Below are 72,089 nucleotides of genomic sequence, written 5' to 3' on the forward strand. Positions count from 1 at the left end.
ACTCGAAGATCTTGGAATAATGCAGATTTTGAAAGATATAAGCTTGTAATATTTTCTATTGTTGTTTTCTTCTGTCTTGAGTCTACCTATTTATAGTTGAAAAGCTCTAACGGTCATAAATGTTTTTCAAACGATCATATGTTCTATCTCCATACATAATGACCTTGTCGCTTTCATTCATCGTATATATAAATAAATTCCCATTTAATTTTTTTTCTTTTGCGACTTTTATCTCTTAGCTTCTGAAAAAGCTGATTGAGTTTAGATAGTTTAGGAAATATATTTTCAATCGAGATTTGGTAGGATATTGTGCGTTAATACTTTAACTGGTAGTATCTGAATGGTTGGAGTTAAAATATCCGCTTTGATCTACTAAATTCTGACCAGTTGGATAAATGTAGGTCTTGAATCACCTCAACGGTCCGATCAGAGACAAATGATATTATGAAGTTTCCAACTTGAAACATTGATTATGTGTTGAGCAACATGGGTTGGTTTAGCAGCCGGAAGTCCTCTAATACAAAGAAATTTTCATTTGGATTTCTGAAATAGCTCGATGACGTTATTATCATTGCTAAAATTTAAGGTTATTTTTATCTAACGAATTCTCTCTTTTTTGCGATAACAAAACGAAACTGCAAGACTAGATATAAATGTTATAGACAACCAGTTTAATAAATGATAATACTCAATATGTTAAAGTGTTCTTCATTGAGATAATGAATAACATTTTTACAATTTAAAATAAGAAATCCTAATATACCTACTGAAAGGAAATAAGGAAAATATATCCATCTTCTAAATTTGTTGTCATCTCCTCTTCTTCTCCTAGTATCTTCCTCATGCCGCCTTACTATATCTTCGTCTTTCTTAGATTCCTCATACCTTGCTTTCTCAGCTTTTCTCTTCTGCTCTTCGGCTATCTTGTAATCTTTCCTTTTTTTGGCATCACCACGATGCATGTACTCAAGGATTTCCTGTAACTGACTGCCAATGGTCATTTGGATAATATCGAGCCGACATCCATATGATTTTTAACTTGAGTAATATATCTAGAGAGTTCAACATTCATACCAGCGACTTGATGTTTAGCTCTTTATCGTTGTCCATCGGTCTAAAGTTGTTCTTTATAGAGCTGATGTTGGGTGCAATAATTGTCCCTACTTGGTAGAGCGATCGAACCCGTGGTGCTTGAGCTTCTGTGCGACTTAAAAGATTTGAGTTGCACCATTACCACTAGCTATATCTTTTGGTAAAGCAGTAAGCACTCTGTCTTACAATTGATATCAGAGTCAAGGTCACAGGTGCGATTTTCATTGATTGCAAGGAGTGCAATTATTGGGAAAGAGATTTTTGGGTGCAATAATTGTCGATAGAGCGATCGAACCGTGGTTCTTGAGCTGCTGTGCGGTTTAAAAGATTTGAGTTACACCATTACTACTAGCTATAGCTTTTGGTAAAGCGGTAAGCACTCAGTCCTACATCTGAGATCACGAAAAACCTGCTTCTTGAAGTTGTCGAATGCTACAGTATGATCAAAATGCTTTATTTCGGCATTGGTCCTAGATTTTGACAGATCCTTCATTTCAAAGAAGACATGTTAAAGCAAATTTTTTGGAGAGTTAACATCGAATTCTGAGAAGACCTTCAGATCGATGTGCATAGATGATTCTTCTTCATTGTGATGTTCCAGAGGAGGAGAGACCGTCCGAATTATCAACTCTCCACCATATGTATATGCAACTAAAGGTTTTTTTGGTTGATAAGTGGATGGCTTTTCTTCTGTTTGGATCCCCAACTCGAACTCATAGACTGAGATATGCAAATAGGTCATGCAGCTCGAGTTTTTTGAGATCTTTAGACTCTCGCATGGTTATAGTTTTTACATCCCACTCTCTTGGAAGAGCTCTCATTCCTTTCAGTGCAACCTCTCTGTTATTGTACTCCTTTCCAAGAGAGGCTAGCTTGAACACAATGCTGCTAAATATCTCATCGAACTCACTCGTGGTCTTTCCAGCCTTCATCTTTATTCTATAAAACTTTTGAATGGCTACAATCAACTTGTTCTCTTTAGTTTGATCATTACCTTTTCAAAGTTGGGTCAGTTTCTCCCAAATTTATTTGGCACTAGAACAATTTTTAATCTTATTAAACATATTTTTATCAAGCATTTGGCACTAGAACAATTTTTAATCTCATTAAACTTTATTTTATCAAGCATCTTATATAGCATATCTTTGACATATTATCGATATTGACCTTCTTCTTGCCTTCTGTTGTCTACTGCGACCGGTGCTTTTAACTATTTGTGGAGCACCATTAGACACTGCTATTGTTGTATTGGCTTTTCGAATCTTCATTAGACCATCAGTGATGACATATCACATGTCATCATCTTGTGCAGCCAAGTGTTCCTGCATACGAATCTTCCAATCATCATATTCGTTTTTTGAAAAAATCGAAATCTAATTAAAAGAAGTCATTATAAATATATAGTTATCAGAGTTCAAGAAAAAAAAACTCTATGGTACCACTTTTGGGGATCTAAATAGATTTAGAGGTGGTGAATGAACTCTACTAAAATATTTTTAGAAACTTGAGCTGTACTTAACAGTTTTTTAGGCTGTTAAAACAATTTTTTTAACAGCTTGCTTCGTTGGACCATTGAAAATAAATAAATACAGAAATAGTCCGACTTGACTAGTGAAAGAATATATATTTTATGCAAGAAACAATTAACAAGAAACAAAAAGATATGCTAACAGATAGTAAAAATGTGTGAGGTAAAGAAGATATATATTTATGGATGTTCGGAGATGAAAACTTCTATGTTATCCTTTTTTTTATTTAAGAAGGAATCCACTGAAAGACTTTAGTTTTACAAAATTTTGTGACAACTCATTTCAACTAAAACTTATCAGTGCCTAAGTTAAAACTCTTAGTGTATAATCAAAAAATTCTGAATGTTTGAGAACCTTTGGTTCGCTAATAATACAATCCAACAATCAGCTTTGAATGACTTGAATTGGTAGGGTTGCACAAGATGATCCTTGAAGATCTAATAGATTATGAAATATGTAAGCTAAGTTGAGCAGCTTGATGTATGATCTCTTAAGTATGCTCGAATATCATGAAATATCACTGACTTGAAAGATGTAAACTAGTCATCTTTAAGGTATGATTTGTTTATTTTGTCTTGAGTTTGCATATAGTTGAAAGTCTCCAATAATCGAATTTTTCTTTTCAATAATCATCTGTACTATCTCCCGATGTAACGCCCGAAAATCAGTCCACGTAAACCACATGCATACATGAAAATTAATTAGAAGTTTATTTAAATGAGTGGTCTAGAAGCATGTTTAAGTATTGACACGATTTAATGATTATTTGACCGAATGTTATGAATGCGAGCTTTCTGCAGTCAAATACGGGATGTACGGCAAAGACGAGAGAACCGGAGACGATTTAGATAAGGTTTTTATTTTTAGAAACTTGGGACTCACTAATCCAAATTAAGAAAGCGGCAAATTTATAAATAGTAATGGACGAATCTAATCGGTAACGAACTTTTGCGAGGAAGTAAGAGGTTTCGAGTTTACGATACTAGAAACAAGTAACACCAAATAATTTTTTTTATTATCACTTGGAATTCTAGTGGATTAATTATTGAATGAATTAATTTCTTAATGGACCTAGATTAATAAAGATTTAAGTAAAAGAATTAAGGCCCTTAACCACATTTAAGCTCACCTAGCAATTTAAATAAAAATAAAACCCTAGCCACCCATACACCATACCACACGTCCCTCACACACTTTCAGCACACACACACACACACACACACACTAGGACTCTAGGTGGCCAAACTCTAGAGGAAGGAAGGGAAGAAAGAAAGCTTTGCGTCCCGTTCGTCTCTCGTCACGCCGTCGCTCGTATTTCGTAAGAATAAAAGAACAAGACATGTTTTCAAACCCTTTTTCATGCACCATTCAATCCATAATATTGTATGCAATTGATTTTGTGTGTGAAAAGTTTATAAGGATGATAGTTTTCAATTTCATGCATGTGCATCTCTTGTTTCCATCAAGATCATTCTAACGTTTGAGAATTGTTGAGGGAGGGATGCAAATCGAGGGATCCAAGGGCTGGTATAGACGCTTAAGAAGAGAAGGGACAAAAGATGAATCAAGGAGCCGTATAGGTCTGTCCATTTGCGTGCAGGCCTTGAAGGGGAATGGGACAACTAAGTAGTCCCTACAGATAAGGGGGCTGCATGAGGCCCTAGCCATGGTCTGGAGGTTTGGTTTAAAGTCCTAGGAATGGCTAGGATGAGTTCATTCAGGGTTGTGTTGGGTTGGTTGAGTGCTGGAACCGAAACTCCGCAAACATGCAATTGTGGGCTGTTTCGGGGCGTGGGGTTCCTAGGGCTAAGGAGTCGGTGAAAGGGTTGTACCAGGGGCTGGGGACATGCCTTAGGGTCTTGGTGAGGGTCTGGAATGAGCCAAGGGGCAAGCCAAGGTCTGGGACAGCAGCTGGTGCACGAGGAAGCCATGATATGCGAGATGATGCGTTTGTGCACTGCTAGTGCGAGAGCTTCAGGGATTAAGGCATCTGGTCTGTGTCCGAAAGGGCCTGATCATGGTCTTTTTTAGGGTCTAGGGCCTGGTTAGGGGTCGTTTCGAGCCGTGATCTGTTCGAGGTCTTAATTTGTCCAAACGTGTCAAAATAGGGACGAATTGAGCATAGGTTAAAATTTTAATTCAAGTTTCGGTTTTGGATTCGGTTTGGGGACTTACATTAGTTAAAAATGAGTTTTGGGATGTTAATAAAGGTCTGGTATTGGGTTGGTTCGGGTCGGAAGGGTAGTTTGGTCATTTGTTTAATTGAAAACGCGAAAACGGTGAGAAACGAGTCATCCGGTAAGCGAATTGAGTCGTTTTTGAAATGTAGGTTCTAAGATTGAATTTCCATCAATATACTGGATATTTTTGGTGTTTTTAAAGTTTTGAAATCTAGTCGTACTCGTTGAGTCAAAGTCTGGGATCGTCCGGGTACGTATAGCATTGAAACGTGTGCGGTCGGTTAGAGGAAATTCGAGGGCGGTTTGGAACTTCCTATAACAATTCCATACCAAATTAAATGTTATTTTTAGAATTTTTAAAGTATATGCATGATATATGCAATTTTCAGAAGTTTTAACGTATCTACATGATTATGTTATTTTTAGCAGTTTCGACGTACACGAATGATACAAGCCATTTTTGGAAGTTTTAAAAAATATGAAAAGTTATGCATGTTTTATGAAATGATAAGATAAAGGAAAAATATTTTTGAGGAATGTTAATCGGTCGTGACATAAAAGTAGTAAGGGATACGTTGAAAACGGGAACGGTGAACTTGCAATGAAAAGGAAGTGAACCGTCGAAAACGGGGGCGAGAATCTCAATGATAATGGATCCGTTGAAGAAGTGAATAGTGAAATTATTTTATGATAGTCTCTGGGATCGTCGAAGAAGTTGACGTTAAACTCGACGCCCTAGTGTTGTGATTTATAGATTGATCAATCGACTGAATGTTGTCACTATCGAGGATTGGACTTCACAAAAATAAAATGATAATTTCAAATGGAAAAGTTCATATATAAGCATAGTTTTAAAAGTTGCATATTTTTAAAAATTTTGAGGTTGCATGACAGAACTATTTTTAGTAAATGTATTTTTACGCATGTGATTGTATAAGTATGTATTTGCTATATCAGGTTTGAGCATGCTAAGTCATTAGACTCACTATGTTTGAATAGTTGCAGGTGATGGTGATGGTGATTCGTGAGGTATGGACTAACGAGTCATCAGGGAGGCGCAGTGCATACCCGAGGACCTAGAAATTCCGCATATGTTAAAGACTTTTGATGATTTTATGGATTATCGCTTTTACTTATAGACTGTTAAAATGATAGATTTTATTGAGTTGAATTTTTGAATTTTATTGTTTTATTTACTTATTCCGAATGAATGGTTTTGGATATTATGAAATTTATTTATTTGATTATTTATGCTAGTTTATTTATAATGAATTAATTATTTATGGACTAGAAGAAGAAAAAAAATAGTGTAAATTAAATGAATTTAGAAGTAGGTTCGTTTCACCCGACATAATAGTCTTATCGCTTTCAATCATCATACACAATATTACAATCCATTTAAATTCACTTATATTTTTCCGATTTTAGTCTTTATAGCATCTGAAAAGTTGATTAAATTTGGACACTTTGAGAAACATTAATTTGTCAATCAGAAATTAGTAGGATATTGTATCATAATACTTAAACTGAAACAGCTTGAGTTCAATGTATCCACCTCGATTTGCTCACATCTGACCGGTTGCAACGTGGTTGGATTTTAACGGTTATACTCATGCACTTCATTTAAGACTTGGTCCGGTCAGAAGTCACATGATCTTTTGCAACTTGAATTGATATAATACTTAAGTGGCCTGACTTGATCAATAGGTCGGAAAAACTTACAAATACAAAGGATAAGTAGGATCCTGAAACAACTCGATGTTGTTTATTTGTCAATCACCAAAACTTTGGATTAAAAAAAATTTATCACTGAATCAATACTCACGATCCTTACATATTTATCGATTTGAAATTGAATAAGATTAATTTGGATGTGACACTACTAATTGCTACAAGAATCTCATCATGCAACACATTAACCATAAGAAAAAAATACGTGACTCACACGGTATACAAAATCATACAAATTAGCCAAGACATCACATAACATAATGTAACCTCATATGAAACAACACATTCAACACGTCGACCACATGAGTTAAAAGATGATTCACATGACATACATATCATAACTGAACAAACAAACCATAACAAAATATTGAATATCGAATTCTAAGAGATAAAAACAATGAAGCATGTAACAATGACATATATGTTCAAATTCATTATTATGGAACTTTTGCGAAATAATATCAGAATAAGTAGTGCACGCACACACGAGATCCTTAGTTTAATTGTGATAGTTTAAGTAGAAATCTGGACATCTCGGAATCTATAAAATCCATGGATTTATTTTAATGAAACAATAACGTAAATACAAATCTTTAAATTAACTCCTCAAATTCTTTATGTTCTTATTTATTATTCCTAAATCCCGAACTCTTTTTGCAATGAATACAAAATACTCCCATGTATGAGTGTCGGGTTGATTTTTGCAAATCAAAGTCCTATTTTTATACTTCATTCCACAACTTTTGCTTGGCACACAAATAAGACAAAAACTTGTGTGAGACGATCTCACAGATCGTATTTTGTGAGACAGATCTCTTATTTGGGTCATCCATGAAAAAATATTACTTTTTATGCTAAGAGTATTATTTTTTATTTTGAATATCGGTAGGATTGAACTGTCTCACAGATAAAGATTTGCAAGACCGTCTCACAAGAGATCTACTCCACAAATAATGGGTTATATATATATAAAGAAAAGTATCCAAGAGACCAGTACCGGAGACCCAACCAAGAAATTTCATATTATAAAAATATTTTAAAATTAATATTTTTGAAAGATGATATTTAATTTTTTTATTTAAATCCATATTTATACTAAATTACACGATCGAGACCTCATTATCGACTATCTTTGGACTTTGATCTTATCTATTTATTCGTCGTACTACGCTACTATCATTAATTATAAAGGAAAACAAAATAAGAAATCAAAGATTAAACTTAAATAGAAAATTAATCTAACATCGTTAGATTTTACATAAAAATGTACTAAATAAAAAAATATATTTTATAAAATAAAGTTCATTAAAAAAACAACAAGTCACAAACTATTCAATAAAATTAAATAAAAATAAAAATATTTTTTAAAAAGATTATTCATTCTATATAAATATTTATTACATAAATAAAATATATTCTAAATTTATGCAACTTATGACTCCTTTCGTCTCCTTTTTTTGGTTTTAAGCCCTTTCGTCTACTTTTTAAGCCCACATCCAAGGTGGTTTGAATATTGACCAATGCCAAAAATACTTTCCAAGGATTCCCATGGAAAAAGAGAAAAACCTATTTTCAGCTATTTATTGAAGAACTTTTTTTTTTCAATTATGACACAATTTTATTTTTTGAAAATTCATTTTTACAATTATTCCTTGACACATACAATGTATGGATAGAAAAAACCATACAACAAAAAGTAATAAGAGTAACTAATTTCGTTGTATACGTGTCTCGTGTTTGTACAGTTGATTAATTTCTCACATAATTGTTTTCAGAGTTATATTGATTATTATTAAAAAAATGAACAATTGTATAGAAATTAGTTGTAATTATTTTGTGGTGGATTGTTATTATTATTTGGATAACATATATTTGTTTCAAAAATAATGGTGTAACTATATTAAAATATATTTGTAATTTTATCAGCATAACACTTGAATTCTTATGTTATCTCCAGTTGACCGCATTACATTATGTACTACATTTTGGGTTGCATCTGTGTTACATAAAAATCATCTCCAACTCATTTACACAACATTCTGTATCACAATAGAATATTATTTTGTTATTATTATTTCAACATTAATATTTTTATTTTCTAATAATTTTTGGAGACCCAATACAATCTATATATTGTTCAATCCAAGCAGTAGGACAATGTTTTGGATGCATCCAAAACATTGATATCGTTATTCGTAATATTTGTTATTTGTCAGGCCGTAATTTATACAATTTTTAACACACTAGTAATTTAATTTTATTGTTTGTTAAATTTATATTTTATAGTTAAATAATTTCAATTCAAAGTATTAATTTTTTTTAAATAATATTTAATAATTTTCAAGAAAAATGATTTAATATTTATTCAAATTACAAAAAAAAAAATTGTAAATTTTATTATTTAATTAAAATACAATATAATAAAAAAATTAAACAAAAATATTTAAAATAAATAAACAAAAAGGAAAAGCGACAGTACTGCACCACATGTGGTGCAATATTTAATGTTGCTTCAATCGAGTGTTCGTTATGGTTTTTGGGTTGGAGATGGTCTTATACAAATAATTTAGCGATTTTTAAATTAATTTTTAATTATATTATTAGATAGGAGGAACTCTGTAGATTGAGAACATGCATGTACCTTAGTCTTCAACAATCAACCAGGTCGGTGATAAATTAGACTATACAGACTCATGTCATAAGTTCAAGTCTGAACAAATCCTACAATGTAAGAAATGTGGCCAAATAATTTTCTTAGAGGTGAGATGTTATTTTTGAGCTCAAGTAGTGTCGGTTTCCAGCCACATCTGATGCATACGAGCTGTGTTAGAGATAGAGGTCAAACACAAGGAACCCGTCGAAGTCAGAGTTACTGCAATCACTAAGCTATGCAGTTCAGCTAAGTTTAGAAGTCAATTAGCATGAAAAAGACTCATCACCAGTTTTCTTAGCTTATTCATGGGAATTTTCAAAGCAAACTTCCACATGGCCTAATGAACTAAAGCAGTACTGTTGCCATACTTTTCAAGTAACTTCTAAAGCAAACAAATACTAAAAAATACTTGGATGACAAATTAAACATATGAAAGCAAATGATCCATACAAATATACTAGAACAATTAGTCTAGTGGTGGAAAATTTTAAAACTTAGATATCGGTTTCGGGATTGAGTTATGGCCAGCGAGTCAGGTTAGTGAAAAATATTATCCAGGGATTTGGGGGGGGGGGGGGAAGGAAACTAAATATGAACTCCTGGTTTTGACTGCTACTTTTTAATTACTGGGCAACCAAGTATACTTGGTATTCTTGTCTACACTTGGAGGACCTGATTCATTGCACAACTCTTTAAGCATTCCACCACACAACAGGGATTTGGGTCAAAATAGAAAGCCTGCTAATCCGCCAGCAAATCCAATACAAAAGTTAGAAGCTAAATTTTTTTGCTATGAAGATTAACATAAGAATATCAAAAACAAGCTCGGTTGGCATCCACAAAAAAATTACTAACAAAAGAAGGTGCAGCAACGTATGCTACAGAAAGTTGATTGTCAGTTAAGATAGAAGGTAATGGTCATCTGATGTGATCTTTGAAGGGTAAACAAAACCGCCTTCAACTGACTCATGTTCAGGAATAAGATTTGCAATGTTGATTTATTTTTTTCAAAAAAAAAAAAATGCGACCACGATGATGCGTGACATAATATAAATCAAAGATGACAGTTGAAAAACTAAATACCGAATATCGCTCTTGACTTGTTGATATTACTCAATTCAAGGTCGACCTGCACAATATTCTAATTTTAAGCTCTAATTGTTAACATTTCAAAAACTTCTCTATTGTCCCAAAAAATCATCCGACGTTTTTAATGTAATAAATCAAGAAATTTTCAAAGTAATCCCTAATTCTCGAAATACTACAAAGAACTTTGAATATGTTTCAATACCATGGAGAACAAAGTCGCCGGTCAGCATATCGTCTTGAAAAGGCACGGCGGAGAGTTGTGACGGCAGGTGATGGATTTTTGCTTGAAATTAGTTTTTTCCTACTCCTGTTCCCCTTTGGCGACGAGCTGGCGGTGACGTAAGAGTACACAGTGGTGGCGCAAGGGTTTCCGGTGGAGAAGCTAGATGCTGAGAGAGTGGATTAGTCCGTTCTTCTCTGTGTCATTGTGTAAGGATGAGAGAATTTGGCCAAATGTTTTTTAAAAAAGCTTTTTTGTTTTCTTAATTGGGTCAAACGTTTTTTTTATATATATAAAAAATAATAATAAAAGCCACATGATGTGTCAGGAAAGCTGGCGCCCATGGCTCCCTGCATACTAGTTGTGTAAGGAAACAACTCTCTCTCCCTATTTTAGCTATGTTAATATAAATATTTGTATTATTTTCATATATAATTTTTTAAAATAATTATAAAAAAAATTTATAATAAAAAGACATTAACATCTTTTCTAATTTCCAAAAAAAATCCCAATATTTTTTTTATCTTCTTTCTAAAATAATCTCAATCATTTATTAACTAACAATGTTATTTTAAAAGAACAAATTTTGATAATAATTTTTAAATTATTTAATGTATTTCACCATTTTTAAAATTTATTTTAATTTCTTCTCACATGCACATTTTTTAGTAATAAAATTTTTTTCACTATAGTTGCATATAAATTGCTTGAATTTTGCTAAAAAAAATTTTGATGATATATAAATTTTGAGTAGGTATCTTGTGAGATGGTTTCACGAATCTTTATCTGTGAGACGGGTCAACCCTATCAATATTCATAATAAAAATTAATAATTTTAGCATAAAAAGTAATACTCTTTCATGGATGACCTAAATAAGAGACATGTCTCACGATATACGATCTATGAGATCGTCTCACACAAGTTTTTACATAAATTTTATATTTTAATTTAATTTTTAATAACTTAATTGATGGACTCTTGGTTGGCGAACTTTCCATTAGCCAAATGCCCAAACACCACAGAAGGTTAAGCCTAATTTTCAATTTTGCGGAGCTCGAATGAAGCGAAGTTCATCGCAGAATCTCGCGAAATTCTTCTCCAGATGGTAGTCATCGCCGGCTGAGTGATTTATATGCTGACGGAGTTCATTTTAAGGTAAAACCTTTTTATTCTCGGAGATCAATGTTTATTCGGAGTTCCAGATTTTGATTTGAACCAAAATCGGAGGAAAAGGAAAAAATCTGTAAACCCCGTTATATTTATGTTCTATTGCCTCTCAAGGTATGAGTAATCTGTTGTTGAATCTTGTTTTTGGGTTTTAGTATTGTAAGAAAAAATAATTAGTTTAAATTCTGATGGAGCTAGGGCATTAAGCTTTTCATGTTTTTGAAATGTTAGATCATTGATTGAAAGACCGAGCTTTGTTTGATGACAATATGTGTCAAGGTTGGGGACTTGAGTATGTTTCTTGTCTCTGAGGAAATGGGAATATGGTTTCGGTATCTTGGTATTCAGATGTGTGTAATATAATCTCCTTGTTAAAAAGATAAATATCGTGAAATTAAGTGAGTCTTGGAAAGACGTTATGATTTGATCTATGAGACGGGAGAGGGATATGATCTGCCTTTTTATTTATTTCAGAAAAATGATTTTGTATCAAACTCAATATAATGCTTAACTAATCTAAGGTTAAGATGTGATACACAGTTGGATTATTGTTATCTTCAGTCAAGTAGGGGTGCCATATTCATTATGGTTATGAAAACACATTGAATGTTAATGTTAGAAAACACATTGAATGTTAATGTTACTAGATGGTACAGAGACGTGAATAGTTTTAGAATTACCTGTGAGTGTGGAGAATACTAGGAAAACTTATTTCCGAAGTTCAGTAAGTCCATTTCTTGTATCTGTAGGCTTTTTGTTTTGGCGGATTGGTCAAGTGATTAAAATAACCATAAACTATCTCGTTACAAGCGTGATTGTTTTAATTGACCTGTGTGAGACTTGTACATTTAGGATATACTATTGAAACTGGCAAACCTGTGTTGCCAACTTGACATATAATATGTACTGATTAAATATTTTAATTATTGAAAAGATTGGATATTGATGTGGGACTATTGTACCTGTGGACTTCCATAACTGTGATAAGCTTTTGTGGTTCTTCGAATGAAATTTTGTAGAACTCAGGCCATATGTATGAAGAAAAAATGAATTTATATAGTGGAAAATGTCTTAGTAAATGAGGTCCGACAAACAAGTACTCAGGTAGCAATGTTCTAAAAATTGGCCTAAGCGCCGGCGGACCGCACCGAAAAAGTTCTAGGCTGGCCTTAGGGGGCCGAAAGTTAGTTTTTTTTTTTTTTTGAAAAGTTTTTTGGGCTTTTAATAATTTAAATTAAAATCCTATTAAAAAATTGAAAATAATACTTTTATAGACTCTAAACCAAAATTTAACGAGAAATGTGATTTGTTAGTTTGTCCTAACATGCTAAACTTCATCTTATTATGTCGATACCGTTGAATCCGGCTAGCGGCGACTAGTCCCCGCCTGGGCCGCCTAGGCGCTGGTCTTGCGCCCTACGAGCGCCTAGCAAATTTTAGAACCTTGTCTGGTAGTCTTTGAAAGTAACTGTGGGTAATTTGAGGATACACAAACTCTAGAAAATAAAGGATTAAAAGAGAGAATTTTAGGAATCCCCTTTGATTTTCAATTTCCAACAGTTTAAATGCATGATATTTCATTTTAGTCATGTTACTTCTACATGTGTAGGAAAAGGAAATTGGTTGCTACATTTTCTTGCAGCCATATAATGTAATCAATTTTCCATGCTGGCTCTCTTCTTCCTCCTAAAGATTGTGTTTTCCTAGCATGAATCTGATTACTGATTATGGCATATTCTCTAGTACATTTAATGATCTTAGCTTTTTACCTGTGCACGTTAACCTTCTAGCCCCCTTAGAATGACATTCAAAGTTTAGCAATTTATTCGGTGATGTCAATTATCTTGATTCATTACTAGTGACATTTGTTATGAGTTGGAGAATCACCTTTGCTTTCTTTAGCTTTCCTTACAGGTGTTCAATATGGTTATGACTTTTTCATTGACACTAATTAGATGCGTGATTAAGGAGTTTTCAGTTTGTAATTGTAAATTTCTCATTATGCATTAGAAACACCTATACAGAAATTTGAGGTCTTCTGAGTTCTTCTATGTGGACTCAATATTCCAATTGCAGTGTTAAGGTTGAATTTATCAATATGCACTCAATATTCATCTAGTTAAGTCCAATAGAGAAGGTGGAAACGAAATGCAGATACTGCCTCAACTATTTGAAGAACAAGTTTTTCCTCTTCTTCTCACTTCTATCTGTTTGTATAAATGCGAGAGAGCTGTTCTGGTGCAGGATTATTCCTAATATAGAATTACTTTTTGGGTGTTTTTTATTGTCAACATTTTAAATTTGGGTAAAATAGTTTCGGGCCGAAATTGCCGTTAACATTTGAAGAAATGACATAGTTATTATCCTGGATTTTATTCAGATCAATGCATACTGGATATTTAGTTAATCAATTTTCTGAATGCATGTACTATTTTAAGTAGAAAAAATTAGATTGCTTTTGTTTTTGAGAGTTTTCAGGTCCTGGACAATGGTTGCTTCAGAATCTACACATAGTTGTCAAAGGCTCAAGGCGAGAGGCGCAACCAGGCGTGGGCGTTGTCCCAGGCGCAACGATTCACAGCGCGCCTGGGCTCGCCTTGGAAAGGCTCTCGGGCGCGCCTGAGATTGTATTTTTTTAAAAATTCAGTAACAGAGAAGTTGCATTTTAAAAATGCAACTTCTCTGTTTTTTTTAATAGTAACTTAAAATGTAAAAGGCCCAGCCCAACCCCAAACCCAAACCCTAACCCTAGCAGCCCAGTTCACAAATTAAATAACAGAATTACAGAAGGCGACAAGAGCAGAAGTGTGCAAACTGCAACAGAAAGTTCTAGGGACTCTGATAATTTGGTGGAAGAAGATGAACTTGATTTAGATAATCGAAGAATTTTAATCGTGTTACTTATTAATTATTTGTTGTTTTGTGTGACATTATGACATAATTATTTCATATTTTAATATATTATTCTAAGATAAATATATTTTTTTTAAAAATTAAAAATGTGTGCCTTGCTTCGGTAAGGCGCACGCCTCGTCTTGCGCCTTGCGCCTCAGGCTCCAGAGCCCTTGTGCGCCTCGGTGCGCCTTGCGCCCTTGACAACTATGAATCTACATGAGTTTTTCTGTTTCGTTTTCTCTGTCTTCTGATTTTACTTTGGAGAAAGCCTGTAAAGTTCTTCTAAATAATACTTCGAAATGTCCTGTATATGCCTCTGCTAATTATGAGACCCTACTCGTGGATACACATAACAAAAGGGAAAAGCGTAGGAAATGAGGCAGTTCTTTTTCATGTATAGCATATTTCACAATTTATAGAGCACATAATTAACTCTAAGAAGTGTGTCTCTACTAATAAATGAGTACTTGGAATCGAAAAAATAGTCGTATACTTTCCAAGAAAAGGTGACTATCCAAGGGGCTGGTTGAGTGACAACCTTTAAAGGCCAAAACTATGTCAGTGGGTGAGGTTTTTGGATAGGCCAGTGTTTTGTCAATTCCTAGTGACGATAAACTTGTGCACGTGCTATGAAAAATTTAGAAATTGAAACACCACTGTTTTAGTCTTGCTTAATTACGAGTGAATATTCAGCAAAAAAAGTAAGTAGATTAGCAATTTTCTCTTTTCACACCCACGATGTAAAAAGATAGCAATGATGAAGAATGATGGAGAAATAATGCCATTGGACACCATGTACAATAAAATGAAGTAACAGAGCAATATATATACTGAGAGGGGGTGGTAGCGCTATAGGAACTAATGATGGCATCTGAGTTTCTGTTGTCACACGTGCGAGAATAGGCCCTTGTTTACATGAAAACATATTTTATGTTAAGAGTTGGTATGGCAATGTTTTCCATCTCTCAGGAAGAATTTCTTGATTACTTTGCACCACAGGTGATATTTAAGTTTATTTAAACTGGTTGATACTCATGTTTCGATTATTTGGTCTGTTAAATTTGACTTTGATGAATACTTCCAGGTAAATTACCAGAACCTGCTTCGATTATGGGTGAATCATTTACAATTCAGCTAAGCAGTAATTTGGTTAGGAACCTTCTAGATGATGGTGAGAAGTTGAAAAAGAAAACAAAGAAGTCGAAACCAAAGATCCCACAAGAGCCAAAAAAATCCCAACCGAAGCAGCTTTCTAACGATTCGGAGACGTTTACAAAACTTCCCTCTGCGGCAGGATGGCCACTTCAGCCTCCTGTGTACCTCCCAACTCCACCTCCTAAATCTGAAAATGTGGAGTTAGATTCCATCAAGTCTCTCCTTCAGGACAGCCAGAACGTCGTGGAAAGATTGCAGAAACGGGAGGAGAATATGTTACAAGAGGTTACACAAAGAGCTAAGGCTCTCCATGATGAGGAGTTTAAGCTTCCAAATCGGCAGCCAATGCCCTGTTTGAATGAGAAAGATGAATGTTTGAAGTGCTACAAGGAGCATGCCAAGGACCCCCTCAAATGTGCTAATCTGGTTAAAGATTTCGCAGACTGTGCACGAAGAGTTAGGCAACAAGTCAATGCAGCAGAAAATTAGAGATCCTGATTGGCTCATATATTTTGGTCCAAGCTCGTTGGTGGTCTAAAATTTACAATAAAGATTTTCTTGGAAGTATGTTGAGTTTCTTGATGTCGGAAACACCTCTTTGCTCTATGGATGCATTATTTTGGATGGAATCCTTTTTGGGGAAAACATCTGACTTTTGTATGGCCTTCGAATTGAAGATGACTTTTATGCCTCATTTTTATGACTTAATTTCTCAATCGCATGACTTAAGTTCTCAATTGCGTTGTATTGATGGAATGTTGGGTTTGAGAAAAGGAAAAAAAATGTCAAATAAAAAAAGTTTTTTGGCCTGGTGTTTTTGAATTTCGATTCTTTTCGAGGGGTTGATGACGAGAGAGAATCGATTTCAGGATGATAGTACAGGGATTCTTTATGATCAATGTACCCCTATTAAGTGAATCGCCCAAGAAGTTCTTTCGGTTAAAACGCTGGGCGATTCGGACATGAGACTTCTTTATGATCATTGTACTCAAAATATATTTCCATTGCACCCATGTAAAGCTTATCGGCAATTGCTTTTAAATGAAAGATCCAAGTAAAATATTTATTGTATCTGAAAGTTGAAGGATATTATAAACATCATTCCTTCATGAAAGGACTAAAATTGCAATATATTTTTACCCAAAATATTTTTATTTGATTGAAAAACAATTTCAAATAATTATTACGATACAAAAACAAAAGACAAACTGAAATTATTTTTTTGTGAAAGATCGAAAAAGCATAAAAACTCCTTATAAAGATGTTTTACAACCACCCTTATGTTTGCGAGTCTTTTGAAAAACGTGCGGGGATTACTCTTGAATTTATGATTTCACAATACATAGTTTCGCAAAACATGACTTTGAACAATGATGATGTTCTTAATATGATTTATCTTCATATATGTATGAAGCTCACTATGATCAAATTGATTGTAGAGAGTAAAAAATATGTTTTGGCAATCTAAATTTTTTGAGGTGAAATATATTAGATACATATTGTAGTTTTATAAATTTTTATGTTACATCTAGAAGTCTGAAATTGTGCAATTGTTGAAAATGTTGTGTTTACATAATCAATGTTTTAGTATTACATAATAAATATACTTTCATGGCTGATTTGAAAACAATTTTAGCACAAGTGCACATGATATCGTTTATTTGATAATACTAATCTTATTTACACTTCAATAATTTTTATTTTGTATGTTAATTACTTATTTTATATTTTAATTGTTTCTTATGCATCATAATGATTTTATATCAAACTGGTAAGGATTGAGCTAGGAGGAAGAACATGGGCGTACGATTGTAGGGGCAATCCTAGGCTTGGCCCAACTTTTTATTGATATTAGTAGATGACACATATAGTTCCGACCTTCCGAACCCGAGTTCGGAACTTCCGAACTATGCCTATAAATAGGGCACTCGGATTTCAGAATTCTTGTACTATTTGATACTCTTACATGAATTCTAGCCGTTTTCTTAGCATTTTTAGTCGTTCTCATATGTCGTTTGAGTTGTGAAGTGCTTCCATAGGATCTAGAGACTCAAGGATCGAACGCGCAACTATCGATCTCAACAAGCTGTTATCTGAGGGCCTTAGTTGATTGGAGGATAGTGTATTAGTTATAAAGCATGATTGGAGAATAATAGCGATTATCGCTTAATATCTAGGCTTGGAGCAAGTAGACATCCAGTACACCCTGAACTATAATAGAGGTACGTAAGTACTGTTTGAGATATCAAGGTGATTATGCATTTTTATGTGTTGCATTTTACTTATCATTTATTATAATGCATGTCATATTTGTCATGATATTTTATGTAATTTACATATCATGTCGAGCCTTATATCAATTAAGATGGCCCTACACTATGTAGGGTCAATCAGCCTTATTTTCTTGGACAATCAGGTATCGTGAGCCCCATTAACTCTACGGACCATAATGCTACGATAACCCAATAGATCTTGATACTGGTGTAAGATCCTGCAAATTAAAATTCGACATAATTAGAATAATTATTGAGTTAATTAATTAAAATAATTATTTATATCAAATAAATTCAGGAAGTGTGTTAAAAATATGTATTTTAGAATATCGGAGAAATTAAACGATATAAAGTACATATAAAATTAAAATAATACACAAGTACAAAATAAATACAAAATTGGGTCATTTGGGCGTAAGTTACTATTAATGGTATTGCCCAACACACAATACATATACATACACAACCATGAAAAGATAAAGGAAAGAAAGAATAAAACGCATTTCTATTCCCTTTCTCCCGTCGCCCACTGCCCTGTTCCAGCCAGCCAGCTAGCCGTTGTACCTCCCAGAAGCAAGACCCCATATACCGTGAGATGTAACTGAAGACAGAATATCTAGCAATGAACATAAATGAAGAAAATTGAAGTTGGTTCAGAGTTTCTGCGCTAACGAATTCTTGACCGATTTAGGTGAGTTCTTGCTTCGGTTTTCTTGAATTTTTGGTGAGTGATGTTGAGTATTTGAAGCGTTTAAATTTCCCCTATTTCCAGCTATTGTTTGGTCATTTTAGGGCGTTTTTTACAAGATTTCCTGAAGCATTCTTTTCTTTTTGTAGGATCGAGTGCTTACCGCTTTACCAAAAGTTATAGCTGGTGGTAATGGTGCAACTCAAATCTTTTAAACTGCACAGCAGCTCAAGCACCACGGTTCGATCACTCTACCAAGCAGGGACAATTATTGCATCCAACAATCTCCGTCCCCATCATTGCACTCCTTGCAATCAATGGAAATCGAACCCGTGACCTTGGCTCTGATGTCAATTGTAGGATCGAATGCTTACCGCTTTACCAAAAGCTATAGCTAGTGGTAATAGTGCAACTCAAATATTTTAAAGTGCACAACAGCTCAAGCACCACGGTTCGATCGCTCTACCAAGCAAGGACAATTATTGCACCCAACACTTTTGTTTCTCATACATTTGTTGTCTCACATGATCTTTGCACCACTAGTATGAATTTTAATCTATCTGTTGCTACTCTGATGGGTAAAATTATTATTACTGATAATGGATTGTTTAATGCAATGTTGTTTTATGATGAAAATGTTCTGTATCTAAATCTCATAGTCCTACCGATGATGATTTCGATTGTATTGTTGGTATAGGCGTTCTAACCGTCAATAGAACTATTGTTGGCTGTTATTGAGGAATAGTTTGTTTTCAAGCCAAAATTCCTTTGGTCTCTTCTATTGAAATGACTAGTTTGTTGGATTTGGTTCACGAAGGTTTTCTGTTGTTAATCTGTCACAAGTTGAGAGACAGATACATGACATTCCTGTTGTTTGTAGTTTCCGGAAGAAATTCTTCGTTTTTCACCAGAACGAGAAGTTGAATTCGGTACGGATTTGATGACAAAAACTGAACCCATATCTCGAGCACCATACCGTTTAGCTCATGTCGAGTTGAAATAATTTAAAGAACAATTATAGGACTTGTTGAGTAAATGTTATATCCGTCCGAGTTCTTTACCTTGGGGTACACCTGTTCTGTTTGTCAAAAAGAAAGATGCTACGACGAGAATGTGCATTGATTCCCGGCAATTGAATAAGTCAACTGTCAAGAATAAATATTCACTTCCTAGGATTGATGACTTATTTGATCAAGATATTGACACTTTGAATGATCCTGATGTGTTCATGGACTTGATGAATCATGTGATTAGAAAATATCTCGGTCGATTTGTGATAGTTTTCATCGACGATATTCTTGGTTATTCTAATTCCAAAGAAGATACGCAAAGTACTTGAGAGTTATTTTTCGAATTCTTCATAAAAAGTAGTTGTATGCCAAGTTGTCCAAGTTTGAATTCTGGTTAGACAAAGTTGTCTTTCTAGGCCATGTTATCTCTCAACATGGTTTTATGTTAAGCCAAGTAAAGTGGAAGCAGTTTTGAACTGGGTGAGACCGACTAATGTGCCAAAGATACGAAGTTTCATGGATTTAGTTGGTTAATACAATATATTTATAGAAAACTTCTCAAGGATTGCTAAACCCGTCACTTAATTGACTCAGAAAAATCAAAGATTCATTTGATAGGATGAAAGCGAGTTAAATTTTGTTGAATTGAAAATGAGATCGACTTTTGCACCAGTTCTCACCATTCCAAGTGATTCTGGAGGATTTTTTATTTGCACTAATGCATCTAGTCTAGATTGTCTTCTGATGCAACATGGCCGAGTTGTAGCTTATGGTTCTCGTCAGTTGAAACCGCATGCGTCTAGATTTCCTTTCCATGACTTATAATTGGTGGCTATCGTTTCTGCTCTCAAGATCTGGAGGCATTATATCTTCAGCGTACAGTTTGTAATTTATTAAGATCATAAAATTTTGAAATGTTGTTCTCTCAATAAAATCTGAATATGAGACAAAGGCTTTTGATGGTTCTTTTGAAAGATTATTATTGAGGAATCCAATACCAACCATGGAAAGTGAACTTCATTGCTGATGCTTTGAGTTGTAAAGTTTATAATGTTAATTTATCATCAGTTCATGTTTAAAGGTTGCGAGAGGATATCTGAACTTCTGGTTTGAATTTTCATATTCAACGAAATCTTTTTTGTGTGTCTCAGATTACTGTTGAGCCAGAGTTGATTCATATTTTCAAGTCAGCTCAGAAAACTCATGATTTAGTGACTCAAGGGAATCAATCTAAATCCACAATTCATTTAGATGGTTCTTTTCGTTTGAATGGAAGGTTGGTTGTTCCTGATATTTCTGAATTGCATACAATCATCTTTAAAGAAACTCATTGTACTCGTTACAATATCCATCATGGAGGTAGAAAAATGTATCATATTCCAAGACCTCGGTTTTGGTGGAAAGAGCATGAAAAAGATGTGGCTGAGTTTGTATCTGGTTGTATGATCTGCCAACAAGTTAAAGCAGAATGTATAAGACTAGGAGGATTACTACACAGTCTTGAAATTACTCAGTGGAATTGGGAAAACATGGCTATGGATTTTGTCATGCATCTGCCACGTACTTCTCGTCACTTTGATGCCATTTGGGTAGTGATCGATAAATTGCCTAAATCGGCTCACTTTATTCCATATGAAAGAACTTATTCATACAAGAAGATGAGTCAATTGCATATAGAGAATATAATGAGACTACATGGAGTCTCAGTTGCAATAGTTTCAGATCGTGACCCTCGATTCATATCAAAGTTTTGGACTAGTTTCCAAAAAGAAATGTATACACAACTTGCGATGAGTACCACTTATCATCCTCAGATAGACGGTGAGACAGAGCGTACATTCTAGACATTAAAGGATTTTCTTCGAGCTTTAGTTATGGATTTCAAGGAAAGTTAGCAGGAAGCTTTACCAATAATGAAGTTTTCTTATAATAACAGTTTTCGGGTGACTATTGGTATGTCTCCTTTTGAGGTTTTGTATGGTAGACGATGTCGATCACCTCTCTGTTGGAATGAGTTTGGTGAAAAGCATTTGACTGGACCTAAGATTGTTCAATAAATGCATACCAAATTTCAATTGATTCGTCAAAGAATGAGAGCTGCTCAGGATCGTCAGGCCAGTTGTGAAAATAAACGTCGCCGACCTCTAGAGTTTCAAGTTGGAGATTTTGTATTTCTAAAAATCTCACCATGCAGGGGTGTTGTTCATTTTGGTATCATAGGTAAGTTGTTATCTTGGTATGTTGGCCTTTATGAGATTGTTAAGTGTATAGAGATGTCAATGGATCTGGGTTTTACCCATACCCGCAATGGACCCGCCCCGTCTGGACGGGTTTGTGTATACTAAATGGGTCATAGGGCGGGTCTCGGGTCTAATTTTTCAGACCCGTATGGGTATGGGACGGGTCATGGGTCCTATAATACCCACTCCATATATGTGGATATAAATATTCTATGGTTTAAGTTTTATTAATTTTCATTTTTTTAGCAGCCCACCTCAAGGTCAACCATAGACATATCTGATTATTTAAGTTAATTGAATTCTTTATTCTATAAGGTTTAGGTGTAGTTTAATATTGAATAATACATTCTTTTAAACCTCATATTTTAGTAGTTTGTCTTACTAATACAATTTGATGTTAATTATGCAGAGACCTATTATATTGAAAAGAAAATGACTTTTCATGATGTCGTTACTTTGAACATAATTAGTATTGTTTTACTAAGTATAATTTTTATTAGTTTTAATTAGGTATTTGAGGAATTCCTTGAATCTAGTTGAAGATGTAAGCGTGAGTGTTTTTTTTTTTTAAAAAAAATCCTCATAAATTGATAAATACCATTTCAGGATCTAGTTAGCATATAACTACGTATTTAGACTTTCATTTAGATTAAATATTGTGCTTTAAATCCCATGTGTTCTAGTCATACGTAAGTATGAACAATATCAAAATTTAGGGAATGTGTTGTATTAAAAATTGGTGTATTACAGATAGAATCTCGAGACGAAGATAATTTCCTATCTTCTACAAATCCCCATGATAGCAATACAGTGATTCTTTCTCAAGAGAATAATGAAGGTGAAGGTATTAAGGGAATAAAGACGGTGATGTTAACATGGAAGCTGAGGAGATTTCAGAAATTAATGGTAAGAGAAAACGTACATCTGACGCTTGGAATCATTTTAGAAGAGTAACGGTGGATCAAATACAGTATGATGAGTGTAATTATTGCAAAACTCGTTTGAAAGCTTCTTCGACTTATGGTACTAATCATGATTTGAGAAAACATTACGATAAGGCTTGTAAAAAGAGACCTAGAAAAATGGATATTCGTCAAAGTTTTCTACTTTCTAGCACGAAAGTTAATGGTAGCCAAGAATTGTCGACACATATTTTTAACCAAGAAGAATCAAGGAATGAGCTAGCTAAAATGGTCATCTTACATGACTATTGTCTTAGTATTGTTGTACATATTGGATTTCGGAAATTTGTTGCTAGTCTTCAACCTTGCTTTAATATGATTTCAAGAAACACACTTAGAAATGATGTTCTGAAAATTTATCGTGTTCAAAAGAGTAAGTGTTATAAGGCTTTGGAGAAGCTTAATTCCAGAGTTGCTATCACTACTGATATATGGACATCAAGAAATAAAAAGAAAGGTTTCATGGCAATAACCGGACATTATATTGATGATTCGTGGATTCTTCATAGTTGCATTTTGAGGTATGTGCAATTTTATATTGTGAATCATTTATGTTTTTAGAAAGAAAAAAATTATGACATTTATTATTGTAGGTTTATGTATGTTCCGGCTCCACATACGTCCGAGGTGTTGTCTGATCTATTGGTTGAATCATTTATGGAGTGGAATATTGATCGTAAATTTTCAACAATCACAGTGGATAATTGGACCACCAATGATTCCATGATTCATCTTCTCGTGGACAAGCTTTCGAATCGTGATTTGTTATTGAATGGAAAGGTACTTCACATGCGTTGTTGTGCTCATATTCTGAACTTGATTGTGAAAGATGGTATGAAAGTAATTAGTGGTGCAATTGAAAGAATAATTGATAGTGTTATCTTTTGGAGTGCTTCACTTGCTAGAATAGAAAAATTTGAGAATGTTGCTCGTCAGTTGCACATTGAATGTAGTAAAAAATTATCTCTTGATTGTAAAACTCGTTGGAATTCAACTTATTTGATGTTAGAAACTGCTATTCAATACAGATATGTGTTCCCAAGGGTTAAATATCGAGAGAGATACTACAAAAATGTGCCAACTGATGAAGATTGGGTGAATGCAATTGATATATGTGGGAAACTGAAAACTTTTTATCAACAAGAAGTAGAGTTGATATATATGGAAATGCTTCAGTTAGAAATGTTCAAGAGCGTTTTCAACGCTCAAGCGAAACTGTTTCAAGATAATTTCATAGGGTTTTAGAGTACATATGAAAGTTGTCCAGAGATATCATCAAACCCGTCGATCCTAAATTTACAAATGTCCCTAGACATATTAAGAATGATAAAAAGATATTGGCCTTATTTTAAAGATTGTATAAAGGCTATTGATGGTACACATATATGCATTTGTATTCCTCCTAGCAAACAAATAGATTTCAATGGAAGAAAAGAGTTTACTTCGAAAATGTTATGGTTGTATGCAAATTTGACATGTGCTTCACTTTTTTATGGGCTGGTTGGGAAGGTTCCGCTCATGTTTCTAAAAATTTTAAAGAGTCTACGTGTAACGCCCGGAAATCAGTCCACGTAGACCAAATGTATGAAAATTATTAAATTGCAAAAATACTTTAATTAAATTATTTTGGATGCATGAATGATATATTTTGAGTGACTAAATGATTATTTGTGTAATTTTGTTTGATTTCATGATTTAAAGATTTTCAGACGAATATTGATGGTTGGCCGGAACGAAGGACCGGAGACGACTAAGGTGTTAAAATTTTAAAAGCTATATTTTTATTTTTACTTAAGAAAATATTTATTTTAAATATTTTAAGAGTTATTGCATTTTTAAGGTCAAGTTTAAAATAATTAGTGGGAGCAATGGATTTTATATATTTTATAAGAATTTTTTTTTGAAAATATAAATTTTTAAATCTTTTAATTTGAGGCCTAATAATTTTATAAAGCTTAATGGTCCTAATTTATTATTTAAAAAGCTAGGCTTAATTAATTCCATTAATTAAGTGATTAAAGAAGCATTTTATTATTTATATACAAAAAAAATGAACATAATGAATAAATAAATAAGAGTCCTAGTACACCACACACACCCACACCCACACCTACACGCACATATACACATTCACGTAACCTTCCAAGAGCAGCGGCCGAAACATCTACCTTTTGGGCAAGGAAAGATTTTATTTTTTATTCATTCGTTCTTCGAATTTAGTCATCGTTCTTCCTTCCAACAACGATCACCCGACTCCCATACATCCCAACGTGGGCTTTTGGTGGGGTTTTGACAAGAGAAAAGAGTAGAAAAAAATAGAAATCGGCATCCGTTCGTCACCGACGTTCCACCTCTACGGTATTCGTATTTCGAGCTTTTTAAAACGCAAAAGCATGCCATACTCTTTCCTTTACTCATCCATCACACCATAGTATTTGTTTAAATATGTTTTTCATGAAGAACAAATTACACATATTATATTTTCATTAAGCATATACATGTGATAAACTCTTGTTATTTGATTCCAAAACATGTTTAATATGTGCTAGAAGGGGCTGTCATGATTAGGAAGTGTTATGAGATTGTTTTACACGAGTTTAAGGAGTCTTATAACCACCCAACATGATGCACATGAACACGATACAAAGATGGAACCATCTTATGATTTTGTGGATCATAAGGCTCGGGTGTTCAAGTTTTTGTTGCATGGCTTGGTCTCGGCTGGGACCAGGGCTGGCTAGGGTCACGTACGAGTCAGGGAAGAAGTCATAGCCATACTAGGACTCGAGGGTCACGGCTAGATGGCTCGGCTAGGGGGCTTTGGGCTGTGCTAGGTCAAGTCCTTAGGGTCCTAAGAGGGTGCACAAGGGTATGGGCTCGGGGCTGGCTCGTTGGTTAAGTGGCTAGGCGAGTTCGAAGAGTCCTAGCTCAAGAGGGATTCTCGGCCTGCAGCTTTTGCTGGTGTAGGGGCTTCGCGCGAGGGCTATGGTTAGAGTCCTATGGGTTCTAGTGGTCCAGAGGGTTCATGAGAGTCTAGGGGTGGAATGGTTCGAAGATGGCTCGGGCTGGTTTGGGCATGGCTTGTAGAAATCGCAAGATGGTTCAAGGTGTCTTAGTGTGGTTCGAAACTTAGGGTTCTAATGGCTAAAAATTGAAACATGTCTCAACGGGGGTCAAGTCAGGGTTCATGAGGGCTAAAATAATATGAAAAGTCTAAGTTTTTAATTTGAGAATTTTAGATTAAAGTTTGATTTAATTCGAGATTTAAAACGCATTAAAAATGAATAATTAAGGAATAATTGAAAAGTCTAGAATCTAAGCTAAATAAAATTGTGATAAATTTAATTTAAACTTAAATAATTATTTGAAATATTTTAGAATCAATGACATTAAGAAAATGTCAAAAACGTGAACTTTTACGTCTAGGAGTAAAACAGTAATTTTACACCCGAAAAATAGTAAACGTCATGACAGTGCTCTGATTGCTGTTTTATATGTTAAAATGTTTATTTTAAATGGTTATTGATATTTATGATTTAATATGTGCATTTAAAATATATGTTGCATGCTTTATTTAAAAAAAAACGTTATGTGCATGTTTAATTTTTATAAGTGATGAAAATACGAAACGTTGTAGGAAGTGAAGTAATTGTGACTAATACGAATACGTGATACGATGATATGTTAATACGAAGGCCAAGGTCCAGTTGACGTGTGAGAGTGTCGCTGATGTCCCTGTCGCCCAGTACTGTGGTTACATGTAGATAGATCCATCGCCCCAATACGAATACGAATACGAAGTCACAATTAATGATCGAAATTCAACAAAAATGAATATGAATATGAATATGATGAATATGAATATGTCGATATGAAAATGTTTACGAAAATGTTTATGTTTATGCATGGCATGAAATGTTATTTTACGTAAATGTATTTTCCCTATTGCATGTGTTCTGTATATGTATTACTTGTTATCAAGATTATGGTGTGTTAAGTCTTTAGACTCACTAGGTGTGATTGATGCAGGTGATTATGATAATAATGTTAAGGGAGGTCTTGATTGTTGATCTGACTGGACTGATAGTGCACATAACCCGAGGACCAGCGCTTATCTTTCCGCACTTACGTTTATGTTTATGTGATGATTAAAGATATTTTTACGACATTTATTATGATTTTGAGAGGTTGTTAGTTTTAACAATTTTGCTAAGTTAGGATTTGAAAAGATTGACGATTTTATGTTTCAAACTATTTCCTTTGGATTTTTAAATATTAGTTGGTTGTTTTATTTTTAAAATGGTCCAAAAATATTTTATATATTTATATATGTATTTCGGCCAATTATTAGGAGGAAAAAAAAAAATTTTCCAGTATTTTTTAAGAAAACGAGTATGGACGTTTCACTACGCAAAAGGAAAAATTACATTTTCGACTCTCACATGAAAGTTTGATGCTAATATATCTTATGCTTTTTAATTGTTTAAATCAATATTTATAACTTAACTCCTATTTTTTGTAGGTAAGTATTATTTACTCGATATTGGTTATCCTACTTTCAAAGGATTTATGGGGAGAGGAGTATAAAGATATTAGATATCATTTACCATAATTTCAATTGGCTCCAAAATTCAGATCAAGAAATAAAGTATTTAATTATAATCATTTGAATTTAAGAACGGTAATTGAAAGAACATTTGGAGTATGCAAGGCATGATAAAAAGTATTACAATTACATGCCAACCTTTTCTCTGGACACAGTGCAAAATTATAGTGACGTGTTTTGCTTTGCACAATTTCATAAGACGGTATGATGCGACTGGAGATATTATTGAACAACTAGAAAATATTGATGATTTGCAAGAAATCGAGTAAGATGGAGAAAATGATTATGTCTATGATAGAAGTACAAAATGAAATGACCTAACACAAGACAACATCTGACAAACAAAAGAAATAAGAGATAATATAAGAAATTAACTGCCAATACAACAAGTTCGGCATAAAATAAGCTTTTATATAAATAACTTATAATTGTTTTTATATTTTTTTAGATTTCAATATGTATGGATGGATATTGTTATGACTTATAAATTTAACGTGTTAATTAAATTTTTTATATTTATAGATTACATCTAGAGAAGTATAATAGAAAAATTATCAATTAAAAACACTTTAATAATAATTATCCAAACAAATTTTATGAATTAAAAAAATATTTTTTTTATCTATTTATCCAAAAAAAAAAATAGCACAACTTTTACTTAAAAACAGCATTTTCAAAAGCAAACATAAAAAAACATTTTTTCAAGTAAAAAACTACTTAAACTAAAGTGGCTAAAAAATGGGCGATAGTAAGTTAACCAATTAACCCCCGCATCGGCCATTGCTACGAGTTTTCCTTCATTGTTCGATGTCATACAGAGGGAGAGGGAGAGGAAGAGGTCGCGGCGGCGGCTTCGGCTTTCGCCCGGCCAAGCAAGTTTCTTTTGAATTATTTCCGGTAATCTCCACTCTCTGTTTACTTAAATTTTTGCTAAATTCTACCGTAACTTTATATCTTGTAATTTTAGGAAATTGAGGGTTTAGGGAAGGCGGTGTACTCGGCTGAGCATTTGCGGTTGATTCAGTGGGGTCACGAATTGCAAAAGTTTTGGAAGAATTCCCCCTATTATGTTAAAGATAAAGATAGCAGCCAACGAGAGGAGGAGAGTGAGTTTTCTGCTTCAATTTTAATGGTTTTATTAATAATTTGTTCAGCTGGGAAAGTAAATACCGTTTCTTGTTTTGTATGTGTAATTTCTATATGGGAAGCAGAAAATATCCGATTCTCAAAATTGTGTAATACATGAATTTATTATTTCTGATCATGTCGCTTTGAGCATCCTTGATCGTAGCTTCATTTTGTTGGAACTTTCGTCGCATTTTTTTCTCGAAAAATTCGTAACATCTTTTATTGCTTATTCAAATGGTTAATTGGATGAGCTCTTATATCTTCTCCAGCGAATGGTTGCAGGAGAGCAGCAATCATACATAGAAAGGTATTCCGATAGGAAGTCTCAAGCGATAAAGGTTAAGTCACGACTCTCGGACTATATGGAATTGAGCCCAGGTTATTTGCCTGGAGAACTAGCTATAGGTATGTACTCTTACCTGTTCTGGAAAGCCCCGTAGCTTCTTTTTTGCTAAATGTCTTCACATATTCATTTTGTTATGAATGAAACAGGTGGGAAGAAGGGAAAGCGTGCTGTCAAGAGAGTAAGATGGACTGTAGCATCGGGTATGATGGGAAAAATTGTCTTTTCTCTCTTTTTTTTGGAATTTTTACAATTGCATGAAATTTATGAACACGGGAAAAGGAAGAATTTTTTCAATTTTTGGGATTTGGAAATGGTGATCTTGCAGCTTATTATGTACCGAGCCTGTATTATTTGTATCTTTGCTAATCTTGAGTCTTGACTCCATAAAATTAGAGTTAGGAGGTGCTTGATTCAGGTTTTTATAGACTTTTAACACTGGTGCTTGGGTGGTGATGGTGGGCAATGCTGGTTACTTTGAGCCAAACTTAGATTGTTGGTAGGGTAGGGGATCAATTTTCATGTCTGTGCAGTTGCAATGGAGAGTTGGTTGCGGAAAAAATAATAGTGAAGCAAATTGAATGGTGTTGTTTTCCCCAAGGTGTAGGTGTTATTCTATTCCAATAGTATGATGAACTTACTCTCCTTATTCATTGCGATAGTTAATTTTGTAATCTATGAGTTGGTTGAGGTAATGTCATCCATATTCTTTTTTTTTAGGCATGATGAATGAACGTTGGTTTATTTCTCTCTTTTTTTTAGTGACTTTATGGTTCATCGACAGATTTGCAAGAACAGGATCCATATGAGAAGCTTTTACAAAAGAATCAGGTATATTCTCCCATTGCACCTGAATTTCTATTTAATATTTCCTTATTTCAAATATTGTTTTTATGTCGCAATGTTCGTGGTTCAGGACCAAGAAGGAGATGACAAGAAAGAAGACGAAAATGAGGAAGAAGATGAAGAAAGCAATGATGAGGATAAAGAAGAATACAGTGATGAGGGAGATTATGAACAAGTATGCTACATTGCTTTGATTTATCCTTTTCAGTGAATTTTTTTTTTAAGCCAACAAGCTTCTATAATGAAGTGCATGGTAGTATCTATGTGGCAATCTAATTTTTCTAGAAGATATCTTGAGTTCAACCACTGGAGTTTGTGGGTCTTCTTCATCTTGTGCAACTGCTTCTTCATCTTCCTGGTTACTGCTTTTCAACTCATTCACGTGAATATCTATCAATGACACTTCATCTGTCTTCTTGACTTCAGGACATTCATCTCTAGCTCCAATGCTTGACCGGTCCTTGTACAATACTTGCTCATTGAAGATTACATCTCTTGTCCGAATTATCTTCCGATTTTGGTCATCCCAAAAACGATAAACAAACTCATTTTCTCCATAACCGATAAAGGAACACTTTATAGATTTCGGATCAAGTTGTTCTGCTAGTTGAATCAATATAAACACACGATATACATCCAAACACTTTCAAGGAAGAAATGTTTATTTTCTGCAGTCAAGCAATACTGAAGGTCATGTGCTGTAGTGTTAGTGTTAACGACATCAACTCATAATGATTTTGGTAATCCAGAGTGCAATCTCATGTTCCTAGCGCGTGCGTTCAAGGTTCTGTTCATCTTTTCAACTACACCATTTTGTGATGTGAACCAGGAATGATTTTCTCCATCTTGATCCCGTTTTGTGCGCAATATTTCTTGAACTCATCATCTTCATATTCACACCATTATAAGACCGTAATACTTTACCTTCAAGTTGGTCTCATTACCAATCATGGCTTTCCACCTTTGCCCCTTAAACATCAGACTTATTTTTCAGAAAATAAACCCAAACTTTTATGCTCGAATCGTTGATAATTGTGACATAATATCTTGAGCTTCCAAGGGATGTCACAGGAGATGGTCCCCATACGTCAATATGAACCAGCTTTGCTGCTTTCGGTTCTCTATCGACTTTTGGAAAACTCACTGTTTCTGCTTCACAAAGATACAACTTTCACATAGTTTGTATTCAACTGTATTTAATTCTGGTAGCGTCCCATTTGATACAAACATCTTCATTTCATTCTCACCCATATGCCTAAGTCTACAATGCCATAGACTTGAATTAGCTCCAGCATCCGCAGTTGCTAATGTATCTCTGCAACTGGAAGCCATATAAGGTGTTTCAGTTTTCTTTCCTCGAGCAACAATCATGGCTCCTTTGTTCACTTTCCAGGAACCATCTCCGAAGGTCAGATTAAGGCTATCGAGCTTTCACACTGAGACCAGATTGCGTGTCAATTTTGGTACATGCCTTTGTTGATTTTTCAGATAGGTCCGTTTGACATCTTGTATGGACATCACTCATACCAGCTATTTCCAAAGGTTTCCCATCTGTTATGAAAACTTTTCCGTATTCACCAGCAATGTAATTATCGAATACATCACGATTTCAAGTGGTATGGAACGAATATCCTGAGTCCATAACCCAAGAATCAACCGGAATTTCCATGAATACTAATAAAGCATCATGTATCTCCTCAGTAACAACATTAGCGTTGTTTATTGATTTGCAGTTCTTTTTCAAATGATCAGTCTCACCACAACTCCAACACTTCAAATTCTTTTCAAAGTGTTTTTGTCTTTTTCATTTCTTGATTTGGATTTACCGTGCTCGGTTACAACTTTTTTCGCAACTCCTGCCCCTGCATCTGTTCTCAAGATTTAGAGCATATCTCGATGATGTTCCTTCACCCGATTACGTCTTGCGTACGTATTTAGCAAGAATTTGATCTCTGAAATAATTGAATTGTAATTTTCTTTTGCCAACAAAGTTGCTAACCACTGCCCGTATCAGTTCTCAAACATTTGGTAAAGACGCCAAAAGAACAAGTGCACAAATCTCATCATTAAAATTAATTTCAACCGATGTTAGTTGAGAAACATCGTGTTGAACTCATTGATGTGTGCAACCGTCGAAGCATCTTCTCTTATCTTCAAGTTGAATAACTTTTTCGTGAGGTGTACTTTGTTGTTTGCTAATGACTTTTCGTATATATCCGACAAAATGGACATCGTCCCCTCTGTTGTTTGTGCCTCCGTCACATCGTGCCACATTCTTCGTTAGGGTCAATCGTATCACGCCTAGCACATGGCGGTCAAAGAGCTTCCATTCATCAGTCTCCATCTTTTCCGGCTTCTTTCCTGATAGGGGTTGATACAGCAGCTTCTTGCTATACATATAATCTGTTTTGTAACCGCATGAATGAAAAATATGTTCCGTAGAGCTAGTTGATACCAGGTCCCGATCCATCATCTCCAGCCACCGCTTCTCTAGCCTTAACGAAAAGTCTCAAAAAAAATTTTTAGGTTAGGAAGACCAGACAAAGCTGCAACCACAGAGCATACTCAGAATTCTTAATTTACAACAAAGCTCTGATACCAGTTGTAGTGGAATATACCGAAGGGATTGTCACGAAGGTAATATAACACCAAAAACATGGGATAAAATAATCAATAAAAACTCAAAAATTTACGTGGTTCATCCAATATAGGTTACGTTCACAGAGTTATTGGAAATATTTATTATAAAGAGGAAATTACAAGTGTATACAACAAAAACACTCTATATCTCGTAATCTTAATTCGAGTATAACGGAGAAAATAATTCTCAAACTTACTCAACAAAATAGCGCTCAATCTTCACTTGATTTGCTATCTTGAGCTTGAGAAGCTTCGAAGGAAGCTTCCGATGGTATGATTAAAGCAAAAAGCCACCTATTTATATGTGCAAACTATGGTGTGATCTCATGCAAGGTTTTCATCAAATACGACAGCTGGTCAAGAAAGTTTTGTTGCATGTGTTTGTTTGACTTTTTCTCACCTACCATCTCATCCACCTAACATTTCTCCCAATTGAAGACTTGAATTTCAATTATGTCTTCGCACCATCAATTCAACAACTCATACCCTTTGTTGTGAATTATGACTTTATATCGGCTGGATTTTTACTTCCAGGCATAGTTGTCAATGGCGCAAGGCACACCGAGGCACACAAGGGCCTGAAACCTGAGGCGTAAGGCGAGGTGCTCGCCTTACCGAGCAAGGCACACATTTTTAATTTTTTTTAAAAAAATATTTTTATCTTAGAATATGAAATATTTAAGTCACAATGTCAAATAAAACAAAAAATAATTAATAAGTTCAAGTAATTAGTTAACATGATTAAAATTCTTCAATCATCCAAATCTGTTAACATGATTAAAATTCTTCAATCATCCAAATCTAGTTCATCTTTTTCAATCGAATGATCAGAGTCCCCAGAACTTTTGGAATTGTATTCTTCTTCGTCTTCATCACTTTTTTGATTAACATCAATTTCTTCTTCCTCTTCATCAAAAAGATGTGAAATCAGCCGTTTTCTGGTTGTTTTGGATGTAGATGTCCTTACCTCGTTCTTCTGTTTAGCGATCTCTTTTTCTGATTCTGACGTTGGAGTGTTGGGTTGATAGGGTTTGGGCTTTTTGTTTTAAACAAGTAATTTTAAAAAAAAACAGAGAAATTGCAACTTCTTTGTTTTTTTATTTTTAAAAAAAATTGACTTAGGCGCGCTGAATGAACTTCCAAGGATTTCCTCTGCAGCACCCAAATCCTTCATAGTAAATTCTTTTGATAACTCTTTCTTGAGTTTATCAATCTCCTCCATAAAAGCTTCTAATATCAACATATTATCTACATATAGTAGTAGAATGATATAAGAACCGTCAAGGTTCTTAAGATAACAACAATTATCATTTTGACACCTCATGAAACTATTATTACTCATGAATCCATCAAACTTGTTGTACCACTGTCTTGGTTCTTGTTTGACACCGTACAAGCTCTTTAATAGTTTGCGCACCATTTTTTCTTTCTTCATACTTCAAATCCCCGTGTCTCTCTCATATAATTTCTTTCATTCAAGTCATCATGAAGAAACAGTGTCTTTACATATAACTGATTTAGATGCAAGCCTTCTTTAGCCCACTAATCCAAGTGCAGTTCTAATAGTGGTTAACTTCACAACTGGAGAGAAAATCTCAGTGTGATCAATGTTTTATTTTTGTTGAAAACTTTTTACAAGTCTTGTCTTGTACCGCTTGCTATCATCATGTTCTTCTTTTAACCGGTACACCCACTTGTTATGCAAAAAGAAGAGATTGATATAAAAGAAAAGCAAATGGAAGGAAGAGAAATTCATGAAGAAGACAGAGAGAATACCAAAGAGGGAAGTTGGAAGATATGGAAAATGTAGAGACAAAACAAGATGAAATAGAAGAAAATATCACAATAAAAAAGGAATCAGAAAATATAGAAGAAGATAAAGAAGAGAAATTTGAAATTTCTGAATATGAGTTTTTAAATATCAACTTGTGATTGATTTATTTGATTCTAGCACATTGCATGATTTGAGGACAAATCTTTTTGAAGAAAGGGAGAATGATGTGATCTTTACTATGATAAACAAGCAAATTAATGGTGGAACATTGAAGTACCTTGATTCTTATATATTGAACATGATAAAAGAAATTCGAGATCAAGAGATTGAAGATTGGAAATTGAATAAATTCAAGAAGTTGAAAGAATATGTTTGGAAGTTTAAATTATCTATTTAATTGTGGTTAGTAATTATTATATTTTAAGTTCCTAAGTCCAAGGGATATTGAATTCCATAATCTATAAAGTTTACCTTAGTTAGGATTCTTGTGTTTTTACAAGTTCGTAAGTCCAACGGCTGTTGGATTCCATAATCTAGAGAGTTTACCTTAATTAGGATTATTGTGTTCTACTGGGAAACTTTTATTATCTTTTGCTTATAAATATCTCATTGTACACAAAGAGGTTTTTTTAAGTTTATATCAGGGTTTTTCTCTCTTTAAGTTTCAACTTGTTGCACCTCTGCGTGTGTTTATAAAAAAAATCAAAATTATCAACTTTGTGGTGTTTGACGATTGTTTTTTAACTGGGTTTCCAATGACTAGTTCTTTGGAGGTTTAGTTAATTACAATTGTTGTTTTACGTTATTTCTGTTGCTAAACTTTAGAGTTTAGTGGTGGAAATACGAAGCTCGAGTCAAAGAAGATAGGGACGTTTCCGTGAATTCTCGTTGTATGTAGAATCGAGCCCATGCGTTTAATATATTCATGTTTGTGTTTCTCCTGCTTACAAGAAATCATATCAGAGTCTAGTTTAGTAGTGGATTTCACAAACACTTGTTGCAAAGATTGAGACCTAGTTTTTACAAGAATTCTTGTCGATCATTGAATTAAGGGCATGATTGACATCAATTTCGTGTTTGCTTTTTCATGCATATGAGGATTCAAATCATTCTATCTTTTTCTTGCATATGAGGATTCAAATCATTCTATCTCCTGTAATGTTTTGGAGATTATATCAGAATTGATTTTACATAATTTTGACTATTTCATGTAAGAGGAATTGCCTGAGACAAAATAATATGGTTTGAATGATTGATGCTTCCTTAACGTCTCCGAAATGTATCATAAATAGTTGATACCTCTCGAATCATTGGCTAAAAGCTTTGCGGTTTTACAGGGTGAATATTTTGATGATGATGAAGACGACTACAATATGCCTGAATCCGACGATGGTATGCATAATACATCATATCTCCCATGCTTTCCGCTATTTTTCTCCCTTTGTTGGTTTCATTTCTCAATACATGCAAGAATACTTTTCTTTTCGTCAACAACCATTAAAACATATTTTCCTTTGCTATCTGATGCATCTACGTTGTTAAATTTGTGATGTTGCAGATGGCCCAACTTACTGATTTTTGATTTGGTGACGGATGTCTTCTCCTACTTGGGGTCGTTGCGTGTCAGTTTAAGTCCTATACGTCTTGTTTACATTGAGCTTCACATATATTTGATTTTGCACTTGTATTTATGTTTCTATTGCTTATCTTATCTGCGTCCAAATGTTGTTGAACCAAAGAACAATGATAATTTCTGACCCACCATGCATATTATGCTTGGTTAGTACAGCAACTCAAGTGACTTTTTCGCAAATGTTACCTACCAGCTGTTAATATACAACAAACAATACATGTTATTTGAATTTTTGCCTATGTAGTAGTTGTATGCATTTCTTGTGGACTTCGTCGGTGGAATCTATCCTTTCATCATATGTTTCAACCATATTGCTCTCTGCATAGTTTTACAAGGGTCGTGTTATTGCTGAAATATTATAAAGTTTGATCAAATTCAACGAAATGCCGTAAAAATGGGTGATTTAAAATAAAAGTAATAAAATATAGGTAATAACAATGGAGTATGTGGAACATGGAAACATAATGGGTTCTCTCTTAGTGTTTGTTCTATAACAGTAAGAATATATGAGATGATATGTGCATTAAATTATGTTAAATGTATTAAAAGTTACTCAAATCATATATGTTTAGAATAATTGGTGTGCTGTCGTTGTGTAACCGAACTTAAATTTCTACTTTTTAAGTAAAATGAATGTAATTGTGAGTAGGGTCGAATCTATAGAGAACGGATGATTTATTTTTTTGAGGAAGACAATTAAAATAAGGGGTTGTTTGATAAAAACTAAATAAAATATTAGAACTAATTTAACATGCAAGAAGAAATAAACAATCAAGAGGAATAAATAATAAAATGTAAAATTTAATATTACCAAGCTCTGATTCAAAGGGATTCCACTATTCAATTGTATCACTGTTCATGGGCTAACATATTATTTATTCATGCAGTTACATGTAATTAACCTTAGAATTATATGGATAGTCGCTAAAATATTTGTGTTTTCCTAATTTAATTGACCAAACCCAGCATCCAGTCAAACTTATCAATAACTAACTGGGCACGATAGCGTTTCATATTAATTAAAAATAGCATTTTCAAAACAGTTAATTCTAAAATCTAATAACCGAGATATCTACAATTGATAGATCTAGTTTCGTTGATTTATTTAGACTAAATATGTTATGGTAGTACAACATATCTAATATATCGTTCATGACAATTACGGATCAATGAATTCATGGATAACAGTAAAAATTTATACATCAAATTAATTTGTCAGATTAGTCAGCATACAAATTTCATAGAATTAAATATAAATCAACAAATACTTGAAACAAACAAGAATCTTAAATTAAGCACAAAAAACCTGACAATGACAAAATCGAAATAATGGAGTTTTTTCTTGAATCAGAAATAAAAACTTAGCTTAGAGTTGAAGAGAGAAGATGAGAAATTCCTGCGCTTTCTTCTTGTTCTTCACGTTGAAGAGGTAGAGAGAGAAGAGAGAATTCTATTTTTTTTTTCAATTATGTGTGCATCCTTCTCTTCTTCATGTATAGATGGTTATTGGGTCAAGGAGAAAAGATCACTAAATTAAAGAAAACCTAATGTACAAAAAAAAACTACCAAAAGGGATGATATAGTTTTTATGGAATAAAAATCTATCTTATTTTTATTTCTCCCATATTATTTGGGAGGTTTGGATGCCGGAAAATTGTGTTTTCCATTGACATACATGATATGAATTGGGTGAAACTCTCACGACTTCGGTTCATATTATTGAGGGATCATGTCGACCGTTCACTACGATTTGACATTGAAGGGTCGGCTTGACAAATGATGATAATGAACTTCATATTATTGGTTCCTTATTAAAGCATGAGGCGAATAAAATGGAGGTTGAATACGATGCAATTGGGCTCTATCTTTTAAGAATTATGATTGATTGATATTATTCAGAATCGTGATTGATTAATTGGGCTCCATGTTGTGATGATCCAAGTTTAATTGTGAATAAAGTATAATTTAAATGTGATTAAGGTGTCATAACTAAGGAAAAACAGGTGTTTAATCTACAAGTTCGGAAACACCAGAGAGTTTGGAGCTTCCGATGCTAGCTCGAAGCTTCCAATCTAGTCACCATTTAAGGTGTCACTCGAGTTTGACACACAGACCATGTACTAGTTCGGACCTTCCGAACTCAAGCAACCAGCAAGATGCCATGTTTTGACCGATCGATGACATGTACACCCAAAAGCTGTTTGGACTTCCGAACCCGTTCGGATCTTCCGAACTATAAATAGGTCACCTGGGATTCATTTCCCAGATCACTTTTCAAGATTGCCCTCTCGAAATCTTAGTTCATTCTAGGCATTTATAACTGTTTCTGAAGGCCGTACGAGTTGTCTAATGCTCTTGGAGTAGGCGACAACTCAAAGATCGAGCGGTGGGCAGAACACAGAGAAATTAATTTTTGAAAAACCTTTCATGCCTGTGATTTTTGGGTTTCTTATGCGATTAGATACAATTCGTTCAACACGATTTAAACAATAAAAAATCTTATGATTGAGAGACCTTAGCTCTGACGACACTGTTGGTCTACCGTTTTCTCGCACTCAAAGAATAGCAGAAGTTTGAAATTTTTATAGTTTGACCATCAAAACTCCCTTGTGTTTCGTATGATTTAAATCATTCATAGGGTATTTAGATCTGATTTACTTTTGTGTATTTAACACAGGATTCTACTATCCTGATGTTTATGCAGTAATAGCTCTTCTTGTAAATTTATACGAACTTTCTTCAATCTCTTAATCAACTCCACGGTCAGAAAGTTTGTTCCTCATGTAGATCACACTAGAGATCTAAACGAAATTTGTGTCGATAGTTGATCGTTAGAATTTCAAAAATTCTGGCAGCGATGCTTATGGAAGAACCCGGTCATGTGAGAGGAGAGAGAGAGAGTATTTTTTGTGAACAAAAACTTGTGTATAAAATTATGTCATTTCATATAATGCTTAATGAAATATTTATAAATTTTAATTAATTATTGATCTAATCAGGACTTTTCTTGAATCAGGATACTGTATTTCTATTATGCAAAAACTCTCATATAGGTATTTTCCAATCTTGAAAATATCATGCATCATTAAATTATTATCAAATTTTGTTAACACAATATATATACACACATATATAAATATAAACACATATATATACTTATTATATATTTATTTATGCTTTGAATTAAATTAATTTTATTTAATTATTCAATTAATTATTAATTTATTTATTTATTTTAGACACTTCTAGAATGTTGCATGAGAACTTTTATTTAGTAGTCACTACAACAAATTTGATATTTAATTAATATATTCTAAATTTACTAAATGAATAATTGTAAACTCATTATATCCTCGATTGATAATCAGACAGAACCGATGTATTGATGGTTCAAATCTCGTTCACATATTGAAAATTTTGAAAGGCAAAATTTTCAACTGATCCATTTTTGGCAGCAGCCAGTTTTGTAAACTCCTTCACTAAAACATGTTATTTCACTCTCCTCGCTTAATTAGCAATTAATCTAACTTCTACAACTTACATTACACGTAATCAACTAATAAACACATTTATAAGCAATCTGTTTGATCTCCATCAAACAACAGTCACCAAATTTAACTATTTGAACTTGACTATCTCAACGGGAACATAAAATCCAATACTTATGTGGCCCTCATTGGTTAATGGATACAGCTAGCTGTGGGTTCACAACTACATGTGGTTAAGAACAACATATGTCATATACGGGCTTATCCTAATTAATCTCATTCTTTCATCAATACTTTGATCAAAAACGTCAGAACTCAAGTTTGATTGCACACATCAGATCATGGTAAGAGCGTCTAGTTGCACCATCTCATGATTCCCTAGGCATCACTGATAGTGCCTGTAAGAACCTTAAGTTATGGTTAGCGTATAATATAAACCCTTAAACTCATATATTCCGATCGAATATTCAACCATTAATATATCGAGATATGCAAATTTGATAACGATGTTAATGTATTTTTGAGTAATAATAGTGACATGGTATGTGCAACTACGGAAACTTCTTTCCAAAATGCACTTGTCATACTCTGGCCAGATATTCCTTGCATTGTTAGCTTATCAGATCACATAGAATATATTCACTCATAGGTGAGCGGTGAATCCCTGAATACAATACATTGACTTCTATGTATTTCGAATTTACACCAAATCTCGCCAGATGATGACTCTCAATAGAGTCGGTAAACGGATCAAAGTCATGCTAGTACGAAGAGTCTCCACGTTGTCTCAGGTAAAATGACTAATGGTGTACAACCATAACTTCAGATTATTCCACTCGATAAGTGACAACTACTTGGAAAGATCCAGTGAGAGTTATTCGGTGCATGGACAACTTTATGCCCTTATCAATGAATAATATGGTTGGAAGGGGATGATTTGGAAGGGGATTCAAAGATGTCCATTCATAAAAATAGATGATTTGGAAAGGGATTCAAAGCATAGGTAGCCTACATGAAGAAATTAGCTAGAATGAGAGCAAGTCCAAATGTGTGATGATGCATTTGAGAGATAAATACATTGTAAAGGATTAAATCCTCACACACAATCACTCACACATATACATGAGAGTTGAGCTTCAAAGTTTAGTTGAGCGAGTCTTCACACAAAGACATTAAATATTGTATTTGTAGTTTTGGCATAAAAGACGTTAAACATTATGCTAATTGTGATGTTGAGATATACAATCAAGAGTGTGCTATGAGTTTAAATTAGGTGAGAGATAAGTTCTAAGTTTAAATGAGTTTATACAAAGAGTTGTATAAATCAAAGTCTTCTAATTGATTTTTCCCAAGAGGAAGAAAAGGTGACATAGGAGTTGTTAATATTCAAACATCGATAAACAAATTTGTCTCTATTTATTTATTGCATTTACTTATCAGTTCTATTATTTTTAAGATACATTGTTGAATTATTTTATGTGTATTTCAAATACCAAAATATTGCATACCAAGTGTTTAATAAAATGCTACAACCAAAATATTTTTTATTCATTCAACTTCCATATCTTTTAAATACTTTACAAAATATTTAATCCATTTCTACGAATGATTATTTTGAGTGTCTTCCTCTTATATTAAAAACCAAACTCGATTTAATTTATTGTTGTTCAATATTTTAAGAACCAAGCTATTGTAGCTCAACGATTATCCTCCAATCAATCCTATCATTTATTTTAGGCAGATGAATCGACTATAAACCACTTTAGAATATATTGTACGCTTTCTATTGAGTTTCATGATTTCACGTTGAGAGACAGACCTCATGGTACATATCGTATATTCAGTTATTTTATTTGTGCAGCTTACATGAGTATACAGATAAAGTAAATATCATAATTATATAAAAACGTAAAATATCATTAAAATAAATAATAAGAGTCAAATAAGTCCAAACGACAAGTTAGATCGTTGGACACCTACTCTAACACTAATTTTATCCAAATTCGAGCCTTAAAATTTGTTGATGTTCAATTCAGTTTATTTACACCCTTAATCCACAATATGGACATTGTAATTAAACATTGTTAAAAGCTAATTATTTGACATAAAAAGAAAATACAAGAAAACAGAGGCCTAGTTTGATCCATCGTAGCTCCAATCCTCTCCTAGTTCATTTACTATCATTATTCTATTTGGTACCTTAATTAATCCAGAAACGCTCCAAGTTCGTCTTTTTATATTTTATATAATCCATAAGCGCTCCACTTTCATTTTGAAACACTAAGCGCTTATACTTTTTTTAAAAAAATTAAATTATTAAAAATATTTTATGAAATACATTAGAAGAAAAATCCAAGAGAAAACAGGCAAATCAAGGGACAAGAGAGAAAAAATGGTAAGGGAAATGGATTGAAGAATAATTTAGATATAAATATAATATTTAAGGCTATTTTATTTATTCCGAATAAAGCTTATAATCTTAAAAATAAGTTACATGACCTTACTTCTTTTAAGGATTTTTAAATTTATTTTGAGACATTATAATATTTCAAAAATATTTTTTTAAGAAACATTATTAAGTATCTTATCAATTTTTAAATATTTTACAATAAGTTTTATATGTATTATAATATAAAGGGAGAAAAAGACTCCACTTTTGAGACCAAACGCACAAAACACAATCAATTTCATGCGGATGAGCCTCGAACTTTTTTCCTCAGAATTAGCATGAGGAATGGTTACACTAGCCGTTCTTGACATGCATTAATATTTTAATATAAATAATAAATTAATATAAAATAGTGTAAATTATAGTTTAAAATTTAATTTCCAATAAAAAATAAGGATAGTTTGACATGAAAATAGCGAATTATTTATTATAACAATATTTTTATTTTTTTGATAGATAAACGTGAAATATATTAATTTAATAAAAAAAATATATGGAAGTACATCATACAACGGATATATCGCACAAATAACAAGTCATAACATATCAAGAGCAGTAGACCACAGCCATATAAGTTATATAATCTAGTACATTCTCAATAAGGTTAATAGGAACATACAAGTATAGACAAAGAAAAACATAAACTTTGATGTTGAAAAATAAAGCATCAATTGAGGGGACTTCACCATCAAATATCATAGCATTTGCTTGCCTTCCAAACAGCATAAACGATGTTTGAGCAGGCGAGCAAATGAGCTTTATTAATAGGAGAAGACCTATTGTGTAGGCATGCTTGAACCACTTTAAAGTAACACGAATGGTAGACATGGAAAAATGCATGTGAAGTAAATCCTTAATCATGATCCAAAAATCTGTCTAAAAAATGACACTCCAAGAAGAGATGATCAATAGTCTTCAAGTGCCCAAAGCATAGGATACAATTCTTGTCAACAAGGGAGTCGCTCTAGTGAGAAGCTTTTCTTTCACAGGAAGCCACAGAACGAAGACATTCTATGGCAAGATAAATGGCGTACAAGGGTTACCATAACAAAGGAAGCTTAGGAACTGTGGTGCACAGAAAAGAATAGGCTTGATTGGAGACTGGAAAGGGGTACCACTTAGAAAGGAGGTTAACAGTGGCATGGATAGAACCAGCACGCAACACAAATCCATCACGAATAACAAGAAACTTCTTGCTCAAGTGGAGTCTAAAGTATGAGGCTCTCAATGCCAAACATCAACATGAAACAAGTAATCATGATGTATCCACTTTAGCCAAAGAGAGTCGGCCTTTGAATGGATGTCCCCGGGAATCTTGTCTAGCAATGCTTTATTCCAAATTTGAAGATCATGAAGGCCCACACCACCAAGTTCCTTAGTGCGACAAAGGGAACTCCGAGCAATAGGAGGATGCTTAGAGTTCCAAACAAATCCACGACATAGAAGTACAAACTATCAATGATCAAAAAGGAAGAGGCAAAATCGAAGGCCAATAGCCATCTTTTTATTACATAGATAGATAGTGTAGGTAAACAAGGGGAAACTGGTCAGCAGACAACTAATATAGCACCTGCCAAACATTTGTGAGTATATTCCTGCTCTCCATTGGGTTACCTTATACCACACCTAGAGATCTACTTGCCGTTCATGTCCAAAAACTAGAAATAACCTCAAAGATACAATCATCGGTACTTTTACTCAATATATTATGCATCTCCTGGTAACAAATTGTGCAACAGAACCAAGAATGTGCGTGGGAACTTATGTCCATGAATTTCAATTCAAAGAAATTAAACAAGTCGAAAAGCAAGCTGAAGCAATCCCTTGAAACGAGCCGGAGATTCCAAAATGAATGTAAGACACAGACAAGAATGCTGAAATGGTAAGATTTTTATTATTGCAACACTAAATTAGTCAGTCACCTTTTACAACTGCCATTTTTTATTTACAATCACAACACTTGAAAAGAACAAAAACAACCCAGGAAACCAAGGGGCGACATTTTTCTGCAAATGTAAATTCACATGGGATTTCCATGCTTTACAAGTACTACAAGTCTACAAGTGATACAGGAGTGTTTCCTTCATTATTTTTTGGACCCATCCTCGGAATCAAGACCGTACAAAACTCCGCCATACCTCTCTGTAGAGCCATGGAAGAAGTTGTCTTTCAACTTCTTGAAGGCACATGAGGTGAGTAGACTATCCGAACCCGCCTGATGACAAATCCCAAACCTCTCTACTTCTAGGAGTTCGGCTAACTTATTTAATCCACCGTGAAGGCTGTTACAGAATTTCATCAAATGTTTGATGTCGTACACCACTGGAAAGTATATATTAAGTAACTCAAAGAATCCAGCTTGAGTTTCGGGTAAACTTCGACAAGTCAACAGCTTAAGCAAGTATCCAAAGTCGTAGCCGCTATGGAACGTCACCCAGTGGATATTATCATTCAAAACGATCCCAGAAGACATCAAGAGCTCGGAAAATCGGTTCACATCAACACCCATTTCATTATTTTTCTTGAAATCAATCCCAGATTGCCTCAACAATTCAATTGAATCATTTGCAAATACATCCTCACTCACATTAAATTCACGGAAATTAAACTGCCAAATGCAGCTTGTACCCGTACCACAAGTAGGTAAATTCCCATCTTTATCCGAAAATGTGAGACCCAACTGGATTAGCTTCAACATGTCAACATTATCCTTCAAGGTCTGATAATTATACTCATTGATCCGCTTAAAGTTGCCAACAGGGCGAAGAACAACTCCAGGGAACTCCGTGTCCATAGCAATATAGGGATAATCATCAACTATATCACGAATCAGAGTAAACTCTGACTCAAGATTGTCATTCCATACCTCTCTGATTTGAATAGAATCGGTCTTCGGCAACTCCGATGTTTCATCCATTTCTTATTGATTTTTACACTATTGGGCAGGAAAAGATGCAGTCTTCAGCAACTAAACAACTATAATAATAGTAGCCTTGAATTCAATCTGCCAACTCTGCTTATATCACATGACAACAAAGCAAGCCCGGAAATTAACTCAAGTACTCAACACAAAAAAAGATCAGCTACTAAACAGAAAATGGTCAATAATTGATCAAGGGTTAAATCAAATAAAAACATACATTAAAAAAATTCTTGTGCCACTTCATTTAAAATCTAAAATTCTGAACTCTAAAAACTGAAAACACCGTAACTCCTCACAAAAGAGATAACTCCAATTGTTTAAATGTGTCACTCTTAATGTATAAATGTGTTGTAATCACCTCCATGGGAAAAAGCTCACTATTGTTAGAGCAGACACGATTGACCGGGTAAAACATTGATCAAATTGTATTAATTATCACTTGCGAAATTCTGAATCCTGAATCACTGATCATTGATCAAATTGTATCAATTATCACTTGCGAACTTCTGAATCCTGAATCCCTAATCACATTGCACCTAACGCAATAATTATCGGACACCGGTCTACACATTTAAAATTCATGACATTAATCCCAAACCTTAGATAAATTTAATTCTGTCAAGTTCACAGATAATATGAATGAATTTTTACAATTTAAATTCAAACCCAAAACTAAAAATCAGAACCATCTGTGAATACTTGGAAATCATCTCCTAGCTCTCAAACGGGGCCGATCGATCATATCCAAAGAACAGTCAACCCAGCAGCCGAGGCTTTAACAAGGTAAAATTTCAAAGATACGCGCTAACCTAAACAAATAAAAACCCCGATCTTAAAACCCAAACATACTAAATACTCAAAACGCATAAACATAAAGCTTGAAATGGTCAAGGGTAGAGATCCGGGTACCAAGATCTAGCTTCCGCCGAGATCCAACACAGTAGATTTTAAGGCGATGTTTAAAAATATACAGAACCGAAATAAAGGGAAAATATATTCAAATTTGCATCTAATTTTGTTAGTAACGAGAGATACAATAATCGAGTAAAGAAGACGAAGACGAAGACGAAGACGAAGGACGGAAGACGAAGGACGGAAGACGAACCTGCAGCGAAGATTGAATTTAGTCACCGAGGAGGAGGAGGAGGAGGAGGAGGAGGAGATTAGGGTTCTTGTTGTTCGTATCAATGGAACCTTATACTGAGTTATGTAGTGGTCATATATTTCTAATGATTTTATGGAGTTTAAAAGTACATTTATAACAATTTATATTTTTAATAAAAATTAAATGATATCTATTTAAATTTTGGAGTTTAAAATGAATATTTGTAAAATATGTGTATAATGATATTAAAAAGGTAAAAACTTGTGTGAGACGGTCTCATGGGTCATATTTTGTTAGACGGGTCTCTTATTTGGGTCATCCATAAAAAATTATTTATTTTTATGCTAAAAATATTATTTTTTATTGTGAATATCGGTAAGGTTGATCGATCTCATAGATAAAGATTCGTGAGATCGTCTCACAAGAGACATACTCTATTAAAAAAACTAACTTGTACTCATTTAATATGATTATGTATTTATTTTGTATTTTAACTTTATATTTATTTGACATAAATAATTATTTTATTTAATAATTCAATAATTATTATAATTATATCAAATTATCATTTAATAAATGGCAGTCTCCTCGACAGACTACATGGGAGGGGTGTCAAAATCAGACACGACCCACCAATTCGACACGATTCAACCCGAAAAAATCAAGTTTGGGTTTGGGGTTTTCGAGTTCTGGTCAGATCGGGTTTGACCCGATAGCTGACCCGAAAAATTTGATCGGGTTGGGTTGGGTTCGAGTTGACCCAAAAATTTTAATTTTTTTTAAAAAAAATATAATTAATAAATATTGCCTACATTTTTATATATTGTATGTTCGAAAAAATATTTATTATATATTTATATCATAAATTTTCATAATTTAATATTTATTTTGAACATTTTTTATTTTCTAAATAATTGTTTATTTGATTTAGTAAATATATTTTATTTTTCTACAATTAGACTTTCAAATTTAAATCATATATATGAGGGAGATATTGTTATTATGTGTTTAAATTAAAATATTAAATTTTTTTTTGAATTTTATTTAATTTTTTTTTAAAAAAAATTTAAAAAAAACCGAAATCGGATTGATTCGAGTTCGGGTTGAGTATTTTCGGGTTGGGTTCGGGTTGAGCAATTTTTGAATAGTAATATTGATCAACCCGACCCAACCCATCCAACTCACTCGAATTGACATCCTTAGGTTAAACTGGGTTAAGCCCATGTAGGTCATATATATTAATATTATATATTTTAAATTATTTGTGCCTAATATTTTCAATTTAAACTTATAAAATTTATTTTTTTGGCTTAAAATTTACTATCCTAATTTTCTAATTTTTTTTGTATTTGGACCAAATTTGTATGAATTTAAGCCTGCTAATTTTTTGGTATGGATAAATATATGTAATTATGTTGAAAACTATGATATATAGGTAAAATGCCATAATATAAATTAGATCTTGAATGTTGTATTCTATTATAATTATAAAAGAGATATTTAATTGCTCTAATAATGACTACATATTATAAAAAAAAAATTTAATTAGTTTCTTATGATATAAACTAGGTGATATTTACATTGATTAAATGGACAAATATCTATGTAATTAACATTCTAATTACACTTTTCAACACATTGGTCTTCACTATTTGGATAATAGATGAATCTTTTTTATATATAATATAGTTAGATATGAACGTAAATTAACCCTAATTATGAAATAATACAAATAGTTTTTTCTTTCACTCTATTCAAAAAATAAATATTCAATCACTTATAAAAACTTTACGCAATTTATTTAAAATTAATAATAAATGTATTTATTTTTCAATCTATATATGTAATATTAACTACATATATTACCCAATAAAATATGATGTTTTATTATTTGAGTCTATACTATTTTCATGATTAAATAAAATTATTCCCTATTAAATTTTTTTGGAAACTTTTGAATATATTACAACATAAATAAATTAATAAATAAAATTTTCATGCGCAACATTATATAAAGATAATCAAACTAATATTATACTAAAATAACTAAACTAGAGAAATTATACCAACTAAAATATTTTTATTTTAAATATAAACTAAAATAATAAATGCATTGTATAGCTTACGCTTCCAGGCAGAGTTATTTGACGGAACTGGAAGCTTGACTGTATATGTAGAACACCAGGAAGCACAAATGTTATTAGGTACGACATGCGAAGAGCTCGTTCAAGCAGCCCAAGATATACGCTCAGTTGCAAATACTCCAGTTCAATAAATGGCACATACAATCTTTTATCTTTTGTTTTTTTCTTATCCAAAACAGGGAAGAGATTTTAGTCCCAAAACCATTAATGAAAAGTTCAAAGATTGTCAATTCCTTTTCCAAGTTAGGACAGCAAGGAATGAAGCAAGAGGGAAAATATTTGTGCGAAATACAATGATAGCTTGTCTTCCATCAGATGAATCATCGTCGACATCGCGCACCTCTGAAAAAAAAACTTACCTTCCCATGTTCAAAAAGAGTTGTTGACCAGTACACCCATACCTGAATCTCAGGCAAGCACTTCAACCACCCAGAAAGCGCATATTCCAACAACTCTGTCCGAACATCAAATCAATTCAACAACCAAAAGAAGCTCCGACGAAAGAGATACAACACAGAAAAGCCCAAAACATGCTAAAAATGACTAAGGTATTTATATTATGCGTACTTGTAAAATTTCTTTGTCGATAATTTCTTAAATATGTTATTTTCCAACTCATTTACGTGCCCAGGCTCCTCTGAGACATATTCATTGGAATGAATAAAAAAGGTTCGTATATATAAAATGTATATGCTTCTTGCCTTATGACAAACACAACATCACATAATATAGTAGGAATAACATGTCCTCTCTTGGTTTTAGCTCACTGAATCATCTTTTTTTTTATATATATTTAACTGACATGACTCATAAGACCTCATAAGTTCAATTTATGTTTGATTATATTACTTCGAGATATTATAAATATTTAAGCTGGGTTAGCCAGAGTAGCACAACATATGCTTAATTAGTTGTCGATTAAGTAAAAAAAAACTCATAACCCACTGGTTGCTTGAATACATTCTTAAATATTTTATTTACAGTTTAGGAAAAGCAAATGCGCTAGGATGGAAATAGTAAATTTTTTAAATGTTGTGAGCGACGTAGTAGTAATACGATATTTAGAAAAAAAGTGGAATATTTTATTGTATGCAGATGTCACTAATTTTGATCTACAAAAAGTTGTATCCAGAATATTTGTTTACTAGCTACCTGATCATTTCTCTTCTAGGTTGGACAGAGTTGATTTAAAATAGGTAAACAAATCAGACATACTCATGTTAGAATTCATTCAGTGCTACGAATCATATACCTCATCTCACCCAAACTCCAGTCGTTTTTAATGTCTCCCTCACCTATATTTAGGCGTCACACGGACAAATTAAACCCAGAACTATAGTACTATAGTCTACCCTATTTTAGATAGCAGATGTTAATATACCAACAGAAGCTGGCTTTGGCTTTTTTTCCACATAATTACTAGGCTGCCAAAACAACCAACATTTTCTTTTCAAATGTGATTCATAATATTTATTAGCTTATGTATTGGATCCAAACGTATTAACATTCATATATTAATATGCAAGCAGTAATCTCTGCTTAATATTTAGAATAAAAGAGGTAAACATTCTGAATTGTTTTCTGTGTTTGATGTTTGCCTTGCACTGAATTGAGGTAATATTATTGGATATTCTCATTCATTCCCTTTACACTTGCTACTTGCTTAAACTCCTACATTTGACGACTCATCATATGCTACACGTCAGCTTATTTTTTTAATCGTATTTGAATTTTTCCCTCAGGTTTGAGTCAACAGTTAACCGGTACAACCATGCTTACAATGATGAGTGCAGAACAGCACATTTTGCACTTTTCTGGTTTCTACTTTTGGAAAACATACTGTAAATCTTATGTAAATTATGCTTTAGTTATGTTACTTTACAAACTATGGTGTGATGCCTACATTTTGTTCTCTTCTGGGGAGAAATTAAAGATGTTCAACAAGTTAAAGATATAATAAGGGTCTTTTATGCATCAATTCAACTTTTTCCTTATTTATTTTCACTTTTACAAATTCTTTTTTCCACTTTTTAAAATACAATATCAACTGAAAATACTGATCGTTTGTCTTTACAAATTCTTTTTTCCACTTTTTAAAATACATTATCAACTTAAAATATTAATCGTTTGAGTATGGATAAAGAAGAACATAAAAAAATTATAACTTTAAAATTTATATTATTACATAAGATCTACACAAATATAAACACATGATTTGTTGTTCTGAAAAGAAAAAACAAAAACACTCATATGTTAAACTGTTAACCTGATAGGACACCTGTCCATACCTAGTATTACCCAATAAAGAATAAAATATGATGTTTTATTATTTGAGTCTATACTATTTTCATGATTAAATAAAATTATTCCCTATTAAAATTTTTGGAAACTTTTGAATGTATTACAACATAAATAAATTAATAAATAAAATTTTCATGCGCACCATTATATAAAGATAATCAAACTAATATTATACTAAAATAACTAAACTAGAGAAATTATACCAACTAAAATATTTTTATTTTAAATATCAATTTTAATCAAGATCAACTTTTTATTTTTTGAAATATTGTTTTTTTTTTTTGGGCCTAGAAGTAAGTATATCATTATATGAAAATCGATATTTCACTTTATCATCGACGTAATATGACAATTTCTAATTGAATATATTATATAGAATACTTCCATAATTCATTCAATCAAAAATCTCTGGTAAAACACATTTGCTTGTAGATTATATAATTATTATTTTTTTTTAAAAAAAAAGGTTTATCATTTACCAGATATCAGTTACCCGACTATCAGGTATCCGGTTTCGTCGGATGACAGTCGTGACTTTTCCCTACACGACATGTCGAGTACCCAATTAAAATTACTCGAACTCGACAAACTCCAAACCCGCTCCCGCCTTTACGTGACGTGTTAATAACTTCATTATATCTCACTAATATTTTTACATGTTTTTCTTAAATAACTGCTACACCTTAGGTAAGTATTTTTAATTTATTTATCTATCATTTTAAATGTGTAAAAGCATAACTAAACCAAGTATTTGAAGATCACCACTTTGTAAAAATATCATAACTAAATCAATTTTTTTGAAAAATATGAATATACAGTAAAAATTTATAAATAAATCATGTTGGGATCATAAAAATTTATTAATTTAAAGATTTATTAATTAATCGATAAATTAATGATTTATTATTTTAAAGAGTTTTTTCAATCAAGCGATCATAAATTTAATTACTGATTTTTTTTTTGTTATCTTTATCATATTCCTTGAATAATAGATAAACTAATATTCATTGCACCTATTTAGAAAAATTCATTGTTTACAATATAAAAACTAAAAATTCACTACACATAATTGCCTCTATTAGGAGTATAATCGAACTGAAGCGCTTAGACTGATACACGGTGTAAAAAATAGAGTTGCATTGTTATCATTAGCTTTTTATAAAATGACAAGAAGTCGATTTTATATTTACATTGTTTTTAATAATTAAATAATATTAATTATATTGACTAATCAAATAAATTTCCACGTATAAATAAACAAGGATAAAATATATATAATAGAATTAAATATAAAAAAACAAACAAAATATTTTATGAAATTTCCCTAGAAATGCTTGTAATTTTAAAAATTATTAATTTATGATATTGATGATGCCATAAATTTATATACGAATAATATGAAAAATATTATTGTATTAATTTATCGAAATTATTAATTTAGAAAATTGATTGTTGGTTTGAGAAACACAACTACACAAGTAATCTTGATTTTAATGATAATAAAACATTTTATTGTGTTTCTAACATATTTATTCATGTGTGTAGTTGCTAGTTCAAGTTGGAAGTTGGAACTCGAATTTAGCAAAACTGAAAATCTGGTAAGTTTAGCATTTTGAAGATATATCACAAATCGATAATGAAAATGACAAATCATCAAAACTACTTAATAGAAAAATTAATTTGAGACAAGTTGTATTTCACATTAATTGAGCTAAATCGAATGTTATCTAGACAAACCGTTGGTTACAAAACCAAACTGATTGCAAAAAAACAACAATCAGTTACACATGAACAATTGCGGTATTTTGGTCAGCCTGATCAGCTCGTTTATCCAAATGAAATGATCCAGTATGCGTTATGAAGCTGAGACGATAATCTACAAATCATATTCATAAGTCAAAGTCTAAATCGGAGTGTAATATGCTGATACCAGAAACAACACATAAACTTTCATACGGTCATATTCTTGTATCTAACGTATATATCATTCTTGAAGCTTATAAATATAACATCTTGGAGATCAAATACAATCTTTGGAATGAGATTCAAAACATGGGCAACCTACATGAAGAAATTAGTTAGAATGAAAGTAAGCCCAATGTCTGTGGATACATTTGATAGATACACACATTGTAATGGATTGTATACTCACACATATGCATGGGAGTTTAACTTCAAAGTTTAGCTGAGTGAGTCTTCACAAAATGGCATTAGAGATTGTGTTTGTAATCTTAGTATAAAAGACATTAAACATTATATGGATTATGAAGCTCATCCAGAATACTCTATGAAAAGTTTACGTAGTAGTCACTATTACATAATTATTGTTTTTAATTAGCATATTCTAAATGCACTAATTAAATCATTCTGAACTCATTATAACCCCGATCGATAATCAGACAGTGTCGATGTGAAGAGGGTACAAATCTTGTTCATATAATAAAAAACAAAAATTTCGAAGACCAAAATTTTCCACTGATTTATTTTTTGAAACTGTCAGTTCTGTGAACTACTTCACTAAAACAGTCAGTTTCACTCTCTTCACTTAATTAACAGTTGAGCTAAATTCAACAACTCCCAATAATGAAATCTACTTATAAACTTCTTTATAAGCAATTTATTTGATCTTCATCAAACAATAGTCAGCAAATTCAGATCCTTGAATATGACTATCTCAATGAGAACACAAAATCCAATATTTGTGTGACCTTCAATGGTTTATGAATACAACTAGCTGTGAGTTCACAACTTCACGTGATTCAGAACAACAATTGTTCTTATTCAGGCTTACCCTAATTAGCTTCATTATTTTCATCAACCCCTAGATCAATACGTCAGAACTTAAGTCTAACTGTAACGATCGGATCATGGTAAGAGTGTCCAGTAGCATCGTCTCATGATCCCCTAGGTGTCAGTGATAGTGCCTTCAAGAACCAGTAAGCTATGGTTAGCGTATGGTACAGTCCCTTCAACTCACATATCTCGATTGAATCTGCAACCATTGTTATTTCGAGAGATGCAAATGAATTCAATAATGATATGATGTATCTTTGAGTAAAAATAGCGATATCGTATGTGTAATTAAGAAAATATATTTCCCTAAAGCACGTGTCTTGCTCTGGCTAGAGATCCTAGCACTATTAACTCAACAGATCAAATAATATATCTCTATTTGTAGGCGATCAGTGAATCTCCGACTACAATGCATTGTCTCCTACATATTTTGAAACTATACCTAACCTCGCCACCTGATTACTCTCAATGGAGTTGGTAAACAAATCAAAATGCATACTAGTACACAGAGCCTCCATGTTGTCCCGGATCAAAAGACTAATATTGTACAATCATAACCGCTGACTATTGTACTCGATAAATGATAACCACTTGGACAGTTCGAGGGAAGGTTCATCAGTGCTTCATCAAACAATCACGCATCTCTATGAATGGACATACTCATGTCCTTACAAATGAAACATGATGTTTTCATCACAAATGCTAGTCTAAGACTCGAACAACACTTATCCTTGTTTTAGGCGGCTGAATCGACTAGAAGAATATTAAGAATATACAGTATACTTCTTAATGAGTTTTATGATCCACTAGATTCGTGGAACTCATGGTACTTACATTATATTCAAGGACTTTAACTATGCAACTTGCATGGGTCTACAGATAAATTAAATGTCATAATTGGATAAGATCGTAAAATATTATTAAAATAAATATTTTTTTTACATAAGAGCAAATAAAGCTCTAGCCACTAGTTGAGTCGCTTGGCACCTACTCTAACAGAGAGAACTCCTGTATAGTTTTCTCATGGGGCATGTGAGTGATGAAAGGCTTGATCCGATGACAAATCCAAGGCGGCAATAAGATGCGATCCGATGGCAAAACCAAGAAGACAGACACTCAATCCTACCATCTGGTATGAGAGCTTTTGTACGGATTCAATTATCATTAATTGCAATAAGTGCAATTATTGATAAACTAAAAAATGATTGTTGGGGGCATTAACTCAAATTGATTTAAGAGCTGGGAAGAGAGAGGGGGAACACTAAGGCTATGTTTGGTAGCCATGATAAAGGAATGATTATTAAATAATCATCCCTTATCTCGCGTTTGTTTAATTTTTTATTTAGCCTGCAGGCCCTTGATTATGATTGAAAGGCCGCATTATTCATGTTATTTGTGTGATTAAATATCCCTCATCAAAAGGTGTGATAATGTATAATTCTTGAATAGTGATCATGATAAGATTGTATATTGACCATAATACCTTTGAATTGTCTTCTTCAATATAATATGAAAATTAAAATTAGTGAAAATTTAATAATTAATATAATATTTAAATTTTTATTATATTTTTTTTTGATAAATTAATTTCATATATTTTNCATATTTACAAATTTATTTCTAATAAATATATTTAAATTAATTTTAATAAATGTAAATTATAATTATAAATATTTAATTATCTATCTAATTATTTTAAGAATATATATTTAATTAGCACTTGGGGCATTTTGCTCATTACAATAAAATTTACAAAATTAATCCATCATTTTAAAATCATACAAAACACCATGTTATTAATCCCACCATACTATATATTAATCCATATATCTCATTTTTTAATCACTCCAATTACTAATCATTTATTTATCACATTACACATACCAAACGGAGCCTAAGAGTAGTGTGAGTTCAAAAATAGGGAGCGGGAGAAATCATCCAAGACATCGCACAAAAAAAGAAGTAATGAACAGAAGAAAAACACAACTCATCGCTCAAACTGTACAACAAGAAGTCTGCAAAGTATCATCGCTTTCTTTAGGCTTCTTGTTTAATTCTTCCAGACTTTTGTCTAGTTTATCATTAAGTTTCATCAACTTTCATAGTGTTTTATATTATTTTAGTTTCTTTGTAATCATGTAAATACAGTACTAATCATGAAATAAATTTTATCTATAATTATTAATATTGTTTGTTCATTAAAATGATTTTTTTAGTGTGAACATCTTTTTAAGACATCATAACTAACGATCAAATTTGATATCAGCATCGTATGATTTATCCGGAGTCAAAAGAGTTTTTCACGTTTTCACTCAATTTGATACATGGTTATTACACTCAATTTGGTACATTTCCATTAGGAGTTAGAGTCACAATTTTCACTCAATTTGGTGCAGTTAATGGTACATGGTTATTAGGAGTTGGAGTTTATCATGTTTTCACTCAATTTGATGTATGATTCTTGGACGCCCACTTTTTACAAATATGGAGCAGACAAAGTCCTATATTGACCAATATTTGTCTAATTACATGTTACAAGATATGTACTTAGGAAACATTTTTTGGGGGTTTTTCCCATTCTAGGACAAACAAGAGATTTTTTTCCCCAAAAAGCCCATGAAAATAGGACAAGTGTCGATATTGTTGAATTTTCTTTTACAAGTCTACCAAATCATAGCAATATAGTACTTTATTTTTTTAAAATAAATTGTTTGAAATCAACCAAATCTACTAACACAAAATGTGCATAAAAAAAACCCATGTACATTAAATCATCATATAAATTAACACAGACGTACGTATAATATTTACATGACCTTGAATCCAACAACAAATCATTATGGTATGTCTACAAATTTCATGTGGAACTTTACTTTCACTTGAATAATTCTAACAATAAATCATAATCTCACCTTTTACCTTAAACCTAAGGTATGGTTTCCTACCGTATCTACCCAAATTTTATACATCGAGGATCAAATAGATCTCTCGAAAAACCAACCGTGCCACTACAACGTCGAACCGCAGAAATAATGTGGTCGTCAAGACTCGCCGGAGACGACATTATTCGGGGTGTCCAAGCCAATGGAGATGATCCCATCAGCCTGATTAGGGGCAGCGGGCCAACCAGAGACCAAGGTGATTGGTGGGAAACAGCATTTGCATGTCTCTTGGCATGGCTTCGGAGTGTCCACTTGTTTAAGGTCGATACTGCTTACAAGCGAAATCTCGCCGGAATCGACCGGTATGGAGGGAGAAGCTGGCTCTTTCAGAGGGCCCCAACATTCGACCTTGTTGAATTCTGGGATGTTGGAGTGGAAATATACCCAAACCAATGCATCTTGTAGCTCTGGGTAATTGTTGAGTAAGTTCACATCTCCATGAACAAATGCCTTCAAAACCTAATAAATATTTTTTCCCAAATTTTTTAATAAATCATATATTTAACCGAAGTATCTCTACTCGAAATAATCTGCGGAAAAACATCGAGAGATCGTCTTTCAATCAGTCAATTAGTCATCTAATATTGGCCTATTAGATGGCTAAAACCATGCCAAACTACAGGATGGATTTTTACAAAAGCGTCTTCGACTATGTTTGGATCTTTTTTCGGTTCCGGATTCGAATTTCATATCCATGTTTATTCAAATCATTCGGGTAATCTTCACACACATCATTCTCAATTCTAAGGTGTGCTGCCAAAGAGGCCAAGACATTTCAAATTCTCGGGATCATTTTAAATCCTTCTTCTTTTTTCAAATCCATTTCAGAAATAAAAAATACTTTTTAGCTTTAAAAGTAAATTTTCAAGGATAAAACTCGCGATCCTAAATAATATATAAATGGAATATAAGAAAGAGTAGGTGTCTTGTGAGACGGTCTCATAAATCTTTAGTTGTGAGACGGGTCAACTCTATCGATATTCACAATAAAAAGTAATATTCTTAGCATAAAAAGTAATATTTTTTCATAGATGACCCAAATAAGATATTTGTCTCACAAAATACGACTCATGAGACCGTCTCACACAAGTTTTTGCTTATAAGAAAAGCACCATATAATATTTACCACGGGAAGTTCTTTGCAAAAAATGTAGAATCTGAGCCTCGCAAACATATCCAACAAGAAATGGCCGCCGCTTATGTGACAATGAACATGGAGTGACATTTTATCTTTGATCTTCTTCCACTCCGCCACCACTTCATCTCTCTGTAATCTGTTGTACCACCCTTGCAACTACATCCAATAATAATATTTTTTCGATCTTAATCTACTAATTTACACATTTTTTTTGACTGAATCGATATCGAACATATATTACACATCAATAATTTTTTACGTCACGTCCTTATTATTATTATTTTTTTATAACTAAGATACTAAAACAGGAAAAAAAAAATACAAATTTGAAAACTACGACCGTGAATTGACCATCAACCTTACGAAAAACAACAAAAAAAACATGCAAATTGCAAAAGCCACGATTCATGTTTTCATAATTTCACAAATTTTCGAATAATATAAAAATGTAAAGAAATCGATAAATCAAAGGCCGAAATAAAACACCATCTACTTGCACGCTTTCTAACTTTTCTCGAATAATCTTGAATACCGACAGATACAAGAAACTCATACCTGTGAGATCTCCCATGTTTCCCATTAAACTTAAAATAAAAATTATAAAAATAGTAAATATCAATAATCCCATCATTAACCTGAATGAATAATATCATAAAAATATTAATTAACCTGTGAATTATCGATGGTTTGAGATATAGCAAGAGTGAGCTTGGATGTGATATCACTGTGTGTAAGTGTGTAAGTTCTTGGAAGCTTTCCGGGGTGTTTCTTCTCGTCAACTCCTACGAACAGAACTTTCAGCTTCGATGCTTCAAATATAGCTGGCCCAAATAATCTCGCAACCTGATAATTGTATTCAACAAACAAAAAATTGAAAAAACATATATGAAATAATATGTTTTCAAGGAAAAAAAAGATCAAACAAAAGCCTTACTGCGGATTGGTTCTTCTTGGTGGAACATCTCCTTCTTGCTCTGTGAAGAGAGAAGAATGGTTGTTCTTCAGAAAAGGGCTGTATTTTCAGCTTTGAAGGGAGTACCAAAGCCAGAGTTAGAGCACCCATAGCCAGGATTTGGGAGGACACAAGTTCTATTGAAAGACAGAGGGATTTTCTCCGGCTGTCTGGTGAGATAATGGTTAGCTTGGGAAAGCGTACAAGCTTGGCATGAAACGTGGAACTTTGTGCGAGAGTGATTCGAGCAGTAGTTGCGTGTCAAATTAATACTAAGAAAGGAAAGAAATTTGTGCTCAATTTTATATTGATTCCAGTTGTATAAATATTTAATATTTGACGTAAATTTTCCTTAAATTGTCTTAAGATTAATTTCATAAGATATATCATTAATTCGACTCAACTCATATAAAAATATTATTTTTATACGAAAGATATTAATTTTCATATTAGATATGAGTTGAGTCGAGTCGAGTCGACCCGTTTCATAAATATAGATTCTGAGACCCTCTCAAAAAACTTACTAAATCGAAACCGTCTCAAAAAATACTTACTTTTAATATATAGAAAATATTATTTTTATACTAAATATATTAATTTTCATCTTAGATATGAGTCGAGTCGAGTCGAATCGACCCGTTTCATAAATATAAATTCTGATACCGTTTAAAAAAAAAACTTACTAAATCGAAATCGCCTCAAAAAATAAATACTTTTAATATGCAGTAGAAAATTGACGATGTACTATATAATGTCAATGGGAGGGAGAGAGTTTGCTTCAAATAGTCAAACTTATTAGGGAAGGTAACAGTTGTGGTATTGCATGGTTAAAAATGGACCACGTAAATAGGGCTCGATAGTGTACAACAATCAAGTGTTGACAATTGACTTGCGTGTGTTGTCTGCATTTCTTGAAGGAACGTGAAACAAGCAAAAATCGTTGGAAATTTTTATATAAGTTTTTATTTTTTTAAAATAAAGTCTATTATTGAGAAATTATTTTTTCTTCTATTTTCTCCTATGTTAAAGGGTAAAAGAATTTCTTCCACTTATGGTTTCATTAACAAAAATCTTGCTTAAGAAAAATCAAACTTCTTGCCACTCAAATAGACTGATAGATATTTAATTAAATTACAATTTTATAACCTCCTCCTAATCGAATACTTAAAATTATATTACAAAATTCTTCTGAGATCGTCTCACGGGTTTACTTTGTATGTTTGATCTTCAACCCTATTTGACTCACTAAAAGTTTACTTTTATGTTTAAAATATTATTTTTCATGGTAAAAATAGTATTTTGTTAGTTGTATTATAAAGTAATATTGTGTATTAATATTTGTTGATTTGAGTGAAAAATATTATTTTTTATGTCAAAATTATTACTTTTCACTGCAGATATGAAACATGACCGATCTCGTATATATTGATATGTGAGATCAATCATTGTACAAAATACCTATTCAAATTATATATATGTATATATATGTTATAGTTTTGCAGTTTTATTCGACTAAATTAATATCTAAATTGATATCGAAAGGCCGGGGATGGCAGGAAAAATTTATGTTTTGATTCTGAATTTTCAAAGTTGAAAAAAATTATTTGGAGCTAAATGCACAAGAAAGGCGTATGAATGAAGAATATGGAACAAATAGTTGTCTCCATTCTAGTCTATCAAGGCTGAAAATCAGCTTACCTAACTTCATAAGTTTTTTTTTAAAAAAAAAAGGATTTTTTTTCCTCTAAATTTACCTTTATTTTTTTCTTAAAATTTTGCTAAGTTTAAAGAATTTGTCGAAATTAAAATTATTTTAATAGGTTTCCAAATAATTTTGCCTAAATAATAATATATTAGATTGTTAGGTGGCTGCTAACTGCCAATCCTAACCTAGCTATCCATAAACAATTGATTAGGGTTTGATTGATTGTTTATATTTGGTGATCCAATGCTTGGGTTGTATATTTGTATCCCAATAGATATCAGGCTTAGATGATTGAGTATGTGCAGTGCCAACTATCTCATTATATTTCTGGAACAATTTAGGTTTGCGTATCTGTGTTTTCCCATTTTACTGTTGTTATAATAAAAATTTTGGTCCAAAAAATTTCAGTTTCCCTCCTTGTCACACCCCGTGTCCAGAGCAATTGACATAACTTTTTTTGACAAATAAAAATTTGAAAACAAGAAGTTTTGTAGTATAGTATAGATCAAAACAGACTATTTTATAATAACTTGTATTTATAATTGTGGAAGCGTTACACAACTTATTTAAAAATTGATATAACATAACTAAAATAAGTTTTTAAACTTGAAAACATCTTGTTAGGATCGAAAAAGAGTTTAGATAGGGGGTGAATAAACTCTTTAAAAAAATTGTCGTTTTTAAAATTTGTTTTCAAATATTTTTAGGCAGTTGAAAATTTTCTCAAGTGGATAGAAATGTGAACCACTTAAAAAGTACGGAAGAAGTTTCAGAATTTCTAATGATAGCTACAACGTGTTGGCTAGCATGTTAACAAGATATGGTTCAAAATGTAAATGCTTGCAGAAAGTAAACACACGATATTTTATGGATGTTCGGAGAAAAAACTCCTACGTCACCCCTTCTTCCTCTTTAAGAAGGATTCCACTAAAAGACTTTGGCTTTACAAACTGTTCCAACAGCCCACTCCGATCAGGACTTATCACACCGTCGGTTTTAGAACTCTTAGTGATCACTTTACACTTTTGTATGTTTAAGAACCATCGGTTCACCAGACAACTTAGTAAATCAAATAACCAAAGGCTAGCGATCTCTGTCTTGCATTTCTTCAACTCTCCATTTATCTAAGCTTTCAGTCCAAGGTCGACAAAGGATGTGTAACGTAAACTTGTAGCGTTGAACTGATGTGTTACTATCAGCTGCAAAGACATTTAATGTTCTCTTTGCTTGTGCAGCTTTGAATTTCTTTCATTTGAAAAGTTGCTGTTGAGTATCTTTTTGTAATAACTGTTAGTTCCATCAGAACTTGTAGGATATTTAAGCAATTTTACCTTTTTGGGATAGTGACATAAATGAAGATTTTTATCGGGACTGGAGCCAAACAAGATTGACTTGTAGCGGTGAAAAACCATTGAATGCCCTGAGCCGGTCAAAGAATATCTTTCATTTACTGTGCAATAAATGGCTCTTTAATGAAGCGGTTGAAGTCTTAGAACATCCGATTGGAGAACTTCCAACAGTTGAAACTCTTCTGCTGCAAGCGGTTGAAATCCAAGCGGTCGAATTGTTCATGTTATACAAAATAAATTACGGCTGTTTCCTGAAACAGTTAGGTGTTGTTTTATTTTGTCAATCACCAAAACTTAAAGGTAATAATAATTTCTTAACACATCTTCTTTACAGGCCCAAAAACATAGCTTGTTCACCCTCGTCTAACTGATCTTCGTTCTTATCATGGGAGGGAGAGTAAGGGGATGAGTGATTGAAAAAGAAAAAGCACTCAACAAGTGTGGGAAAATTGAACGTATATAACAAATATATAGATATTTTCAAAAATATGGGCATATCTTGACAGAAAACAGAGTATATCACAACACATAGTAAACATGAAGAAATAAAATTCATCTTATTTCCTTTGTTTACTGATATCAGTTAATAATTGTTAGTCTTCTAAAGGGGCGAGACCCTACAAAAGTTACAATCCCACCATATAAGGTACATATCTCATCATAGTTCAGAAATAATTTCACATATCAAGTCGAATCATAATAGTGTTTGAAAAAATATTATTTTTAAACAGGACATGAACGAAGGAATCAAGCTCGGAAGAAAATTTTTGAAAACAAAATCATAGGACGAATATATCACACATGAATATACTTTTTAAAACATAAGCCCACTTAAACTCTTTTTTTGATTTATAACATTTATAACGTGAAGGGCAAGGTGTTGCTCGAAAATCTTCCTCCTCTTACTAAAAAATATTCTTCCTTTTGAGAGAGTTTCAGTATCCCTTCGCCTACTGTTCGTCTCTAGCCTTGATCAAAATTCTAGAGTAAATTTGTGGCGTGGCTTTCACAAAGTTTGAGGGTCTATTTATAAAAGAGATCGGTTACGGTGCCTGGATGCGCAACAGAACTTTCAAAAAATTAAATTTTACAATCAAAAATCGAGCACCTCTACTAAGATGTGTACCAAATTACATAAAACACAAAATGACATTCATAGGGTATTTTAGAAAATTATCCATCAATCTCAAAAGATTGATGATGGCTCCAACTAAGTGGTAAACAACTTAGCTCTTGTATGGTTGACCCTCTACAAGCTTTCTTTGCTCTTGGACTCCTTCCTTAAAATTAGGTCCACCACTAACAAAGTAAAACCACTCTAATTTTGCACTAGAAAAATTAGAGCATTTTTCATTGAGAAGGGTAAGCTTTCCTCAACAATTGAAGAAGCAAAAATTAGAAAAAGAAAAAATGTTGGAGAGAAATAGAAGAGGAGGTTTCGGCCATATGGTTGTGGAGAGGAGGGGAGGAAAAATTTTCTTGGTGTATGAAAAAGTAAAATTAGCATGTGCATGTCATGCCTTGTTTAATGAAAAAGTTGCCTCCAACCCTTCACCTTCCAAACATGCAATTTCATTTGGGCATGTAACAATTACAAAGACCATGGACTTTTATTTAAATGTCTCAAACATATTTGATACCATTTAAACTTTACTTAATTTTACTTAAGCCCACTAGTTGAATAATTATTTCCTATTGGGCTCTACAAGACCCAATGTTATTTAATTAATTCAACACTTGAATTAATTTAATTATTTGGACTCTACTAGGTCCACTAGTGTTTAATTAATTCAACACTTGAATTAATTTAATTCAGTCCATAATAATGTTTATGAAAATCACAATTTTCAAACATATTATTTATTTGGCTAACTTTTAATTTAGAAACACTTCCACAAATTAAAAGTTATATTCCTCATAATTCTCTTATAGAAGTCATACTTCAAATTTTCTTTACGCTTATAAACTCCTTTATAAGCCGTTCAACACATTGACCTATTTTACTTCTCAACGGGATCTAAAAAGTTAGTACTTGTGTGACCCTCAATGGTTCATTGATACAACTAGCCGTGTGTTCACATCTCCACGTGATTCGGGACTAAACATGTCCTTATATGAGCATACCACAGTTGCTCCATTCTTACTTATCAACTCCTTGAAAATAAGAACGTCAGAACTCAAGTCTGATAGTACCCAACCAATCATGTTAAACGCCTAGCAGCATCGCTTACATGATTCCTTAGGTATCAAATGATAGTGATTGCAAGAACCATTATATTATGGTTAGCGTACAGTACGGTCCCTTTATCTCATATATCCCGACCGATTCGACAACTATTGGTATATCGAGAGCTGTCAAATAATCGATACTATGTGTCATGTCGTAGTTGCATCGATGGTGTAATATCAGAAACCCCTTTCTTAATTACCACCAACACTCTGATCAGAAATTTCATACTACATACACATAGGATATCCATACCCGAAGGTAAGCGGTGAATCCCCGACTACAATGCATCGACTCCTATATGTTTCGACAAAACACCGACTCCTATATGTTTCGACAAAACACCCAACCTTGTCATCTAATGACCCCTTATGAGTCGGTAAACAAGTCAAAGTGCAATGCTAGCATATTGAGTCTCAATGTTGTCCCAGGTCATAAGGACTAATGATGTACAACCATAAACTAGGACGTTTCCACTCGATAAATGAGAACCACTTGGAAAGTCTTTTATGGAGGGTTGTTCAGTGCACTCTACAAGGAGCACCTATCTGTATGCTCGGACATCACAATATCCCCTACCAATGAAACATGGTACTCACATCGCAGATATCAGTCTCAAACTCCAGCGGCCTATATCCTTCTTGGCAGAGGCTGAATCGACTAGGAACTATTAAGAATATACGGTATTCCAAATATGAGTTTCATGATACTCATCATATGAGCATCTCATATTCTTTCTACTATTTGTATATTCAAGGACTTTATCTATGCAACTAGCATGGGTATACAGATAAAGATGCGCCAAAAAAATAATTTCAAATATTATTAAAATAAAGATTGCTTATACATAGAGTTTCAATGTGAACCATCGGCCAACACTTGGCTCGACGGATACCTACTCTAACAATTTATAAGTACTGAGAAGGCTATTGAGAAAGACTTGATAGCTTACAAATATCGAATTTTGAAGGAATAAAAAATGAAGATTTGACTTCTGATAAGATCTACACTACATGCCAACTTGGTAAAAAACTGACATCTAGTTTTAAAAACAAATGGTATAACTCTTCAACAAAAGCTTCGATCTGTTACACATTTCGTTAGGTTTATTGCACTTTGTAGTATTTGGTGAATTCCTATTATTTTGTAATTCGGAATTATGTTGGAAATTTATTTCATAATTTTCCAGTTTTATTCTTTTTGTTTTTAGGGCATACTAATTTTGGAGATTATAACTAACATTCGAATTTGGAGTTCATTTTCGTTTGATTTATATAAGTTAGATTTTTACTCTTTTTACACAAATCGGTGATTTTAGCTCCTTGAATACGCCCACATTCCATTAAAAATCGGGCAAACAAAATTGGCGCTGCCGGTGGGGCCCAAAAATATGCCACCACAAACGAAGAAATTCTGAGAAATGAAGAGGAGTTTCTGGCAGAAGAGGTAAATGCTCAACAGAGAAAAATGAAAGTAGATGAGTTCAATGCTATGGATTAAGAGAAGATGTCCAAGGCAATGTATGATGTTGTTCGTGCTTGCTTGAAGAATTTCGCAAGGGAACAGATCAGAAAAAACAAATCATAAAGAAAATCAAGCGACAAAGACGTGATTCAGGGGAGTAATCAACCTAAGGCTCAAGACGAAGTGTCTGAGAGTTCCAAAGCTGGTGACCTTCATCACCTAGAGATGATACTCCTTAATCATGAAGAAACATCACCAGAAAATTACGGATTTTGATGTATTTTTCCATATATTAACATATTTTCTACCTTGTCAACAGACAACAATGAATGATTGAGTTTTATAATATTTTGTGAGTTTTTCTCTCAAATTTCAAAACTTGACTTTGTATAAACCTTTGTGTATTTCTCAAATCAAACATATCAAAGTTTAACACTTTGAGGCGTTTGACGATTGTTCTTCACTCGGATTATCAAAGACGAGTTTTTTAAATGTTCGCTTGAGATCGATTGTTTATCTCGTTAATATTTGTTGCTAAGTTCTTCGTAATTTAGAGTTGAATATTACACAATTACTTGTTTCAAAAAGATCGAGACAACACAACTTTTTCTTTGTTTTATCGAATCAAGGGCGTAACTCCGTTTTCGAGTGCGTTTGCTTTTTGTGGTCGAAGAATCGAATCATTTGGTATCAGAGCTTTTGGTTACTTTCGATTCAAGTAAGTTTATCATTGTTATTATCAGATCTGCTTATTCTATCGTTTTGTTTTCATATCTGCCTTATTCTATTGTTTCTTGAATCTTGTGATTCTCAAAATTTCTTGAGTCGTCTTTTTTTTTTGAGTTGCACGAATCCAGCGTTGTGCAAATCTAACAAAAAAAGTACAAAAATTTCGAAAATTGGCCGTAAATTTGTGTTGTTATTTGTTCTATTCTCTTGTGGGAGCCATATTCAAGTTTCTCACAATCAAAAAAAAAAATTGCTATTACTTAGCAATGAATCTTGTTATTATCTCTTGTGAGAACCATATTCAAGTGCCTTTCAAATAAAAAAAATTCAAATTTCTTGTTTTGCGCAGTCCGTGTAAGTTAGTTTGCAAGTGTCTTGAAGTTTGAACTTGTGAGTTTGATGCACACAAGCTACAGAGCCTAAAGTGTACCCAACGAGAAAACTCTCAAAATCGAGTGAAATACTTGATGGTGAGAGTTTATTTCTTGGAGTGACGTTCGAGGTATTTGTATTGAGGACAGAAAAAAAAAGAGTCGAGCGAATTTTCATTTGAGTGACTATTGAGGATTTGTGGTGAGGAAAATTTATTCTTTATTGTTTTCTACTAACTTTTTCTTGCAGGTATAACGATTGACAATCGTCAATTTTAAACAATGTTAAGAGGGTTTGATAGAATGTGGGAGAAAGAGTTTAAGCCTCTACGTGAGAGGTATAGGCGGTGCGAAAAAAACGAGACCTATGATAGGCATGATGATGAGAATAAGCGAGGTAGTAGATTTGAAGGGAATAGAGCGTTGCATTTGGATCGTAATGATGATAGACGATGTGAGGAGAATAGAGGAGTAGGCCGAATATATGAGCGTGGCTTGTATGATGATTCGGTGGCATCCACCTGGCAGTCCAACAGAAAAGGGAAAATCGTGGAAAGGCCAATAGTTGAGTCGAGGCATGAAGCTACATGGCATGAACATCTAGGTACATCTAAAACTTCTAGTCCTCATACTGTTGATATTATATGTTGTTGGTGTTTCGCAGTTGGTCATGATATTAGCCAATGTCCACGTAACGAGGTAACAGTGGTAGAGTCGTCTGTTGAGCTTGAACCGCAAATTGAGGTTGAGGTTGTAGTTGAATCTGAGTTTGAGATTGAGGGTGTAGTTGAACCTAAATATGAAGTTGAGCTTGTAGTTGAGCCTGAACTTGGAATTAATGTTGTAGAGGAACCTGAATTTGAGATTGTGGTTAATAAATTTGTTGATGATAGTATTCCACTAGTTGGTGAGTCGAATTATGTTAAACGATGTACAGTGGAAGCTGACTCATTAGATGGAAGAAAAGTTTCTAATTTGTCTACTATGGAGGAAAAAGAAGTTTCTAATTTGTCTACTACGGAGGAGGAGAGTAGGGAATAAAAAATTATGTTGCATACATGTTTGGAGGAACCTTGTGCTTTTCTTGTTCAATTGAATCCAAAAGGAGTCCTTGAGGTTCAATTGACACCTCATGAAGTGAGTAAAAATGAATTAAAAATCGCCGAAAGAAAGAGTGAACAAAAAAGTGAAATTGACATAGAAAGAAAAAAAGAAGAGAATGATGAGATGAGAAAAATAAAAAGAAAAAGAGGCCAAAGAAAAAGAAAAATAAATTAAAGGCCCAAAAGAGTGAGATTGAGAGTTTTTTTTTTTTTTTGCATAAACCCCTTCGAGTACCTTTGCACAAAGAAGTTTATTCTCGTTGTGATGATATAGTCTGTTCAATCCGAGCATTGTTATTTCTTCTTTGCAGGATTCTGGTGATGTCATGATGAGGAGACGAGCAAGTGTTGGTGTGAGAATGCATTTGGATAATCAATATGACGTTGAGAACAATCACAGTGAGGTAAGAGTAGTTGTCACCGCAACGACTATGAGGTTTGACTTTCTTCGTTACCTTAATTTTTTGTTTTGTTGTTTTCAAGAGTTTGGGGAACATGCTGCAAATGTGGTAATTGTGAGGCCTAGTTTAAGTTTTATTCTTGTTTCAAATTCCTATGGATTCCAGAATAGTGAGATATTGCATGTACCTATTGAGATTTTTTTACTTCTCACGAGATTCTAAATTGGTGGGATGTCGTAGTGACAATGGTTTGTATGCATTAGACTTAAATTCTTGTGTTGTGTTAAATGATTGCATTGATAGTACATTTGGGATGTTCTACTGCATGATTATTATTTGTTTGATGATGGTGGTGAAAGGTGCATGGTTGAATATGATAATTTCTTCATTCATGATGAATATATATTTAAAGAAAATTAATTTTTCATTCTCTATTCATTGCCTGAGCTACGTGATAGTGATGCAAATATCGGTGGTTTTATCTTTGATAAGATGCATGATTATATGTGTTGGTTGCATATGAAGCGGTGTGTTAAGTGGTATAGTGAAGGGTGCATTGCATATAGGGAAAGGCATCTAAGCTTGATTCTTATGTGTTGCATAAAGTAATTCTTATTCCTAGTGAACTATGGTCGAACATTTGTATGGATTTTGTTATACTGCTAACTAGGTCTAAGAACGGGAGGAATTTAATTTTCATGATGCTTAATGAGATTTTATTATTGTCATTTTGTATTATTTATTATTTATCTTCTGGAGCAATATATGAATACATAGGAAAGGCGACCATGAAATTGGGATTTCCAGTGATTATGGAGCAAGCAAACAATAGCACCTACAAACTTGAGTTTAAAGGTAAACATATTGATAATATATTCCTTGTTATTAGTAACTTGCTTCTTTTTTGCGCAGGTAGTCAAGATCTTTTTGAAGAAGGGGAGTATGATATGAATATAGTTGGGCATGACGTGCTAATGGTTGGAAGAAAATTCAAGGAAGCATTGCATGAACTCATGAGCAATCGAGAAGAGCTTGCAAGCGAGGTTCCAAGCCTCGAAAGAGTCGTGATGCGTAGGAGTGAGCTTGAAGGCCAAATGAGTGCTATTAAGTGTGGAGGAATGTGGATGGACTAGCGCCATGGTGCCATGAATAAGCGCCGCAACGCTAGCAAGAAGGGGCCTAGCGCCTAGGCGCCACAACAGCCGAAGCTGTAGCGCCTGACCAGTGTCTAGGAGCTACCTCTGCGTAGCTTCAGCGCCCAGGCATTTCTAGACCAGCGCCGCAGCGCGCCGCACTGTAAGACAAACCCTAGTTACGTATTTTGATGTCTTTTTTTCATATTTTATACCTGGTAAAAAATGAATGATTGAGTTTTATAATATTTTGTGAGTTTTTCTCTCAAATTTCAAAGCTTGGCTTTGTATACACCTTTGTGTATTTCTCAAATCAAACTTACCAAAGTTTAACATTTTGTAGCGTTTGTCGATTGTTCTTCACTCGGATTGTCAAATACGAGTACTTTGAAGGTTCGCTTGAGATCGATTGTTTATCTCGTTAATATTTGTTGCTTAGTTCTTCGTAATTTAAAGGTTTTTTTTTCTTTTGAACAAAACTTTATATGGTCCTTTCTTCGTAATTTAGATGTGAATATTATACAATTATTTGTTTCAAAAAGATCGGGACAACACAACTTTTTCTTTGTTTCATTGAATCAAGGGCGTGACTCCGTTTTTTAGCGCGTTTGCTTTTCGTGGTCGAAGAATACATCACNAAAAAAAAAAAAAAAAAAAAAAAAAAAAAAAAGAAATATTGGATCCCCAAGGTGAAGATCTTTGAAATTAAAGTAAGTTTTGATAATGTTGATGCCGTGAAATAAAAATTAAATAAAAAGACATTCTATGAGAAAAGTAATTTTAGAGACGTGGGAAGTCTAAGGCTTTTGGGCCTAGGAACCAACACATTTCAAAGAGAATAAAGAATTTCAAGCTAAAAGGGAAACATGTTATTATAAAAAAATTTCACCAGACCATGGGGAGTCGATACTATCATAGGGAGTTGATTTACCAAAATCAGAGAATTCATTTTCACACAAGGGAGTTATCTCATTTTGGACCAAGGAGTCGAGAAATCCCGACATTCCCACAGAAATAGTAATTAAAGGACACATGAATCCTGCTAATCAAAACCGATGAGGAACAAAAAGTGCCAAGAAAGATCAAGTTTGTCCTTCCTAGAGGTGAAATTGGTGATAAATGGCAAGTGGCTCGACAAAAAATTTCCTCGGCCGATTACCACCGCTCGAAAAAGGAGGTTGTTGAAGCAGAAAGCTTCCATGAGAAAAGAAGAATCTAGTAACACAAAAGAAAACAAGACAAAGTTTGGAAGATTGATCATTGAAGAAAATGAAAAACTTTCACCTAAAGAGAAAGCTAATTGAGGAAGAATGATCACTTTCAAAATTGGGCAGATAACCACAGCTGCTAATTGAATTGTTGGACCATTTTCAAATTCTCTCGAGACTCCGGTCATTGTGCCTCAAAGACCAATAACTGAGAGCAATTATGAATAAAAGTATTTTTGGGGAATTATCACAATGGAAAGAACATATATGCAGCATATATTACCCAATTCTGAATTTCAAGAAATTCGATATATGAAAATGACACAATGATGAAGTGTGAGTTGGGCCTACAGGCTACAAAAAAGCTGGCGTGTAAAGGATCTTATGAATTAGGGAGTTAGATTGATAAAACTAGGCATCCAGAGAGTTGGAGAAAAAAAGAATATGAGGGAATTAAATGTATAAATTAGTGTGGATAAAGTTGATTTTGCATGATGTGGTAGGCATCGGGGTCACTTTTAATGAAGTTAGAGAATTTTGTTTTATGTGAGTTACGTCATGGATTTCTGAAATGAATGGGGAGTCTATGCCAACACATGGCTTTGATTCCAACACCACCTAAATCACATCTCCATCATCGAATCCCAATCCAACAACACTCCACAATACTTCTCCGGAAAAAATAAATAAAGCAAGCCTAATGCACATGTATAAGAGAAAGAGTCCAATTGGAGTGCGATGTATGTAAATGGTTGCTTGGGTTAGAGAAGTGTGACCCAAGCAAAATGCAACACTCGAAGAAGATATTAGAATTACCTTTTGGCAGTCAACTCATTATCATATGATCAATTCCTCATTAAAGTCACCATTTTTTGTCAAGTACTATGGGGGAGTACGGCCAACACATGACCTATAGCTGTCATAGACAAAACCTACAAGCATAGAATGCAAATAATTACGCATGTATACAAATGACTGCTTGGGAAAGGGATGTACCCAGGTGAAACGCGACACACAAGTTCAAATATAAAAAGGACAGAACCTTTGTTAAAGATGCATTTGTTCATGATAATGTTGCAATGAGGAGTGCAACCAAAATATGGCATGTCGATAGTTGTCTCATTAATACTTGCCACCGACGAAAAAGGTCACAAATTTGTTTCCATTATGCCAAAACTCTTTTGTAACTTGTCTAATCTCTTGAAATTTTTTATGCAAGATTGATATTAATTCCTGTCCAAAAAGCCTTGGGACAAGGACATACAATTCTTGTTTGATTGTGACGATGTTTTCAATGACTCCTCGATCTTTAGAAAGAGTTTAGTAGCTGGTGGAGGAATTTTTGGAGTTTGAGCTGATTCATAGCACGAAATAGTTGCAACAAATGTGTCAATGCATCAAACTCTCTCTTCAGGTAAATGGTAAGAACAAATGCAAAAGATCCCAGAACATAACAATTTCAATAGGTGCAGAAGATGGGGTCAAGGAAAATGACCAAAGTAAAGGCAATCACAGACTCTAGAATGCTAGAAGAACTTGTGTGAAAAGTGGGGGACACAGATGTGGTAGCACTGTCCAATGGGAGAGTTGGTAGAGTCAACATGATAGAAGAAGTGGAAGTCTCTCTAGCCACAGATCTATAAACCAACAATAAAGGGTTAAGGCACTGGGAGTAAAAAATTCTTCACAGAACGACAAAGAAACAAATTCATACCTATTCTCAGAGCCAATAGATTGATTGGAACCAAAAACGATTGCCAAGAGAGATGAATAACACAAAGAGGGAAGAGATTAGCAAATACTCTAACACATACAACAAGGACAACCAATGGCCATCTCGCCACAACCACAATGCAAAGGCTAATGGATGACCAAACAACACCAAACTACCCAACTTCCCGCAAGAGTTCAACATAAACAAATAAAAGAATGTTGGTGGCATTTAAATATTTACAATGAGCCAACATGAAAATATCATAGAATAACATAAAAGTGACTACCATAGCAGAAAAACCAGCCATCATTTATTCAAATTTCTCTCGAAAATTCAAAGCACAACGAAATATGAATTCAATAACATACATTTTGTTTCTATGAAGTCAAAACACCTCAGGATGAATAATGGAAAACATAAAGAGATAAAGACTCATCTAATCAAGGAAACAAACAACTCCATGTAATCATATTCAACAACAAGCCCAAATAATGCATTGACTAATTTCATAGACCAAGAAATCGGATACTATTACATAAGATTCAAGAAAGGAGCAATAAAGCTACAAATGGCCGTAGAGAATGGAGAATGAACA

General features: G+C 33.2%; 4 protein-coding genes and 1 long non-coding RNA gene across 8 annotated transcripts; 2 read left to right on the forward strand and 3 right to left on the reverse strand.

Annotated features, from left to right (window-relative positions):
- Positions 1 to 11,471: 11,471 nt before the first annotated feature.
- LOC140988241 (uncharacterized) lies at positions 11,472 to 16,413 on the forward strand. The gene is made up of 2 exons (XM_073457249.1): positions 11,472 to 11,650; positions 15,642 to 16,413. Exon 2 carries the CDS (start codon positions 15,668 to 15,670, stop codon positions 16,199 to 16,201), a length of 534 nt encoding a protein of 177 aa, XP_073313350.1. The 5' UTR covers positions 11,472 to 11,650; positions 15,642 to 15,667; the 3' UTR covers positions 16,202 to 16,413.
- Positions 11,786 to 15,635, reverse strand: LOC140988242 (uncharacterized). The gene is made up of 2 exons (XR_012177319.1): positions 14,760 to 15,635; positions 11,786 to 14,157 (listed from the first exon to the last, which is right to left on the reverse strand). It is a non-coding gene; the product is annotated as an uncharacterized lncRNA (long non-coding RNA).
- Positions 16,414 to 28,205: 11,792 nt separating the features above from the next.
- On the forward strand, positions 28,206 to 36,084 carry LOC140988672 (uncharacterized). Its single transcript, XM_073457710.1, has 8 exons — positions 28,206 to 28,388; positions 28,459 to 28,597; positions 28,902 to 29,024; positions 29,112 to 29,165; positions 29,747 to 29,793; positions 29,879 to 29,983; positions 35,560 to 35,614; positions 35,781 to 36,084. Exons 1-8 carry the CDS (start codon positions 28,299 to 28,301, stop codon positions 35,795 to 35,797), a joined length of 630 nt encoding a protein of 209 aa, XP_073313811.1. The 5' UTR covers positions 28,206 to 28,298; the 3' UTR covers positions 35,798 to 36,084.
- Positions 36,085 to 43,667: 7,583 nt separating this feature from the next.
- LOC140988583 (probable CCR4-associated factor 1 homolog 7) lies at positions 43,668 to 45,949 on the reverse strand. Of its 4 annotated transcripts, XM_073457598.1 has the most exons (3): positions 45,821 to 45,925; positions 45,155 to 45,524; positions 43,668 to 44,805 (listed from the first exon to the last, which is right to left on the reverse strand). In XM_073457598.1, the coding sequence occupies exon 3, from the start codon at positions 44,707 to 44,709 to the stop codon at positions 43,879 to 43,881; it is 831 nt and encodes a 276-aa protein (XP_073313699.1). In that variant the 5' UTR covers positions 44,710 to 44,805; positions 45,155 to 45,524; positions 45,821 to 45,925; the 3' UTR covers positions 43,668 to 43,878. The 4 variants fall into 4 exon arrangements, with proteins under 4 accessions (XP_073313699.1, XP_073313696.1, XP_073313698.1 ...); XM_073457595.1 differs by lacking the exon at positions 45,155 to 45,524 and having other exon boundaries at positions 45,821 to 45,949; XM_073457597.1 differs by lacking the exon at positions 45,821 to 45,925 and having other exon boundaries at positions 45,159 to 45,790.
- A 9,871-nt stretch (positions 45,950 to 55,820) lies between these two features.
- On the reverse strand, positions 55,821 to 58,336 carry LOC140987358 (protein STAY-GREEN homolog, chloroplastic-like). The gene is made up of 4 exons (XM_073455821.1): positions 58,073 to 58,336; positions 57,808 to 57,981; positions 57,127 to 57,294; positions 55,821 to 56,459 (listed from the first exon to the last, which is right to left on the reverse strand). The coding sequence occupies exons 1-4, from the start codon at positions 58,199 to 58,201 to the stop codon at positions 56,100 to 56,102; spliced, it is 831 nt and encodes a 276-aa protein (XP_073311922.1). The 5' UTR covers positions 58,202 to 58,336; the 3' UTR covers positions 55,821 to 56,099.
- Positions 58,337 to 72,089: the final 13,753 nt, after the last annotated feature.

Source organism: Primulina huaijiensis, chromosome 11, assembly GCF_012295235.1.
Source record: "Primulina huaijiensis isolate GDHJ02 chromosome 11, ASM1229523v2, whole genome shotgun sequence".
Lineage (NCBI taxonomy): Eukaryota > Viridiplantae > Streptophyta > Magnoliopsida > Lamiales > Gesneriaceae > Primulina > Primulina huaijiensis.

What these genes read in the sequence shown, in the direction of transcription:
- LOC140987358 (XM_073455821.1), bottom strand. Translation starts at nt 58,201, where the DNA reads ATGGGTGCTCTAACTCTGGCTTTGGTACTCCCTTCAAAGCTGAAAATA. An exon ending in CCAAGAAGAACCAATCCGCA is followed by an intron (nt 57,982 to 58,072) that starts GTAAGGCTTTTG and finishes TACAATTATCAG; the next exon opens with GTTGCGAGATTATTTGGGCC. An exon ending in AAACCATCGATAATTCACAG is followed by an intron (nt 57,295 to 57,807) that starts GTTAATTAATAT and finishes TATTGGATGTAG; the next exon opens with TTGCAAGGGTGGTACAACAG.
- LOC140988672 (XM_073457710.1), top strand. Translation starts at nt 28,299, where the DNA reads ATGTCATACAGAGGGAGAGGGAGAGGAAGAGGTCGCGGCGGCGGCTTC. An exon ending in AGCTTTTACAAAAGAATCAG is followed by an intron (nt 29,794 to 29,878) that starts GTATATTCTCCC and finishes TTCGTGGTTCAG; the next exon opens with GACCAAGAAGGAGATGACAA. An exon ending in ATGAGGGAGATTATGAACAA is followed by an intron (nt 29,984 to 35,559) that starts GTATGCTACATT and finishes GCGGTTTTACAG; the next exon opens with GGTGAATATTTTGATGATGA.
- LOC140988241 (XM_073457249.1), top strand. Translation starts at nt 15,668, where the DNA reads ATGGGTGAATCATTTACAATTCAGCTAAGCAGTAATTTGGTTAGGAAC.
- LOC140988583 (XM_073457595.1), bottom strand. Translation starts at nt 44,709, where the DNA reads ATGGATGAAACATCGGAGTTGCCGAAGACCGATTCTATTCAAATCAGA.